The 65,404-nt window shown below is 38.1% G+C and overlaps 3 protein-coding genes across 6 annotated transcripts; 2 read left to right on the top strand and 1 right to left on the bottom strand.

Moving 5' to 3' along the window:
* The first annotated feature begins 9,522 nt into the window (after nt 1-9,522).
* On the top strand, nt 9,523-14,517 carry LOC111651411 (uncharacterized). Of its 2 annotated transcripts, XM_087172697.1 has the most exons (4): nt 9,523-9,608; nt 10,222-11,480; nt 12,142-12,255; nt 13,019-14,517. In XM_087172697.1, the coding sequence occupies exons 2-4, from the start codon at nt 10,703-10,705 to the stop codon at nt 13,114-13,116; spliced, it is 990 nt and encodes a 329-aa protein (XP_087028823.1). In that variant the 5' UTR covers nt 9,523-9,608; nt 10,222-10,702; the 3' UTR covers nt 13,117-14,517. The 2 variants fall into 2 exon arrangements, with proteins under 2 accessions (XP_087028823.1, XP_023257127.1); XM_023401359.2 differs by lacking the exon at nt 9,523-9,608 and having other exon boundaries at nt 10,035-11,480.
* A 1,072-nt stretch (nt 14,518-15,589) lies between these two features.
* Nucleotides 15,590-58,571, top strand: psmd1 (proteasome 26S subunit, non-ATPase 1). Of its 2 annotated transcripts, XM_023401367.2 has the most exons (25): nt 15,591-15,769; nt 17,355-17,398; nt 17,975-18,048; nt 18,621-18,790; nt 19,090-19,298; nt 19,627-19,770; nt 20,196-20,422; nt 20,910-20,970; nt 21,102-21,230; nt 21,403-21,491; nt 21,601-21,679; nt 21,789-21,962; nt 22,134-22,245; nt 22,551-22,747; nt 23,204-23,299; nt 23,962-24,026; nt 39,247-39,361; nt 42,561-42,677; nt 43,922-44,024; nt 48,483-48,652; nt 51,978-52,070; nt 52,425-52,511; nt 53,992-54,165; nt 56,165-56,330; nt 58,367-58,571. In XM_023401367.2, the coding sequence occupies exons 1-24, from the start codon at nt 15,754-15,756 to the stop codon at nt 56,309-56,311; spliced, it is 2,892 nt and encodes a 963-aa protein (XP_023257135.1). In that variant the 5' UTR covers nt 15,591-15,753; the 3' UTR covers nt 56,312-56,330; nt 58,367-58,571. The 2 variants fall into 2 exon arrangements, with proteins under 2 accessions (XP_087028824.1, XP_023257135.1); XM_087172698.1 differs by lacking the exon at nt 58,367-58,571 and having other exon boundaries at nt 15,590-15,769; nt 56,165-56,331.
* Nucleotides 25,613-34,284, bottom strand: htr2b (5-hydroxytryptamine (serotonin) receptor 2B, G protein-coupled). Of its 2 annotated transcripts, none has more exons than XM_023401368.2 (4): nt 33,833-34,281; nt 32,755-33,351; nt 28,839-29,039; nt 25,613-27,479 (listed from the first exon to the last, which is right to left on the bottom strand). In XM_023401368.2, exons 2-4 carry the CDS (start codon nt 33,014-33,016, stop codon nt 26,521-26,523), a joined length of 1,422 nt encoding a protein of 473 aa, XP_023257136.1. In that variant the 5' UTR covers nt 33,017-33,351; nt 33,833-34,281; the 3' UTR covers nt 25,613-26,520. The 2 variants fall into 2 exon arrangements, with proteins under 2 accessions (XP_023257136.1, XP_087028825.1); XM_087172699.1 differs by having other exon boundaries at nt 27,299-27,479; nt 28,858-29,039; nt 33,833-34,284.
* Nucleotides 58,572-65,404: the final 6,833 nt, after the last annotated feature.

Here is a 65,404-nt window from a genome sequence, read left to right on the forward strand (position 1 = left end):
TGTCACTGTTTAGGAAAGGTTAGTGTGCTGCGAGGACATTGTGTGATTATGTGAATTTACCAAAAGAAATTTGTTTGATCTTTGAGCTCCATTTTCACTTCAATACTCCTTGTCACACCCACAACAACAATATACCGATATACTGTATATATGAACTAAACTAGGCCATCAGTAGTGATGTAACCAATCCATCATTAGCACCTTTCGTCATTCATCAGTACATGCAATGTGTGTGAGGGCGCTGCGTATGTATTGAGTAAGTAACCACAGACCAAATCATTTCTGTTTCTGTTTGGTTTTGTCCCTGTCTGTCCTTTTTGCCTGTCTGCAATGACATTGTCAATTTAAAATCAGTCCGCAGTGCAGCCCCTATTAAGTGGAATACAATATTAGACATATTCTAATGAGATATTCATTTGCCATGTCTTTGTGTTGGCCCTTATTTATGTTCATTCATTGATTAACCTATTGATATACCTATTCAGCTCATGAAAATACAACAAAACACGGTCAATCCATTTAAAAGGCCATCATATTAAATGTTTATGACAGGTTACATTCCTCTAAAATCTGTACAACTTCTTTTCTTCTCAGGAGTTCAGTTTTTTTTTTTTTCAGTTGTTAACACATTTGAATGATCCAGCTGGCTGAGGGAAACTGCAGAACAGAGAAAGTGCTCTTTTCTGGACACAGAGAGTCATTTTGCTACATAGCACCAATGTGTAGTGTTTATGACAGGGGAGGATTGGTGCCAGTAGTCATCACTGATTGGTGCTGTCAGTGGTGATGTATGAGTGTGAAGGGACATCCCTGACCTCAGATTAGTACATTAACCCTCTCCCTGGCCGAGGCCAGCGTGTGTCCTAAACCCTGACCCCATGTCCCCTCACACCACCACAGGGGGTCCGCAGTCACCGCTCTCCCCTCCAAACTCTGCAAGATGCCGCATTGTGTTCCCCCCTTAGACTATTGTGTGCATCGCTACATAATGTGCATTCCACGTCCCGTAATTCTCATGCTCACTTCCAGGGTTGCAGGGCTTGAGTTGACAGTGTCCACTTTAAGTGTCATCCCCAGAGGGGAGCTTGACCAGGAGCTGCAGGTAGCTTTCATGGCTGCCTAGCAGGCCAGTGTCCCGCTGCTAGAAATTTGTTGTCTCCCTCTGGGTGTCTTTTTGGTAGTGTCAACCCTGGGGCCCCTGATGGGAGATTTGTTGATATGATAACTTGATTAGGCTCCAGGATGGATGACATTTTGGCAGAGAGCCAGTCAGCAGCACCCAGGGAGGCACTGACTCGTCTCCTTAACCTCTCCTCAGGAGGCAGCAATTAGAGGTAGTAATTGGTGAATTAGCAATGTTGCTACATGTATTCTTTGGTTCCTTCTCACTCTCTATGGGTTGCGGGTGGACAAGAAGCCAAGCAGCTGAGAACTTGTGCGATCAGCACCTTCTTCAGTCAATAGTTTTGCTTCACTACATTCATTCATTTCATGGCATCACTTCTCTCTCTGTGCACCACTGAAAACACAGAAGTGACTGCCCGGATATTTTGTTGCTGAAGTGAGGTTTGGCCATGGTAAATGCCTTTTCTTATTTCTCACTAACACCATTCTTTACATGGCTCCAGGCCTGCAGTTCAGAGGAGATAATTCAATTAATGCAGCCAAGGCCTGCATTTCAAAACCTGGCCTTTTTGTCTGAGAGATTTGCATCATAAAACTCTGCCTCACAGCTGAAGGTCCTTGAACGTTTTCAGCTTTTAAATTGTTAAGATAGGAAAAATGAAATATACATTCGCTTTCAGACAAGGTTACCTCGACAACAAGATGTCCCCATTGTTTGCTCATGGAAATGTTTCATAACTACACCGCTTGTTACAAAATACAAGGGCAGAGTCTGTCAAAAGTTTTAGATGTTACCTCAAAGTTTTGTTCCCTGAAAGCACAGTGGATGCAGTCAGGAGATGACTTCAAATCTACTTCAAAGATCTACGTGAAGGATGTTCATCAGTTGTATAGTTGATAAAAATTTGTTCATTTGGAAAATGAAAAGCTGCCAAATTTTAACATGAAAGTCACTTTGGCCCTGGTTGGTTTTCATGAGCTGTTCCCAGAGTACAATCAGAGAAAAATAACAGAGATACTTTATTAAAACGTTCAACTTAATTCGGCAAAACTTTATTTGACTCAAGAGGCAAGATTCTTATCTTGATGATCACTCTATTTTAAGTATAACTCAACATGAAACTATGGAGTTTGCTCTTACAGATATAAGTCTAGTCAATCTTTACTGAAATCTAGTAAATCTGTTATGTACAGTTATCAACTAACATTTGTGATTGTTCTGAAGCTGCAACTGTTGTTGTGTCTAGAAAGATCTTACAGGCCCTTTCAAGGCTTTTTAATTACCTCGCCTCATCCTGCACTCGTTTCTGTGGAGCTTGTCGACTTTGGTGACCTCTGACCTGTCATGCACTGTCGGTTTAGTCTGACGTATTCAAGGTGTTACCATCTGTGCCGTGCCCCCACCCACCCCACCCCCCATCTCTCTCTATGGACAAGTCCTCTGTGTCCAGGCCCACTGGGCTGGAAAAGTTGCTTACAGTGGACTGTTTGTTTGGCTTTGTAAATGTCTCAGTCCTGGAGAAAGGATGGAAAGAGAAGTAGCAGGGCTCCTGGAGGACACTTGTGTTGTGTTTTTTCTTTCTGGTTAACAGTGCTCCAGAGGACTGTGGTTATCTGCACCTACGAGTTAACTTGTGACCCAGTGACCCCTGACTCTGTGTCTCTAAAAAGAACAATAGCTGTTTCACAAACTTTACTTTACTAATGTGTGTGTGTTTGTGTGTGTGTTTGTGTGTGTGTGTGTGTGTGTGTGTGTGTGTGTGTGTGTGTGTGTGTGTGTGTGTTTGTTTGCATGCGCTTGTATGTGAACTTTTAGCATTCAAGCAACCAATGTATTAAGGGATATACTTTATATGTTAGTCATACATTACATTACAACAAATAAATGAATATATGAATGAATATAAATTAAGCCATATCAGTTTTGCGTACAGAAGAATTCTAAACTGTTAATGTGTATTTACAGGAGCGTGCGATCTCTTTTAGCCAGTTTAAAATGATAAAACACCAAGCGGAGATTATGAAAAACTATTTTAAAGAATGAAATTCTAAAACACAAGAATCAATAAATAAATAGTACACATAGTATAGATGAGGGGATGCAGATGAGAGACAAACAAAGCTGCTTAAGAAAAACTTTGAGACAAATTAATGACGATGTTGCACTGAAGCATTGTATTAAAACTGCAAACTAAGAAAAGTAGCCTTATTTTCAACTTGACACTATGCATTTTGAGGGAATCTAATGGGTTTTAAATATACTACAAAGAACCACATGTAGTAGAATTTTCTGAACCCACGGGGAGCCTGTAGCCCGCTGATTGACATTTAAAGTTCCTATAAAATATGGAAATCATCAACATTTGATGGCAACATCCTGTAACCGATACATGACATGAGGTTGCAACTCTGGCAACACATATGCACAATGATGAGCACAACTCCGTCTGAACAGAGAATATTGAGCTTGTTTTTGCCACCTAAAATGCATGATGATGAACATATGTGAAGTGGACTGAACAGGTGTGATCAGTGAGAGGAGCTTTTACATGGATTCATCTGATCAGGTCTATGTAAGGTAGTGGAAGAAGTAAAAGTATCAATATCACACTATAAAGATACTTACTTACTCATTTATAAAGTATTATCAGCAAAACGTGATAATCCAAAAAAATTTGCTGTTTTACTTTGATCCATTATATTGTATATCGAATTTCATATACTGAACAAATGTTTTGCATGTAAATGTTAATCTACAAACTAGTACTAGTACAGCAGGAACAATAATGTAGTGGAGCTAAAAAGTTCAAAATTTATGTGACACATTTAGTGGGGTGGAAGTTTAAAATAGCGTAAAATTGAAGAACTCAATTACAAGTAATATGTACTTAAGTAAATGTACTTACTTTCCACCACTGGGGTGTTTCCAGTGTGCGTGTGTGTGTGTGTGTGTGTGTGTGTGTGTGTGTGTCTGTTAGCACAGAGCCTCTCTGAATGATGAGCTGACTGCACCAGATACATCAAGCACCAGATGTAAGATGATCTTGTCAAAGGTTCTTGAATCCTTAGCAGCAGCCGTTTCAGCAAATGTACAAGTGCAAATCTACCACGCTCATTTATATTCCAGCCATTCAGATGCTTATAGTTTTCGCCAAACAGCCACAGCCTTCACTTTGTCAGCATGCTGACATGTGACTGACACTCGAAGTAGACTGTTGTATTGAGAAACATCTTTTGATGGGAAATCAGTGACGTCTGTGTGGTTTGAATCATTTCTGAAGATCAGTGTACAAATCAGAAGCTTAACCAGCTAAGCCATGTCCCACAGCCTTAAACAGATGGTGCTGCGGTGTCCACACACACCCAGGAATTCTCAGTGAGGGATGTATCATCCTTGTAGTAATGACACTGCAAACAAGAAGAGTTGGCCCTAACTCTGAGAACACATCCCATTTAATCCTATTCATCATATTCATCATTCACCCTTCTCCCAAAGGAACTTGTTTTGTTATGACATGCTGATAGTGAGGGAATATTTGGCGGTGCACTGTGGTGTTGGGGATACATTCAATAACACACAGTGCATGTTGCTCCGTGGATGGCAGTACCAGGGACTTGGGTTGGCTCAGACTTTAGGATTAGGCAAGTGAAAAATATCACTCTAAGTAGGAAAATTCTGCCACCTAGTGGGTGAAGGTTTGAACAAGCTTTTACTGCAGAAAAGTAACTGAAGAGGTAATCCCCAACTATTATACAATCCTGCCATCTATAGGTTATTCTTTAACCGTTTGAGACACCGATGAAACTGAACTGTCTCTTCGGTAACACTCTAATTAGTAAATGATTTGTCCTTGTGTAATAATTTATGCAAGGCATTAAAGTACACATTATTAATCTGTAATGTACCTTCAACTAAAGAGTAGTAATCCATGTTAAAGTTTGTATAAAAATGCACAGCAAACCTACATTTTCAAATAGGAAAAATAAGAGGGATGTGATTGTTTATTAGAATGACTGGATAACATGTAAGGAAAGAAAACACATTCAAAAACCTAAAACGCATCATGGTTTGGAAAATCAGTCATGGACAGGAGATGTCCATTGTAGAAAAGGCTCTAAAACACAAAATGAAAATGTTTTTGTTCTGCCTTTAATCTTGTTTATTATGGTTGTAATAAAATTTGCATCAGTAAATTAAAGGGATTAAAAAATGCATTTGACCCTTACCATAACAAAGGTATATAGGCCTACAGTATCTAAAATGACGCAAATATATAGTATTAAAAAGGAAAGAAAAACTGGAACATTTAGTTTGGTGACGGGGATGGAGTAATGTTTAAATCACTTTCAATCTAGAATATTAATATTAAATAATATTAGAGGGCAGTAGTTTTACTTTCACACATATCAACCTTCTGTCTTCAAAACTAGCACAGTTTTAAACTGTTCTAATGTATTAACATTTATACTTCCACAATATTTTACAAAGAATGGTTGTAAAAAACTGATTTAATTTATTTTAATTAGCGAGATTGTATTGAGCATTTCATAAATTAGTATCTTACTGTATCTAATGTGCAATATTAGTGAACTGGTGTAATTGCAGTGCTGTAACTTTAGACTAGATCTATAACATTTTATTTTACTGTCAGTGACTGAAAGTAACTTTACACCTGCTACCCTTCCATACGGTGTGTGTGTGTGTGTGTGTGTGTGTGTGTGTGTGTGTGTGTGTGTGTGAGTTTATTATTTATTTTACTGAGATATAACTCTTAGTAGATTTCAGCAGAAAATAGTTTACAGGATTACTGCCAAACGTTTATATCAAAGTTTCTTTAGTTACTCTTTCCTTATCTGCGTTCACTGGTGCGCCCTCTTGTGGAAGAATTCCACAACTACATGCATTTGTAAATATTAACCAATAGAAACAAATAGTATCCACAATGAGGAGCAGGAGTCTAATGCAGATTATCTGTGGCAGTAACCATTTAAATCACTTAATACAATATATCCAGTATATTACATCATTTCATTTTATTCATTAGGATCACTATTAGATCATTGAAAGCAGAGAGTCAGGTCATGAATGTGGTTAACATCATGGTGACATTACTGCTTTCAATTCTCCATCATTTATGAAAGCAAGGGAAGACAAGTCCACCATAAGATGACACTTCACAGTATATGAAATACTATAGACCTTTCGGTTTCCGAAAATGTTCCGCGCGGTTCAGTAAAGGGTGCGATAACGTTCCCCTAAGGTAATGCAGAAAAGTTTTCTAAACGTTAATTTTAGGTAAAATATGTGGTACGGGGAACGTTCCGCGAACGTTCCTATTATGATAGCCTATTTTATTTTATTTAATTTTTTTTTGCCATTTTTGTCCATTTTTCCCCTCGTGGGGCCACCACTCCCCCTTGTCACAGCTTTTGTGAAGAGATGAAACCTGGCTGAAATGCAATACCCATTATTCCAGATCTGGTCTTTTGTTTGTGGTTTAAAACTGGGGCATTATGATGTTTCTTCCCAGGAACACCATCTCCAGAGCTGGATTTTCTATTCTACTCACTCTGACAATGACGACAGCTTGTTTTGTGGCTCTGGGGCTGAGAAGCTGGACCATCAATGGTTTTGGTCAACTGCTTTTCTTACTGCTTCTTGGAACCGTATTTGCTGGTAAGAAATTTATACATTTACACTAAAAATATATGCATGAAAAATAATTTAACTGTTTTGTTCCATAGTGTTGTTTTCCACACATGACTGTGATGTACTGTTATTGATATTTTGTGATGGTGTAACACACAGTGATTGCTTAAGCATAGAAATATGTTACAGAAATGCGATATGCATTGTTGTTCTCTGTTTCCCAAAAAAGGATAAGGTGTGATTATGACCCTTAACTGTTCTAAGAGAAAATTCACCCAAGAACATTGACTTTGTAATTCGACATTCAAATAAGTGACATATTTTCCATTTCTGGGTCAAACAAGACAAAATGTGTTTTGAGAAAAACAGAATACTGGCAAAGATCAACAATCACCAATTATCACCAACCAGTTACTTTGACTGACATGGAAAATGTTAGCATCCCTTCTCTGTGCTTAAGGTCATTCTGGAAAATGGAAACCACAAAGTAAAAGGGAAGAAACCCTGAGGAAAAGTGGGAACCCAAAAAATCCAGTTAATATCACATCATGATATTTAACAGTATGAGTGTATTGCTGGGTGGATTTTATCTTTAAATAAAGCTGATTACTGTGACTTTGAACATCAGAATTTGTCTGTGAACAAACATGTATCTGCAGTGTTGTTGACTTATTATTGTGTTGCTGTTCTGTTCTGAAATTTTAATTTTAACAGTGACAAACCATAACAGTATTAGAATGAGAGATCATCTTTTTCTGTCTGTATTCTGTTGGTTTAATGTTCACTGAACAAAATGTCTCAGGTTCTTCAGAGGTATCGGAGCCGTGGAGAGGAACTGCCTCCAGGTCATCCGATAAACAACCACTCCCACAGCATTCCTTCGCCGCAGGTTATCAATGTTTCTCTGTACTTGCCTGAAGAGGAAACCAGGCCAAGTTAATATTAGTGCATTCCTGCCACATATTCATCCATCATTTTACCTTTTAACCATTTTAAAACCAAAAGCTCACAATTAAATATCCTGTCTTCTCTGTGATGTGCCCACAGTCTTGCCAGTGCCACTGCAGATTCAATATGACACCAACCTGACAGAACATAATGTCCACAGGAGGAGAAGCTCTGCCTCTGCTGACACTGAAGACTCTGTTTTGCCTCCAAATGTTCTGACCGCCTCTCATCTCTCTTCTCTCAGAGACCTGGTGTCAGACAAGAAAATCACAGGTTGCGCAGCTGCCCCACACCCTCACCACAGCATGATGAAATGTTATCCGACCTGAAGATGAACTGGATCAGCTACTACATTTTTGTTTTTGTGTCACTCTGCTCTCATGGTGGATACAAGGCAAAATGATCAGCCTTAATTTAGCATTTAAAAAAAGAAAGTTAACTCTGTGTTAGCTTTATTCGTATCAGCTCTATCTGTGATCACAAAACTCCTCAATCAAACCTGACAGCTGCACTCCTTACTGAAATGCCTTTCTTATGAAAGCTAAAATAACCTCAGCTGGGTGGTGTAAGGCATTGAGTTAGAGTTTTAATAATAATTATAGTAGTTAATTTTAGTAGACTCTGGTATAGTTCACAACCTTCCTGACCCTATCTGATGTTTCCGGACACGATAACTTCCACGTACTTAATGTGAGCCACCTATCCCTTGGCTCACATTAGTTGTTTTGTTTTTTTAAAGTGTAATTTTGAAGGCTTATAGACCTACTGGTACTGATGTTGTGCAACAAAAGAAGAGCAATAACACATTCAACCAAAAGCACTGTTACACTCTAGAGGTTGAAACACTGCGTAGTTCACTGCTGCGTAACTTTAGGTGGTGGGGATAGAAAATCCACTCAGGTAAAGCTTTCAACCACAAGATGGCAGCAAAAGAAAGACTTTCAGCTAGGATGCTACTTTTTAAATGCAAATATTTTTATGCCAAAGCTGCTGAAAGTAGTCACTGTTTCCACTGAGGTATTGCAACTGGATGGAAAAGCATGAACATGAATAAGACTGTTTCACATGAACAGACTCATCTTCATTTTGTGTTTGCACTGAGTCAAAATGGGAGGAAAGTCAACAGGAGCAAGTAAAATAAAGCAAAGTAAAGAAGCAAAATATTGTTGAACAGGTGTGTTCTGTCTAAAGGGCCAGAAACTTTAAAAATAACAGTGGTGTCCAGAGGGGGGAGAAAAAGAAGGAAGCAGAGTGTATAGCCAGCTATTGTTTAACACATCCGCCCACATCCCTTTAGGCAGACCATCATGGGATGGTGAAAAAAGTCCTCACTTAAACAACTTCAATCATCTTTTATGTTTCATTTGCTCCTTTTGAATTATTCATTCTGTCAAGGAAAGACATTGTCTCAAAGTTTGTAAGAAATGTGTTCTGGCTTGACCCCACAAGGCATAGTGAAAAACTCTATATAAGAAAGATATAAGTTAAAAATACAAAATATTCCAATATATTATTGAAGCATGAAATGGGAAAAATGTGAAAATAAATATGGTTTTATTTTCCTTTGAAATAGGGAAAATTCTCCAACAAACCAAGGAAGAACAAAATGACTGGTTGATATCTGATATTTAATAAAAGGCCAAAGTCAGTTCAGTGTAACCCAGGTTGCAACAATTGTTTAACCTAAATATGAATATTAGCTGTAAAAACAGTTGTTTGTGTCATTCTTCTAGTGTAAGTCATATGTAAACTTCCCATTTTTCTTTTTCTTTCTTTCTTTCTTCCTTTTCTTCTTTGGTTTAAAGTTCGTTTAGGTCTCCGTGTATCTCTCAGCGGACCAGATAAGCTTCTTGACCCTCAGCTCCTCCTCTCCCTCAGCAAAGAGGTCAGTAATTCTTTTAAAGTCAAATAATAAAGCTTTTTGTAAATCAATATTGGTAGAAAAGTAAATAAAATTAAATATATATTTTTTTTAAGAGTAAAAACCCAAAGAAGCAATTAGCCTATATTATCAGTTAGACTGTAATGACCTGAGAAACCAGCGCATGGAGATTTTGTCTGAAGAGATGCCAAACAACAAAGTCACTGCCCAACTAATCAATGATCGCAGAGTCTAAAGGTCAAAGGCTGAAACCTGTGTGTTGGTCAGACTGTATGGTATATCATTTATTCATGGGTAAACAATGAGGCAATCCCACACACCCACTCAGCAACTGAAGTTATTTCATTTGTCTTTAAGTCCATGAACTTAGTGGCATTTCAGACCGACAGCACCTTTTAATTACAACGGAGGCATGAGTGGATTAAAGGATTAGAGTCTGGAGAACTCAATTGTTGACTTTTGATGTAGTGGAAGGTGGAAGGTATTCAAAAGGTCAAGCATTACTGAAACTATTCTTGACAAATATGTGGAAGAAGCAGGAGACACAATTAAAGCTCTTGTGCTGAAGTTTGTGCTTATGACTGTCGTGTCCTTGTTTTTTCTTTTCTGTGGGAAGCCTGGACTCTACAGCACTGGAGGGAAGGCAGGACTCTTTTCCATGAGAATAGTGGGAATAAAAAAAGTGAACTCTACAGCCTGAGATTTCATCATCCACAGCTTACACCACGTCTTTTGCATTACTTATGAGACCTTAATGAAATAAGGACAATGCTATGTCTTCTTGAAGACCACGTTATATGATCTTTTTGAGGAAATTAATTAAATTTTATCTTCAAACCGATGTTTTGTGTTTAATTAACCATTAAAGATTAACTACATTGTCTTGGGACAAGCCTGCGCTCCATGCAGCGACTGACAGTTGGACACGCCCATTAAATGGATAAGCCAATAGCAATACGCGCTGAACATTTATTCCCTCCCTTTTACTGGTGTTCATGATGACCGTTAGGAAGTTCACCGGTCACTAAGGCAGCGATAGATGACTTGGCTGTCCATTGTAAATAAAAACGGATCAGCGCAGACGTCATTGCGCAAGGATGGAAGACCCAGAGTCCCTGGAGGACACTCTGCCCGAGGAGGAGAGGGAGTTTCAGAGGATTATAGCCCTGATCGGTGGCAAAGAGAGGATTTATTTGGTCAGCGATGCCTGTCAAAGTAAAGAGGTGGACGCGGATGACGCCGGCATATTGCAGGAGTTGATACGTGACATGTTTCACAGCAGCAGCCACGCGAACAGCAACAGACAGCCCTGCTCCTTTAATTCAAGCAATCACGACGACGCTGCAAGTGCAACCCACGGCTGCAGCAAGACAGAGGCAGCCAAATGTAACGAAATACCTATGACAGTGAGGCCCAAGGGTTTGGATTTGAGAGCGTGCCCACGGGGAGAGGACAGGCAGAAGGAGAAGCGGCCGACGCACAACGGCAACGCTCAGAGGACAGCAACGAGGAGGGCAAACATTTACAGCCTAAAGCGAGCGATAGACTCTCCCATCATCATTTTCATCTTCAGACAGACATTTGTCAGCAAAGATTCCAACGAAGTGTGCTTGAAAGAGATCCTGAAGGACGTGAAGGCACGTACGAAACGTGCCACAATCGCCCGACCAGCCCTGATTGGATTAATACGCGCCAGACAGGAGAGCGCCGAGACGCATCAGTGTGTGCAACTCCTGGAGAGTCTAATCCGCTCAGTGTTCTACAAACATCCGCCGGAGACAATATGGGCCGGTTGTTTCATCCCAAAGACAGAGGACAAAATTCTCAGCATCAAGCAAAACACGTGCAGAGTCATACACTCATCTCAAACAGCAGGTGTAATAATACACATTGTCCATGTTATTTGAAGTAGCTTGTAGTTCGTGTAATATAATGTAAAAAATATGTAATATTCAATTTGGATTCACACATGAACTTTTTTTGCTGGAGCACACGTCATCAGGGCAGATGCTTGTTGACATGAAGTTTGAACCCTGGCCACCATGCAGCTTTGGTGATGCATATACACTAGGCCTATTTGACACCCAAAATGAACACAGGCTACAGATTCTGACACTTTTAAAAAACACTTTAAATGATGGTTCTACTGCACAAATATCACACAATATCCAGTGCCATTGGAAATAAAATAAGTTCACCAAACTTTTATATAACCATAGAATCACAAAGTATCCAAAGCAATATAATAGGCAGTTATGATATCCCGGTAGATTAAATACCTTTGTTTATGATGGGATAATTGTAAAGCCATTCATGGGTAGTCACAGTGGAAGTTCTTGCAGAAATATTTGGCAAACACTAATTTGTGTTAGTGCACTCCATTATGTAGGTCAATCCATGACATTCACAAGACCATGCACACATTTTTCTTCCCAGGCTTAGTTGCAAAGACCCAGGAACAAAGGGAGCATTCATGACACAATCAGTCTCTTACATAAGCTGCCAAATGGTTAAAGACTTTATTATTGCCTTTTAGATAATACGGGGGATAGAGGGAACCCGCTTTTCTGGCCATTCCAATGTTTGTTCTGGCCTCAACGAAGAGGAGCCGGAGGCCAGGCCAACAACTCTGCAATCACCAGGCAAAGAGGTAGCTGCACGCATCATCCCAAAGCTGGATTTTTTTCTGTTTCTTTTTCTTTTCTTTTCTTTTCCTTTCTTTTCTTTTCTTTTCTCTTTCCTTTTTTTTCCCATTTTATACAACAACTTAGTCCCACCATTCAGGGTTCTCCTGAGCTCAAGACTGGAGCCTATCCCAGGATTGCACTATTTGGGCAAAAGGCATGGATATAGGTTGCCAATCTATCACCTGGCCAACAGACAGACAAAGACATTCACACATTAACTCTCCAAAGAGCTTCTCTGTGGTTCAGATTTCATTTGGTGATGATAAACTGTTATGTACAAATCTGCACTAGAGGAAGCAGAAAAGACCAACTTTAATATACGCTACCAGGATGCAATGTGGCAAATATTTATAAATATAAATATAAAACAGTGACTTCTGTACTTTTTCAGAAATTCAGAAAATAAAAAGAAATTCTTTCCCATTACAACCACTGCTTCTCCAGATTCAGGTGGTAATGTGCAAATGAAAAACTCTGGAAACAAAAAGTAAATTGAAACACTTAAAACAAAATAACCTCTGTAATGGACTGATCATCAGATTCAATATATGCACAACAGGGTAACAGCATTTTAATATTAAATTGACCATTTAGCCATGAAGGCAAATGCTACAATACTGCATGTAGGAAACAGAGGAATAGCTGAATCCCACTGCAATCTGATTTGTATTAACTTGTATGTATGAACTCAATTCTGCTGTAAGTAACTATAGAACTGTTTTTCAGGTGACACAGGAAGTGTAGAGGAAGGCACCCCTCTGAAAATCAGTTCCATTACTGTTGGACGTCATGTGGATGGAGAAGCAGCTGGAGGGAACAGCTGATGTCAGGACACATGACCTTTGGCCTGCAGGCCTATGCGGTGGACCATCCTGTTTTTACTGTGAAGAGAAAAATTTGCGTCATGGTGCTACAGAACTTTAGTGCATTTAGTATTTCTTAACGGTGCTTAATATCCTCACTGCTGAGCCAAAACGATTCTTGTCTTCAAGCAATATGTTGTTTAATGGTCAACTCTGTTGCCATCTTGCTGATTTACACATTGTCTTTGATATCTAATGGTTAGTTACAAAGGGATTTATTGTGTATGTGCAGATCAGTCATACAAGCTGTATCACATTAACAGCAATTTAGCTTATTATAGGTTGGGAATGCAGAATAGCGACATTTTACGGAAAAGTATTCCTTTAACATGATCCATAGTCAAACACAGGACAAGATTACCTTCTGGACAAAGAGGGCAACTGCTCCATGGGCCACAAGACTTACTGTATCAACTGCTTAATGCGAGGTAAACCAGTTAGACATTTATTTGGGAATATACGCCATTAAAGCACAATATCAACTATTATAAGGGTCTTGAGACAGGTTGTACCGTATTACTGTACCTAACTGTAAAGCCTTATCTTGAAAAGGGTCCCTGTGTGAAAATCCTACAAAGACCTACATTATGTTTGTTTGACATATACAGTTACTGAGTCCATTATTAGGAACACCTGTTTATTCATGCAATTATCCAGGCAGCCAATCACATGGCAGCAGTGCAAAGCATAAAATCCTGCAGATACAGGTCAGGAGCTTCAGTTAATGTTCACATCAAACATCAGAATGGGGGGGGAAATGTGGCCTGTGGTGGTGTAATGGTGTGGGGAATGTTTTCTTGGCACACTTTGGGCTCCTTAAAACCAATTAATTATCATTTGAATACCACAGCCTATCTGAGTATTATTGTTTACACAATTTACCATCTTCTAATGGCTACATCCGGCTTGATATTGCACCATGTCACAAAGCAGAAGTTGTTTACTGAACATGAAAATTAGTTCAGTGAAATTCAGTCACATCCACAGTCACCAGATCTGAATCCAGTAGAACACCTTTGGGATGTGCCCACTGAGTGTGTATATTTTGCATATTCCTATGTTATTGTTAAATTATCGCACACCTAATCTTGTCAGCTAAAACTGTACTCACTGCATAGAGAACAGGAGTAACGAGTTTGTAAGGGACCCAGCCCTTTTAATTTTGTTCTGGCCATGGTCAAACAATGTGAATCTTTTTCTTTTCTTTTTTTTTTTTTTAAACTTTCATTTATTAGGATTTTGTGCCTTAGATCAGTGCTATGACTATAGCATTACCTTTAACAGCAATGGTGCAGTCTGCTTTTCACTTTAGTTTTAATGTAGGTTACAAACAGGTCCTATAAATAAACACATTTAAACTTGTGTGCATCTCATCTCTGTTGAAAAAGGTTGTTCTCTCACCAGACTAAAAGTCAGATATTGATTTAGAGGGCAGCTGGTATAAGTGGAAACATCCTTCAGACAACACTCTACTGCTATGTGTTACTTTTGCCAACACGACAGCCTGACTGAATTCAATTAGTATCATGATATCCAAACTTTTTTTCCTTTATTGAACTCTTAAGCTAATATGATGAAAAAAGCAGAGCTCAATTCAAAGTCAAATACCATAATTTGGACAGCAAAAGAGACAAATAGGAATTGTTGCTAAGTGAATTGTACACAATGTGGGTTTATTCTTAAAACTTTTTACTCACCAGTCTTTATTAGAAAACTCAGAAGAAGCACATAGAAGTGTGCAACACCAGTCAATATGAGGTCAAGATCATATAATACCAATAAAGGTACTATTATACAAACAAACAACATAATAAAGTAGAGCCACAGGAATGCTACATATAGTTTTAAGGGTCATCTTTAAATAACAACATGATGAAACATACATATACTACTTGCACCTTTCAAAATAATAGAGACATAGCTTTAATTTCATTAACCAGAGCCAGAAAAAAAGGTTTGCTGTGGATATAATATTTGGACCAAATGATGAGATTGATCATGTAGAATTGCCTTACAATTCCAGCTGAAAGTGTCATTGGGAAAAAAACACAATCAATATAAATGGTTTTAAGGAGATGGTTGTAAGATAATGGCTCGAATCTGTGAATCAATTTAAAGATTACGACTTTTATTGTTTTACTTATCATATATTTGTGGGACAATAGGCTATACATGATCATTTCCAGTCGAGTCAGTCGAGTAAATAGCATGGATGTGTGGTACACAGAAAAGCCGGTCCATAAATACGTCATATTACAATATTTTCATAATCCCTTTTAAATACGATGATGTAGATGTGGGACAATATTAGACTCAATCAAAAAAACATGGGTTGGTCCAATGGACGAAGATATAGCGGATATTATAATAGTTCGTTGTGTCTTTTTAGTCAGGCGCAAATCAGGCCTAGCAAAACCGGAGGTCCTTTAGAAGGGGACTTGCGGCGGTGTTGGACAAAAAGAAGTTAGCAACGGCTGCATCTGATTCTTCTGTCTTCTGCAACTATTGTATCTTCTTTAATTCCCCTCCCAAAAAATCGTACGGAATTCCACCGTCGAACCAGGATCTTGGGGCTGAGGAGGGAATAAAGAGCCAGTCATGATAACATCTGCCGGTAAGTCTTAAAAAGTGTCTTTATTTTGGTAGCCGTGGCTTTAGCTAGCTGCCATTGATTTAGCTGAGTCACACAGCTAATGTAGCAAAAGGCAGGCAGCCGTTCACCGGTGACAGATAATAAATCCACCAAATTATTATTCACGAAGGTATAACTCTTTGAAATGTGTCTTTGCTGTAATGAGGCAACGATTTTAAACATCAGTTAAAGTATATTAAAATATAGGAATTCATTATAAGCTGTAGTAACAATAATGCTAACTGTGTTGTACAGAATCTCTGCTTCTCAGATAATAACATGTTCAAGTTCGTTTTTATGAAAACATAAGAATGGTTTTCGTCTTGGTAACGGTTCACAAAGAAACAGGTGTTATATCGTCATCTGTCCCTTTTAATACATCCTACTGACAGTGTAGTTTTTCTAAACACGTTCAGATTTAATCATTTACCCCGCTCTTATTGCCTCGTTACAATACTCAGAATTTTTAAATCAGATTTGGAGTTGTGTCATTGAATATAGCTGGTATCCCCTTATTTGAATATATTCCCATTTTATTTTATTAATTTACTGAATGGCAAACTTTCAATTAAAGGCACTTTCCATCCAATGTCTGTAGTCCTATGAGCCCCAAACCAAAAAACTTGTGCTACTTCCATTTAAGAGCTGAGACTATCAATTAATTTACCAATAAGCATAACATTTGAAAATTGATGTTTATTTATTGTGAATAGGGTCAAGATTTTTGATGGATTATGTAGACATGTAGAGTTTAAGTTCATCTAGAAAAAAAAGTTACACAGTGCATTTTATCAAAATACTGTAGTTGTTGGATATGATATCATATGATAAACACAACAGTAATGCAAGAACTCAGTGACATGTGTAAGGGTTTTAGTGAAACAGACAGAACCTGTGTGCTGACAACGGCTTTATAACCAAGAAATATAATAGGCTAAAATTGATGAAGTGAAACAACAAAGAGTTACACCTAGTAATTTTTACTCAGATTTTACTCAAATCATACTGTGTCACTAACCATTCTTACTTCAAAGGGTCAAGAGCGTCAATTACAAAAATGTCAACGAAAACATTAACGACTAAATAACAGAGAAAACTATTCAGTAACGTCTTTACGGCCGAAATTAAATAAATTGAGTTGATTGTGACACAACTTTGATGCTCTCGTTTCAATTGGATTGCATTAATGACTTACAATGGAGGGTTAATAGCAAGCTTTATAGCTCATTTTGCTTATAGAACCAGGGCTAATGACATGTTGCTTGACAGTGACATAAACCAATTAGTTTGTGTGAAAACTTTATTAAAACAGTAGTCTGCACAGCAGTATTCCACTGAGGCTAATGGGGTTAATGAGGAAACCATTATGGAGAAAAGCACTACAGCCTCTATATGTTAATGCTATGTAATTCACTAAACCGCTTTTCAATATAATGTACAAGTGACTCATTTTATGTCTTGTAAAAACGTATGATATTTAAAATCTGTATATTGATGAAAAAGGTGTATAAAATTCTTGAGTCAAAAAAACCACTTAATCAATTTTGTTTTCAATTTTTTTTTTTAGCCGGAATTATTTCGCTCCTTGATGAGGAGGAGCCACAGCTCAAGGTAAGAACTGCTTAATAAATGGTGGACCAGTTGGCTGAAGATGGCAGACTCACATGTCATAACACTATTCAGAACTATAGAGATTACATGCAAATGTGTTTTTACTTACTGGTAAAAGCACACAAATTGTAGGGCACTAGCTCCTCATGAACTGCTTTATAACAAAAGTGACTTCTGGAGGTTTTCCTTAGTCCTTTTAAGTGTGGCATGAAGTCCTCTGTACAGAAAAGGAGGCACATAAAGTATAAGGGATAGTAAGGAGTTATACTGATCCATCTGCTCTCTGTGTGCATTCTTTGGTTTCACTTCCAATGTATGATGGACGAAATGCAGTAAAAGCTTCACGTTTTCTAATTACTGTTATAGTCAGCTTTGATAAGTTCATGTAAGACTTGAATAATATAACACAGAAGTTCAAGCTCAGTATGAAATGAACCTTCACATCAACTTTCTTCACGGACAGAAGATATTGGGTAAACTGAGCTTGATGTTAAATAATGAGACAGTTTCAATCTCACACAAGTTAATATGTAAATGTATTAAATTATGTGAATGCAACATCTATTTCATTTGCAGGAGTTTGCTCTGCACAAGCTAGACTCCATCGTGAATGACTTCTGGGCTGAGATTTCAGGATCAGTAGATAAAATGTAAGTACAACTACTACGAGCTTGGAAAGTAAAACTGACTTGAGAACGTTACATTAGGCTCCTCCCTTCTTTATTTCAGTGTTTGCAATAGGGAGAAAGATTTACTTTCACTCAAAATACACCAAGTGCTTGCCAAAATCACCTGCCTTGTAAGTGGTGACACATTAAACACAGTATTGGCACACATCAGCAGATGCAGGCAAATGTAGCAGGGCAGTGCAGTTTGCAATGTGCCTCATTTTCAGAAGCAGAGTGCTGAATATCCCTGTGGTGGGTATGATTGAGAGGGTTTCTCAAGCAGATCTCGTACTCCTTCCGAGTGTAAGAGGTTACTGCTCTATGGCACAAACTGCTCCGTGGGTCATAGAAAACACAGCTTGTGTAGCTTTTGTAATACATGTAAATTATGTTTACGATATAATTTAAAAAAAAATAATGCTGTGTTTTATAAAATAAATTTTATAAAACACAGCACGAGATCATAATTTATGATTATTTGTATTAATTTGTAATCCAAAAATATCTCGTTAGCGTAAATTTTCAGTCTTATCTAACCGTTTGTTCACTCACAGTGAGGTCTTGTATGAGGATGAAACATTCCGGAGCAGGGAATTTGCTGCCCTGGTGGCCTCGAAGGTTTTCTACCACCTCGGAGCCTTTGAGGAATCTCTGAACTATGCTCTTGGTGCTGGAGATCTCTTCAATGTCACAGATGACTCGGAATATGTGGAGACCATTATTGGTGAGTGATAAAACAAAAAAACTTGACCTCATTTACCTAACTTACCTGCTTGTTTAGTGATCTCGTGACATTTCTGTTGCTTGGAGACGTGACCCTTATCCTCTGCAAGCGTGAAGTAAAAAAAGTAACTTAAATGGAAAAATAAACACATTTTTTCTTGCCATCAGCTTACAAAACTGACAGGGTTTTCTGGTAGAGAAAGCTAATAAATGACATGGAATAAGATGTTGACTTGAACTACATTGCTGTTTCCAGCAGTGAAATGGACCCTCTTTTCATCCCTTTTTTCTGTCTCATAGCCAAATGCATTGACCACTATACCAAGCTGCGGGTGGAGAATGCAGAGCTGCCAGAGGATGAGGAGAAGAAAAGCATTGACCCTCGCCTTGAGGGCATTGTCAACAAGATGTTCCTGCGTTGCCTTGACGATCACAAGTACAAGCAGGCCATTGGCATTGCCCTGGAGACCAGGCGCCTTGACATGTTTGAGAAGACCATCTTAGAATCGGTCAGCAGCTATTATTACTCACAGCTGATTTGACTTTAGTTTGGAATATCTCCTGCTAGCTTTAATACTGAACATAATAGCTCTAAGTCTTTTACAAGAGTGTGGCATACTATGCACGATAATACCCTATAAACCTTGATAGAGCTTATGAGAATCAGTTTATTCTAATACAATAAATGGCTTAGAATTGGTCTACTTTACTAGTACGAGCATTATTCTCATACGAGAGTCTAGATATTGATTACTGCAGGTGACTGTCTAGAATTACTCTCTCCATGTCACAAAACACATTGATAACTGTTACTTTTTTCTTTATCTTCTCATGCAGAATGATGTGAGTGGCCTCCTTGCCTACAGCCTGAAGGTGTGCATGTCCCTGATGCAGAACAAGAAATTCCGTAACGAGGTGTTGCGAGTGCTGGTCAAGCTCTACATGAATTTGGAAAAGCCTGATTTCATCAATGTCTGCCAGGTAAACATAAAGTATAAAGAAATTCAGAATTATTGTAATTATGTAATTATATTTGGTGGTTTTTCAATTAGTCGTAGGTTGTCGGGGAATTTTAACCTATACTTTTACACTTTTTACTTCTTAACTTACTGAATTCTTTGATTACTTGCAGTATTTTTGATGAGCATCTATTGTACTGATGCTGCTATATTATAATTTGTATATTATCATGAGCTTGATGCTCAACATATAAAATATTATTTCTCTTTGTTACCTAAGGCTACTATAGCCCTGAGTCATACCATCGGCATATATTTCATGCATTATTTAGCAGTTATAGGTACTAATCTTGTGTATTGCTCCACTTCTTCTTCTTCTTCTTCTTTTTTCCAAAAATGTTAACCTAAAATCCATCTCCAATCTTTTTTTTCTCCTCACCTCTGTAGTGCCTGATATTCCTGGATGACCCGCAGGCTGTGAGTGACATCCTGGAGAAACTAGTGAAGGAAGACAACCTGCTGATGGCTTATCAGATCTGTTTTGACCTGTATGAGAGTGCCAGCCAGCAGTTCCTCTCCTCTGTCATCCAGAACCTGCGGACTGTTGGAACGCCTATTCCCGCAGTTCCTGGCTCTACAAATACAGGAACTGTGCCCACACCTGACAAAGACAGGTGGGAAGGGGAAAATAACAAGAACACTTTAATACCTAGGTTGATGCACTGTGTCTATGGTTCCTGTCAAAAGAGCTTAGGGCTTTTTCACTGCTTATGGTTCTGTTTAGACTCTCTGTGAGTCTGCAAACCTATACGGTGTTGCCCATAATTAGTCACAACAGTGAATACAGTAAATGAGGACACTAGGAAGGTACCAAAAGTCATCAGGCAGTATGCAGAACATTGAACATATGAGTAGAAAGATTCAGTACACAAGTTAAGATAATCAGTCAGAATATTTAGCCCCACAGGCTTTATGCTTTGGTGTGTAGCCTTTTCGTACATCATTGAGTTATACTTGCTGAAATGAACTTAAATGGCCAAGTACAGTAAATATATGGGACCTGAGGTACTAACTTGAACTCGACCTGGGCTTATTTTAGGCAAATATTTTAGTTTATTTTTACTTGTCAACACTGATTAAGATGTTTTTTGTGTGTTGCAGTGATGCAATGGAGACAGATGACAAGGTTGGCAGCTCCCCTGCTGGGAAGCCAGCAGAAACAGTAAGCCCTTAAGATTGTTTTGTATTGCAGCACTTTTGCGATACCAGGTGCCAGTTGTCATTTTTCTATCAAAATAGAGCAACTTTGATTTATTTGACAGATCATCATATTGCTTTTCTGTGTTTTTGTAGAAAGATGAGCCCAAAGACCAGAATGCCAAGATGATCAAAATCCTTAGCGGGGAGATGGCCATTGAGCTGCACCTGCAGTTCCTAATCCGAAATAACAACACAGATCTAATGATCCTCAAAAACACAAAGGTAATGTAGGCTAGCAACAAGATAAAATGGTTAGAGAATATAATTGATTATAAACTATAAATAAACATAAACTATTGTTTGCTTGATCTGATGAACTGCAGATTGTGTCACTGAATGTGTTGTTACAGCTTCCATGTGAGCTTTTTTTTTTTTCTTTTCTTCATCATTCCAGGATGCAGTCCGAAATTCAGTTTGCCACACAGCCACAGTAATAGCTAACTCTTTCATGCACACGGGAACCACAAGTGACCAGTTCCTGAGGTAACTGTGCCAGAACACAACAATCTTATTCCATAGCTTGAATAGAGAGACATAAAACATACTTACTCCAAGTGACATTTAGACTAAAACTTTTGTTTGTACTTAATAGAGAAAACTTGGAATGGCTTGCAAGAGCCACCAACTGGGCAAAGTTCACAGCTACAGCAAGTCTGGGTGTCATCCACAAGGTAAATTTATGTCACAATGATGAGAATATATTGCAAATCAAAAAACATAATAAATTTTATTCCAGATTCTGTATTTAATTTTGAACATAACATGTTGTGTTTTTTTCAGGGCCATGAGAAAGAGGCGCTCCAGTTAATGGCCACCTACTTGCCCAAAGACACGTCCCCTGGCTCAGCCTACCAGGAGGGAGGAGGCCTGTACGCTTTGGGACTCATTCATGCCAACCATGGCGGGGACATTATTGACTACCTGCTCAGTCAGCTCAAGAACGCCAGCAATGATGTGAGTATTTTGATGTTTACTTTGAATGCTGGTTTATTGTCAAATATATACTTGAATGTGAGTCACAAAATAATTAGCTGAGACCTGCAGCTAGTTGAAATCACTCTGTCAGCTGGTTGGTTTTATGTTTTGTGTTCCATCTCTCATGGTCTGCTTTCTTCTTTTGCACAGATTGTTCGCCATGGTGGTGCCCTTGGCCTTGGTTTGGCTGCATTGGGCACAGCCAGACAGGATGTTTACGACCTCCTTAAGTCCAACCTGTACCAGGATGATGCTGTCACCGGTATGTAGGCAGTCGACAGTTCTGGTCTTCACCATTGTGCTTACTAAAAATAACCTTTTAACAAAAATATATTACAAGCATTTTTACTTCCTGCTCGTCTTGACCAGATTGTTAATAACTGAAATGAATGATGTGTGGTCAAACAGATAAAAACAAGAACTAACAAACTCCTTTATCCTGTATGCTACGGCTAATGATTTTGCCACATGTCTATAATATGCATAGCTGTTTAATCTAGTGTAGAAATGTACACTAAGAAATATCTGTTGATTGGGCAATTCTGACAATATCATGTAACCTCCCAGGTGAAGCTGCAGGCCTGGCTCTGGGTCTGGTCATGCTGGGCTCCAAGTCAGCCCAGGCCATTGAGGACATGGTAGGCTATGCTCAGGAAACACAGCACGAGAAGATCTTACGTGGCCTGGCAGTGGGAATTGCCCTCGTCATGTATGGACGTATGGAGGAGGCTGATGCCCTCATTGAAAGCCTTTGCAGGGACAAGGTAAGGCTGGAATGCAAATCTTGTACACCATAATGTCAGAGTTGCTTTATTTTCCAACAACAAGGAAGATTTTCTTTATTTTTGTGGCACTGGTACAGCTTATGCCTATAGTAGCACGATACATTTGGAATAGCTGGATTAATTCAAAAAGAAAATGTAGGTGGGAGGGTATTACAAAAAAAAAACTCAGTGTCTTATAAGGTCATTGCACTTCATAACCTTGCAGTGACAAGTTCTAATGTTTGATACACTGAATCCTGCACGTACTCATACAACCCCAGGTTTTGTTTGTGTATTTCATGTCATATGGGAGGCTCTTCCTCTGTACTGTGTGCCAGAAGCCCTTCCATAAGAGCTTGATATGGGAAATGACTCAAATTATGTTTATTTTAGTTGTACATTACAAATTCACACACAAAGACTCAAAGCTCTTCTTCCTTTCACTGTCTATGATAGGACCCCATCCTGCGGCGCTCTGGTATGTACACTGTGGGAATGGCCTATTGCGGCTCCGGGAACAACAAGGCCATTCGACGCCTGCTACATGTCGCTGTGAGTCTTTCTTCACAACACAGTATTTCACTGAGTGAAAGACAGGTTTATCATGCTGGTAGTGAAACAGATGCCAAGCGCAATGAACAAGGCTGTGTAACTGTAGCTGGCATCATAATTCATATTACTTTATGTTTATTAAATACAATTGATACTATCTTCTGTTGGAAGGGAAAGATTTGATTATCCTTAAATGATTAAGGATTAATGATTCTCATCTTTTACAGAGGACAACAGTAATGCCCTTAACTGTTTGTGAATGTGTGATTTGAAGTTCTGAATTCATTAAGTCCAGAAAGTTTTTATTGAAACCAATGCTAATTGGTAGAACAACCAGAAATTAGTGTTGGGGCTAACATTAAGAACTGGTTTGCTAAACTGCAGTTTAAAATGATGATACTACAATTTAAGGATTCATGTATGTGTCATTCAGTGTGCTTTCAGTGGCTACATTTGCAAACACAACATACTTGAGAGGTGTGAACAGTTCAGCCTGTTTTCCTGTAGATGGTGCCTTTATACAAGCTAAAGCTATTAGATAGTGGCACATGTGCCTCATACTGCAACCTAAAAGGGAGCTGTATCATGAAGGCTACTTGCAGGAATTGATGACTGTTAGTATCTACTTTGGTTGTTTGACTGCTTTGCTTATCTCAATTAAGGTGAGTGATGTGAATGATGACGTCAGAAGGGCTGCTGTCGAGTCCATCGGCTTCATCCTGTTCAGGTAAGATTCAGACTGAATGACTTGAACTATGAACACTGCTTAGTTTCTTTACATCCACCAGAGGCCTCTCTTTTTGAAACCTCAAGGTCTTGGCCAAAATTGCAGTTCTTATCCCTACACTAACACACACCACTTTGTTGAGCGAATGCTGATTCATTTGTGTAGTTTGGCTCACTTTGTGAAAGAAAAAACAGTTTTGTGAAAAATTCGCTTCATGTTGGTATAGCATGGAAACGACTAGCAATAGAGGAACCTTTTTATTAAAGATTTACTTCTGAAATAGACTCCATTGTACAATATTCAGTGTAATCTCCTAGGTTGTCTAATGAGTTTATCATAAATATATCACTAATTTTTTTTACCGTTTCCTGCTTTCCATACAAAACTTAAACAAACTCATTTGACCTTATTTGATTAGAACTAGTAAAAACACTGGCTACACTCAAGACTGGACGTAAGCACAGTGTAAGCACAGTGTGGACACAGCACTGCTTATCCAGGAACCTTTGTAATCCGGTTTTTATTTTTAAATGAAGCATTTATTTGTTCTTTATCATGGTTTCTGTGGGCCAGGATCAGACACATTTTTAGTTCTGTTACACTGTTGTCTAGAATTTGTAATAACTTCCTGGTCTTTATGGAAGGTATTCGTCTGTCAGCGGAGGCTGGACGTTCTTGTCATTGTCACTCACACATTTTCTTCCCTGACTATTTATAGGGATTTAGCCATCAGAGACTAGAGTAGTGTTAAACAGAGAGCCTAGCCAGTGCACAAATATCTTGGTGTACATTTTTAAGCCCAAAAAAGGCTATGTGATATTCTGTGATCAATTGGCCGCTAGATAAACCTTGTGTAACTCTTCGCAGTGTTTAGAAAGACTTCTGAACCAGAACAATTCAGTTGGCCTCCTTTTCTCCAGCTTCCCACCCTAATGGCTCAAGGATAACTCCCTCCACTCTCCAAACATGCTCACTTGCACAGAAGCAGGACACCTCCATATGTAAATGTCTTACGTTTCTTCTATTCAGTCTAAATCAACACAGTTCCTGTTTGTTAACAATGAGACAGGTGTGATCTATGTAAAAATAGAACAGTGACACTCTCCAAACTCACATACCAAGTGCAACGAGCCGTATCTAAAGTTCGTATTTCTTGCAGCATTAATCACACACTTACTTCATACTTTGTTTACTAGGTTGAATTTGTGCCATTTAATTATTATGTATTTGGAAGTGCTCTTGCTTAAAAAAAATACTACAATCTGTTATTAATAAGGGTAAAGGGACTGGAAAATTGCTGCTGAATACACATTCATACACTTTTCCTACTTGCCCATTTAAATCTACAATCCCAGGGATATGTTACAGTAGTCCTTCATTAGATAATATCTGCTGGCGTTTAGAGAAAAAAATATATTCAGCTGTATTGAGTCACCTTTAAGTAACAGTATTTGCCTTCTAAGGCAGTATGGTTATCTCTCATTGTGCTTTGATCAATGTGGTTCACAAGTGAGGCATTTGTACTTAAATTGAAATAGTATAAGAGTGTAAACATTAACAGTGAAAGAACACATGCTCAAAATTGGTACGGTTTTCTTTCAGTTCAGCGACACAGAAAATACTTTATTGAACACATTTAGGTTTCCATTTATTCTGGATTTTGTTCATTCTTATATACAGTCTTTAACATGGAAATCTTTTAGCATGTTAAAACATCAGGCTGCAATACTCATACAAAAGCGCTTCCCATAGGTCCAGCAAATAAAATAAGAAAGTAATAAAATAAGTCATATCAAGAGAACAATGCATTGTGCAATGCATGTGTCTGTTGCAAAAGAGATTTGAAATGTATAGTTGTGGCTGTCTGAAAATATAAGCATGTAGTCTGCAATGGTTTACCGCATATTTAGTTAGCCTAAGTTGAAAGGATCAGCAACGGAATATATTATATACTGCAATCATAGGGTTTACGGCTTGTCATAATGTCTTCATTCCTCACATTTTTGTCTGGTGGCCTGAACTTTGTTGAATCTAGACCTTTCATAGACCTTTCACATCCTCAAACTCTGTTTGTGTGCGCTATGAATGGTCTATGAACGCTGTCTTTGAAAATTCACAGTGTTGAAGTAGCCTGTTTTTAAAAACCCACCGAGTAATATTTTCACCATATATATTCATAAATATAATGGAGGAATTTTATTATTATGGATGAAAAGTAACATTTTGTGTGTTTTTCCAGAATGACATACTTGAAAATATTGCCTTTTCCTGCTTTTGTTATAAAAAAAACATTGCTGATATAAACAAACAGCTAGATTTTGTTGTAAGTCCTGACCTTGTATCAAAGTGAGTGCAACAGCAGCTTCCAATCATGCATTTTGAATTATGATGATAGAGCTAGCATTTTGTCTTTTAAAGAGATGTAAAGTTTGCACCGTAGATCTGATCCACTTCAAGTGCTCCCTTTTTAATTGGATCATTTTTCCAAATAGCTCTATACACAGCTAACGTGTTCCTCCTGCTTACCATCTTCATTTTCAGTCAGAAGGATTGTGTCTAACACAACACCAGTGGATGACTGTGCAGGTGTTTGCCGGCACCTTAGTGGACTTTGGTAGCTCACTGCTCCAATGCCATTCTTCATTCCCCGTTTCATGAACAGTTTAGAGTTTTCTGCCATAGAAGACCTGAATGAAATCCGTGCAAAGGTCCGATCTGCATTTGAAGCCCTTGGGTGCCTTCCTGGCCTATGACTTGCACAGCTTTTGTAATTACAGGTAATATAACGCGCAAATGCCTGTCTGAAGGTTTTGTTGAATAAGGTGTAAACAAGTGGGTTGATACCTGATGACACATAACCAACCCAAACAAAGATCTCCATGAGGCGAGCGATTACATTAACATCACAGCTGGTGCACAGCACAGAGGTAATATTAGTGATGAAGAAAGGGCACCACATTACCACGAACAAAAGGAAGACTATGCCTAGCACCTTTGAGGCACGCTGCTCATTGCTCAGAGTCTGCATTGACTTCTTGCCTATTGTTGACATTCTGCGAAAGGACATTTCATCTCCTGTAGGAGAGTTCGTTGTTCCCGTGTTTGATTTTTCTTGCATCCTTGGAAGTCTGCTGTCTAGCATTTTCAGTTGCTCTGCTTGAGGTGAGGTCACACCATGTTCCCTTTGAAAAACTGTGGAGACTGTCGGGTAGCTAAAGCGCTGGCTCACCTTTGACTTGAGCAAATAAACCTTTTTGCGCAACACTTGGACAGTAAGCAGGTAGATGACCATCATGATGGTCAAAGGGATGAAAAATGCTGCCAAGGAGCCAAACATGATAAACTCCCGGAAGGTGTCTGTTTTCAGCAGGCATGTGTGGTTAATGTTGAAGGTGACATTTGTGGTTAGATGGTAGTCCTTAAGCCCCTTAATTGGAATCGGGATTGCGATACCTGTAATATGACAACAACAGTTAGTATTGCAACAATTGGCACTTGTTATAACAATGATGAACTGATAATGAGCTACTAACAGTTGAATTATTATACTTTTGATATTCTCAACACCAGCTACATTTATGTTTGTTTTTCATCTGAGGGAAAAATGTTTCGGTGTTTCATTTTTCATTTCATAAATATGGTAGTAGCAGTAATTGAAAAAAAGATTGATGTTTTAATAAAAGGGTAATGTAACGAATACCAAGGCAAGTTCTGGTTGCAGAAATTCCTTTTGTGTTTTTAAAATCAAGTAAAGCAATCATCCATGGCCTGCCATGATGCCTCTTAAACAGAGCACCAGTATACAGTCAGGGTAAAAGCTCTTCTGCTGTCAGCAGTGTTAAGTGCTGCTCCCTTCATTCCATCTGATCTTCTGGTTTTACTCATGAAATGCAGCTCAAATGAAACCAAACCCGACAGCCAAACGGACTGCGCTTTTAGTGGTCTGAGAACTGGGCACTGAGCACAGTAACGCCTCAGTGAAATGGCCAAAATTTTTACTCTTTAGTTTCTTATGGGAAAACTAAAATGATTAGCCAATCTTGAATAATGAACCTCAACACTCAGATAAGATCTATGGAGGATAAATGCAGAAAAGTGCTTAACTTGCCATGAGTTTTGATGATCAAAAGGACTATAAAGGAGGAATGCTTTCTATTCTTAAAACTTTCATTCTCAAAACTATAAAGCGACACATTTAATGTTCTGTGCAAGCCTGTCGCCATCCAGTCTTTACAGATTGTAGAGTCTCTTTTTTGTAGCTTTTGTTTGTATGCAGGAGTGTAGATGTGAACTGCCTTTTTTTTATCTTTTAATTTCCCTCTTGTTTTGAAATAACTCAATTCCTTCAGCTTTTTAGGCCACTTGGATAAAGCCAGAAATAAACACCACCCAAACATTTTAGCTGTTGCTAAATGTGAGCCATTTTGTCAGGTTTGCAGTTAACCATATTGTGCTGTTAGGTTTTGTTAGTTTATTGTTGGTACTTTAATTTTTACACCTAATTACCCACAGTAGTGCAGCTTGCTTTGGCTGCACAAAATACATTGACCTTTGGAAAAACTCCAATGTCATGAAAATTGACTGGGATGTCACCTTAGGATATTATCAGTAACATCTCTAAGGTTCACTGTCACAGATGCCCCTCACGTACCGTAATTATTTCCCATGTATGTTGTAGCTTACAGGTTGCTGTTTGTATAGTATCTCCTTTAATTGCATCTGGCAAATATTTCTGAGTCTATAAACAAGGTCTGCCCATTGATTTTATGTCAAGGAATTGGAGTTAAATTAAATCTGAATTTATGTGCTTACAAATGGATATGAGCCACACCAGTGCGATCTTCACCATCGCTTTGGCTCTGGATTTGTACTGACTGTGTTGGATTGGCTTCTTGATGGCAATGTAGCGATCCAGTGAAATGGCGCATAGGTGCATGATGGATGCAGTAGAAAACAGCACATCAAGGAAGAGCCATATGGGGCAGAGGAACTCCGGAAGAGGCCAGCCAGAGTCTAAAGAGAAGATGAGAAGGAAATGAATCCTGTAAGATTTTAAACTGTTGTCTTGCAGTTGTTTTTTATGCCTCTCCCCCATGACAGCCAGGGCCAGTGGCATTATGTTTTTGGGTTGTCCGTACGTCTGTCCCCCACATTGTCATAAACGCGAAATCTCAGTAATGCCTTGAGGGAATTTCTTCAGATTTGGCACAAACATTCACTTGGACTCAAAGATGAACTGATTAGATTTTGGCGGGCAAAGTTCAAAGTCATGGTGGCCTCACAAAACACATTCTTGGCCACAACTCACAAACTCATACACTACTTTGACACAATTTAACACAAGTGTCAAATAGGATGAAATGATGACAGTTTATATCCAAATGGTCACCAGTCAACTGCACTGTAACATCATAATGTTCTGTAAAAATGCTTTTGGCTGTTATTCAACACTCACACAGATGTGGAGATTGTGACCATATTTCCTGCAACTGGGAGGCACACAACCTAGTATCTAGTTTTTTTTTATATATCATTTGTACAATCTGTTATCTGTGGAAGTGTCTCTACATTTAGTAACTCATATGATGCGTAACTACAATGTGTAACCCATCTCCATTCCAAAAAGAACTTGAGTTTTGCACACTGCTGGTTATGGGAGATGTACCACAATGGCAAGAGATTAGAAGTAACACTCATGCAAAAGATTGGTGTTTGTTTATCTCTGTGAGGAAGAACTTTACTGGAAAAAGGAGGGTTCACTGAGTGTTTATGGAGCTACAAGCTCTTTATGTAGATGTGGAGACTATGCTCAACAGTAGTGTTTATTTTCTGTTCCAGGCATAAAATTGGCAAGTAATTGTTCTGGCTTTTGTCCTGTCACCCATTAACATTGCAAAACACTGCTATTGGAAATATTCCTTTACATAATTTTCTTTTGTTATGCCACCCTCCCCTTCCTTTCCTTCCACCACTTTCTTGTCACTTTTGGGGGAATTCTTGAGTCATAGTTTTGATTAGGTTTCATCTGGTTAGCTTATTCATTGATAAATACTTTGCTCACTTTAGTAGACACACACACACACACACACACACACACACACACACACACACACACACACACACACACGTCCCATGCCTAATTTAATTAACACTGTAGCTTGCAAGGTCCAAATAGCTATAGAAATGGACATCTTTTTATTCTGTTTAATTAAATTGAGACGTCCTCTGCAAAAATCTATTTCACATGTAAATTTCACCTCCCACGCATTGGAGCAAGTGAGGTTGTATTAGTTTCTTGGTCTTGTGTCACATAAGATAAGTCACACTCACAATAATTACATTATTGTGCAGGCCTTTTGAAAGGAATAGGCTCAGGTTTCTAAGCAAACAATTGATTTTTTTTTTTTTTTTTGTAGTATTTTTGTTCTGATATATTGGTTTGATGAATTTTCTTTTTTGTGGCTTGTTTATCAACTCATAGTCACTTATAGTTATACTTATAGTCATATAAGTAGTGTAGTGGATTACACAGACAAAAAAATCCTCTGATCCACAGCTCTTTAAATAAAAGAGAAGCAATTACAGAGGTAGAGAACCAAATCATTTGTCAATTCAAAAAAATTCTCGTTGATAGTGTTTGTCGCCCAGTACAATATTTTACACTGCTCACATTTTAAATATCAGGTTTGCCTGTATGCATCGAAGTCATCTGTCTAGCAGATGTGGAAAATGCCTGGCAGTTCTTACAGGTGTGTAACTGTAATCCAGTCACTTTCTTGTCTTGGCTTTTCAGGTTAAATCGAAGCATCTTCTTTAACCCTGTTTACACTACCATTAAATATCGAATGCTTTGTGGCCTTGCAATAACATTGATCTTTTATCTAAAGCCATTCTCTGCCAGTTTTGGGAATTGGGGCCGTAAATCAGTGATGTTCTGCTGGTTAACCATAGACAGTATACCCTGTCCTGCACTGCATTACTCTGTGCTTCTCATGAGAAACTGATCCTGTCTGGCAGTTTGAATGTCCATACTGTTGATAGCCCTGCTATGCTTCACACCAGCCTTTCACACAAACACTGTTTGTGCATGTTTATGTCCCCATGACCTCTCCTTTCTCACCTCAGTACTGTGAGCTTCATCTGCCTAAAAAGGAGAGTAATGACAGCTGCTTGAGTCTGAAAAAATATTTGCCTACTGAAGAATATATTTCCAAGATTTCTTTTCCCCAAATACATTAGCCGACATGATTATTGCATTGATACAGTGAATCATTATGTTTAAATGTCATTACCTATGATAATATATATTATCATACATCATATTATTATACAATATTGTTTTTTTAATTATTACATGTAAGGGAATATAATCACTTTCAAACTTTTAAGTTTTTAACAAATTCTGCACTGGCCCTCTACCAACCCAAAAAATTTAAACTGCTCTATTTTAAATTAAGCTGTACTCTTATGCTTTTAATGAAACTGTGCTCATGCGCTTCTCTCAGTCACAGAGATAGGCACGAAGGCAGGCATGAATGCTTTTACATCTCACTGCGTTGGTTCCCAACCTACAGATCAGGACTTCATATTACCTTTTTTTTTTCCATATTTGTCTTTTGAGCTTTATGTTTCTTCTAATGATATACGGGGTATGTTTTAGTCCCTCAGCCTTCATAGCCCCTTCAATTTAAGCATCTTTTAAAAGATCCTCCTTAAAAAAATTTAAGGAGTCATGAAACTGAAGAGCGGAGTTTATTCCTTTTTCTATTATTTAGGTTAAATACATTCACTATGTTATGTGGAAACCCTGTCAGTTGTGGTCCTTTTTTAGTATCGATATAATAGTAAATTAATTGTATGGCTGTTGCTTATATAACTTCTGCATTAAGATAAGATGCACAGTTTGACTTGTGCAGGCCTATCAGTGTAACACATCAGTTCTCATGGATAACATGCATAGACAACAATCAGTCCAGTTTCGCACTATATTCTCAGTGTGTGTGAGACATAATTATGATCTGGCTCATCATCCTCCATTTGAATTACTGGGGAATAAATGCTTGTATTTTGTAGTAGTATAAAAACATAGACAATAGGAATTTGAATAAATTTCTTTGCAGCATTTTTTAAACTTTACTTTCACTGGAATTAAAATAAAATGGTTATCATTTGCATGTTTTGTCTTTGTGTAATGATCTCCAGACCAGTAGTTTAATCCAAGCTGTTCAACTGCTGCCCTAGCACTGCCAGAGGAAGTAGCATGTTTATTGCCCACTATCTCTTGTTATATTTCATCTAGAGTAATTTGTTTAGAGAGTTGTGATTGTATCTAGTGTCCTCACCAACTATTTTTATCCACTTTTGCTACCCCTATGCATGTTGGCTTGTTTTTCTTGCTATATTATTAAGGCTAATAAAAGTTACATACAATTTTCAGATGAAATGGAAAATTTTAAAATCTCTGCAGCTGCTTGTCCCCATCCCACAGACACACTCACTTCTGTAGCCTATAGGGATTAAAAACAGTTCAAACATAGCAAGGTGTTAGATTAAGGTTCATCATTTGTTTTAACATTTCATCAGAATGGTGTCAAGGAATTGATCTGAGCATTGAACATTTCTCTCCCAGCAGAGTCAAGTATTTATTGCTTTTGTATGACTAAGACTTGTTTCAAAGATTAGAGATAAAATCAGGTTTTCAAACGCAAAGGCCCCAGTCTAAACTTACTGTAGAGAACAGTGACGAGGGCAATGGGCATCACTAGGAGTCCCACCAGCAGATCAGCCACAGCAAGTGACATCAGAAAATAGTTGGTGGCGTTCTGCAGCTTCCTTTCAAGGGACACAGCAAGAATGACCAGGATGTTACCTCCGATAGTGGGGATGATGACCATGACAATAAGCAGGGCAGCCCATTTCAGCTCAACCCCGGACTCTTCTCCTGACCGTGAGCTGTTAGTCCCGAGTAGAGCCGCGACTGCCTGAGACATGTTGCTGCAGAGGTTACAGCAGGCCTGAGCGTGGATCGGGGCTCTGATCTTCCTGGTGTTGGACACTCGGTCAGCATGGTCACTGGGTCCCACAGGCAAGGGCAGAGGGTAGGGTGGGACAGCTCAGGGCCAGTGAACAGGGTATGTCATCCCTTGTTTAATGTACAAACCAAAAGCAATAGCTGACAATCAGTAGAGGATCCACCGAAAACGGGTCCAACAACTACGGCTTCCAGTGCTGGCAGTAATCCCAACACGATTAGTAATTCCACAGTGAAATGATAGCAGGGGTCCTCACTTTCCCAGGCATTTGAAACTCTGTCATCCGGTGCATCCTTTAAAAAGGACAAACAGGTCAGTTAAAGGATACCTTGTTACCCATTTGCTTTAATTGTCTGAATGTTGACGTAATAATGAGATGTTTATGTTTACAAATGAAGAGGGTCTTTCCTGTGTGGTTATTATTACTGTTTCCGCATTATGGAAAAGAAATGTACCAAGCTGGAAAATATAGGATATAGTAGTTTACATGTTTTTTCCATTTCTGCTGTGTTACTCAATAGTTTAAAGTAATTATAAAACAAATTTATAAAAGTTTTAAAAACAGAGGTTGGTTTTAAAATTACTTAAAAACCTCCCTCAGATTTTATATTAAAGGTACAAGACTTGTCTCGCTGTCGACAGTCTAAGCATGTACATCTATAAAAATGTACACACCTTTATCTGGAACGGATTACACAATATTACACTTAAGCAATAGCAAAATACAAAACAGTGTCAATTTCCATTAATTGTGATTTTGCAAAAGTTTCTTACCTGCTCCTGAGGGTAAAGTTTGTTGCTCTCTGACGTTTCAATTCTTGAAGTGTTTTCTCAAGCCGCCACGTCTTTCATAAACATTAAAGCAGCATTTTGCGCTGGAACACAGTGCAGCCAGACACCTAATGCGTTTCGGTGTTTGTACACCACTTAGTTTACTTTTTTAACATCCCCTATCTCATCTTTATATTTCCACTCTCCTTAAATAAGAATGTGACAAAAAATGCCCTCCCTCAGCAGCAAAACCTAAATCTGTCTCTGTCTGAAGTAGTCCATGATGTGGAATTTGTTTTCCTTCCACATGCTGGAGGAACCCCCAGTCTTGTTTCGCATCACCTACCGCGATCACAGGTTTAAAACTTTCAGATGTTGTGGCTCGTCTGCCTCTCTCCCACTCGCTGCCTCTTGTTCACAGCCTGTGATCAGCTCGAACTCTCTACCGTCTTGTTCGCTCTCTCACTTTCCCCTCCCTCCTCTCCGTCATGCCCGTGAGTCAGACTCTGTACAAAACAGATGAATGTCTTCATGCTGGCAACATGCCAGTGGTTCTGGGAGGTAATTTCCTTCAACACAGCCGTCCCACTGTTTATATTTGTCACTTTCTGTTCTCTCCTCTATTTGAAGCAAGCAGTGCTGGGGGAGGTAGTAGTGGCTTATGGGGAGAAACCTTTGGGGTTTTGGTGAGGTGCATGTACACCGTAGATTTTCCATTTTGTCCTCAATGAGCTCACATTTTCAGGCTGCAAAAGTCATTTAAATACAATCCTAATTTCATTTAGATGATTAAATTTAAAATTTAGACCATATTTGTTTTTTTCCTTTGATCTCCCTGCCTTAACAAGTCAAAATGTGTATTCTCTGTGTGCACTCATTGTTATACTTTTAAAAGCAGATGCAAGACATTAAAACATGTAGAAATAAACAATCTCTTGAGTTTACAGTAACCAGATGATGCTGAGTGATTCTCACAAGAAAATGTGAGAAATACGGCCAGTAACCCCCCCCCCCCACTTGGATCTGTATATCCTTACGTCTCCCAGCGAAGAACTGTCCAAAGAGCAAATGTTTTAGCTGAATCAATCTCCCTAATTCACTTACAGTGCTATTATCCTCATATGATACTGTCCTGCATAGGCTCCCTTTGATCATCTTTTTCAAATGAGTTAAGTTTTGGATCTAGATGGAGTGGTGTTTAAATTCTAATGTCTCAGAAGAAAGCAAGTGCATTTCTAATTTGAGGCAGCTAGTGTTAACAACCAGAGTCTAAGCTGACCCACATTTATTACAGGAAAGATCTGAGGTCACCTATCCAACATCTACTGACTTTTTCTCATTTCTCTGTTAATTTCTTGATTTTTGTGACGCCAGTGGCAGCTTTTGGTGTACTGCTAAAGGTATGCTGACCTCTGCCATCACATGAAATACTTGCCACGCAGGCACTTTTTAAGAATGACATCCAATCTTGCTGGCTCAGCTTGCAACCTTTTTTGCTGTAACAATCAGCAGTTTTTGTTCTTGTGAAATTATTATTATTTGAACACCATATATCATAGCAGATATTGTTTTAATCATACAATGATTTCTATTTTCTCAATAGCTTATCACGTCAACAATATAATCAGTTCCCTTTCCCTTTTATGATCAGCACATTTGTTGTTACTCACAGCTTTTTTCTTCCCCTTTTCCCATTTGCCATACATTGCTTGATTTTTAAATTTTTTTTATAAGTGTTAACTACATGTATAAAAGCCACACAGCTTCTTAATTTGTCTAATATTAACATTGTCCAGGTGCTTTCATGATTTATTTGGCTGACTGGTTGTAACAGACGGGAAGCAAGCTAATCAGATCTGCTCTCTTGCAGTTAGAGTGCATTAATAACTGCCAAGATCACATTTCATGGAAGGAAAAACCTATCAGTAATTTGTTTGGCTAAGCTGTATTCCTGCGTCTTTCGCTGACCTTTCAATATGTATGTTGCTTCTTAGGGGGAGTTAAACCTTTATCAACCTGTCACTCACACCATAATAAATGTGAGGTATGGACATATGATCATAGAGAAAAATTAATCAGTGGAGTAAAAGCCTATTGCATTTTTGTGACCTTTTTTAAGTAAATATTTATTTTTCTAATCCTACTGCATATGACCAATAAAGTCTTTGAGCTTTTATACAAGGGTCTTTGAGTACAGCCGCACCACTGCGCACTGCTGAAAGTTTCATTGTCTACTGTTACATTTAACAAGTGTCTTCGATAGATATTTCAGTTTTTATTATTCTTTCTCTTTTTATCTCTCTTTTTCAATAGTATTGCAATTCATTCTGAGGTTTGTAAGGCCATAACACATTAAGAGGATATTTAAGTGTGGCTTGAAATACAGACATCACTACATCACTGCTTCACTGCTTTTTCAGATGAAACAAATGCTGGATATTGATTTCTTCTTCCATTTTTGCTGATGGTTGAAGGTAATTGGCCTATCTTTAACTTTGAAAAGGTTGAAAAGGCTTTAGCTTAAACTATTTGCAAAAGCCACAGCTAAGTTTTCTCAATTGTGTCTCAAGCTACTGTAGTCCACTATCGCATTCAAAATTTATCATAAGTTCTCAGTGTATCAAAAGCGCTTAAACTTTTGATGGCCCGTGTCATACATTTTTATTTCTATAATGGATGCACCGCATGCTTTACTTTTTCTGCAAATGCTGGGATCAGAGAATTCACAGTCTCAACTCACAACCTACATATTGGTCAGGTCAAGCCAGATTTATTTATGTTGCTCAAAATCACAAATTTGTCTCTGAGGGCCTTACAATCTTGTCAGCATCCAGGTATGGATTGAAGGGAATCATCTGACTACCATAATAGAATAAACTCAATCCGTGCAGGTGAAATTGAAAGGCAGGCAAGATGTTGCCATGATTGCCATTTGTGATTTAGTTAAATCCTCATGTAGTGGTTGAGCCAAGCCTCGAATTCCAAACAAACCATGCTTTGAGAACATGACACTTACAAGTCAAATACAAACCACAGGAAAGTTTTTACTTATTAGGACATCATTTTCAGGACTTAATTGAGGGTATTTATTGGTTCAGAACTGATGGAGGGTTAACTAAAATCATAGTAGTATCTGTTTATTGAACATTGTGTACATTTAGGCAACTGTCTCTAAAGTTGAATGTAGACAGAAAGATGTGAACATCTTGGCCACCTTCTATTCTTTCATGAACAATTGATGGGTCACTATAAGGTAGCTGTAGCTCGTAAAATATTGCATTTATTCTTTTCTGTAGTATATTTTTCTTTTTATTTGGTTTTTAGTAATCTGGCCCAGTTACGTGAAATAAAATAGCAAGTAGAAGCTGATGTCTTTACTAAAGCTGTCACTCTAAAAGTCCTTTCATTTTGCTTATAAACCAGTTACTCTAAACGCAGCTAGGTGATTTATCCATCTCTTGTTTTTCCTTCATTAGATGAATGAGCTTTTAGTTCCTTGTAAGAACCAAAGGCAGCACTTTCAGTTGGAGTAAAGTGTTTGAACACTTGGTACACTGTGACATTTTAGTAACATTGTGGCAAAGGAAACCAGATGGGGGGGTTATCAATTCAAATAGATCAAGTTATACAAAGTTTCCTCGGCCAAAGGTCAGAAACGTTAGTTGTAGCATTTCAAGGTAAATAACAGCTTTAATAAGGAGTGACTACATAACAGGGCTTTTGGAATATTATAATGAAGTGTTTAATTTTACAAAATGAAATAAAGTGTAGCTCGATTTTCCATTTTCCTTTATGGCTAACTCCAACACTCAACCAACAGTCTCAACAATTTTTATAATAAACAATCTCAACAAATCTTAACAGCTGAACAGCTTTAACACATCGTTTTCTCTTTCTTTCAACAAAATGTAATAATTCTCAGTAATCTATACTTTAGACATCCCAATCCAGATAGGATGGCATCTGGGTCCAGATCCACACTGCGATTCGACTGTTGGTGATCTTTGAGATGGACTATGATGCAGGCTTTCTGACTGGATCTACAAATTTTAAATATGATTACAAGTTTGTTGATTCACTTCCTTTGGTCGTTTGAGGCAGATAAAACCTTTCTGTGAAATTCAAAGGCACTGAGTAATCTCACCAATCAACTCGTCTGTCAGGCCCAGTCAGTGTTATCAGCACAAGCTTTCTCAAGCGAATTGTCAGATAAGGTTGGTGGTAAAAAACAGTTTACGTCATCCACATACTTGTTTTTTTCCTTTGCTTTCAAATGAAATATCTCTATAGGACTAACAGAAAAACCCACAACATGGCTAAAAGTTTCTAGCAATTATAAAATGCAACACATTGTCGTAGGGTTATCCTAAAATGATTGATGTATTCATCCTTTTCTAAAATCAGGACACCACCTAATGGGTGCTTGGCCTTTTCCCCTGGTGACTCAAAGCTGATACAACGGGACTTAACTTCAGTGTTGCTGATTGAAGAGTCTCTCATTATGACTGGAGAGCAAAAACAGGGCAGATTACATTTGAGTGTTTGTGTTTGCACTGTGCTCAAGAATATCATTTAGCACCATGAAGTTCACTTTAAGTATCCACATATATACATGGTATAAAATATGCATGCAATTATATCTCGAGCCAAAGATTTGGCTGAAATAGTTTGGCTGTGTGATTTTGGTTCTCTTTATTTGACAACAGCAGCACCACTGGGAGAAAAGGCATAAAGACTTTTTCAGAGACAAAAATCAAAGCTGCATATTTCATAACCAACTCTTTCACTGTCCTTTTCCTCTTTCTCTCTTTTCTCTACACTTTGTATAGTTCTTTCCCAGAAACATTACATTTTCTATCTCTGTCTCATACAGTTCCTTTTGGACATATATTACCTGTAGACTTTCTGAATACAGCAAAAATACCAGTGAGCCTATAGATCTGAGGGTGAATGCAGCTGTGGAATTAAAATGTATGTGTTTATTGTATTTAGTTATTGGCACTTCTATATGTTATGTGTTTTAATATGTTGTACAAATTAGCACCATATTGATACAAATCCCAGGCATTTCAAAGCCTGCCCAAGCAACCCACATCCTCATCATTGTGGGCACAATCGGCTTAATTTATAAAAGCATCCTCCACGTGTTGTACCACATTCAAACATATGTTGTGATTAATTAAAAATAACATTTATCCTCCAAACATTTATCCTCCAAATTGCAGTAATATTTTGTTAGAAAAGATTTATTAACTGTTATTATCTTAATCCAAGGTATCGGTGCTGTTTGTATCTTCTTTTTTTCCCCTTTTCATGTTTTATATAGTGATCACAGGGCAAGATGAAGCCCATGCTCTTGTCCTCTCTCCTCAAATCCTGAAGCCTCAATTTTTCTATGTTTCTCTGTCTCTCTTCAGGACCCCAGAGCAGTGTCCCAGTGTGGTGTCTCTGCTGTCAGAGAGCTACAACCCTCATGTTCGCTGTGGTGCTGCCATGGCTCTGGGCATCTGCTGCGCTGGGACAGGCAACAAGGTGAGTGCCTCCTCCTTAACCCCCCACCCCCCTTTACTTAACTTGGTTACCTTACCTTACCTTTATCTCTCATGGTATTCAGCTGCCTTTATTCCAACTCAATGTTAAAGTGTCAGGAACTTCTGAGTTTTGCCAGCAGCTTCACATTGATATCACACAAAGAAAGATTAAATAAAATAAAAAAATAATAAATAAAATAAAAGCCTATTTCTAATAAAGCGGTGGTTCTCTAGTTAGTTGAGGTTCAAAAGGCCTGGCCACTATTTGAGAATTTATGATGTCTGTGATCTTCCAGCTCCCATTAAAGACACAATACACAAGAGTGAGCTGTACGGAAAAAAATGTTGCATCACATTGCCACACAAATAGCCTTAAGCCTGTTTTGCTAGTAATCTCTTCCAAGTTATAAATAATGAGTTCTTATTTAATAACATGTCTGCACAAGAGCATACTCCTGTTGGAATCAGTGTAAGGCTGTGTACCAGAAATGCTTAGATAGCTTTTTTTTTTTCATCCACATAAGCAGTATTGGCCCTACTGTCCTCATTTATTGTGTGCTTTCTTTGTCTTTTGGCTTAATATGTGCATCACTGATGCAAAGATCACCTATTCTGCACAAACTCCTCTGTGAGGGGACTCACTTTATTTAGCCCCTGCAGAATTGGCTGAGAAAAGATTGTTACTTTTCCCTTGTCAGATGTAGTGATGCATTCAGAACAAATAATTCTGTACAAAAACTAGAAACCATGAACTGGGTGTGAGAGTGTGGCTAAAATATAGGTTGTAATTATCCCCAGTTGATCCTACAAGACTATTGCTGTCTCAATTTGCATACTTCCATACTCACACTCGCACCCTCCACGGTCGCCATTTTGGCTATGTGGTGGAATGGGAGGGACAAGCTGTATTTTGACACTTGTGAAAACAGCGACTGTGGAAGGAGAACACATCGACATTGTGCTAAATTGTGGCAGTGTTTGATTTGGGACAGCACTACCCTTTTGAAATTCACGCACTACTAGAGGGTCGGCACAGAGGAACTTATAAATTGTGGAAAGTTCTTGTAACATTTGCTGATAAAATGGCCTAAATTGGCTCACAGTCGTCAGGCTGTATCTTGTCATCATGTTTGGGTTCATTGGAGTCTGAAAAGGAGAGTGAAGAAGACAGAAGTGTTGTGTGCTGCCAGTTGCTGAGTTGTTTAACTATGTGGGTTGATGAGTCTCAGGTGGCTTAGCCCAAGTAGAGTCATGGCTCATTGCACCCTGAGCCTTGGAGCACTAGAGTGAGTGTTTTGGACCAGATCAGACAGAGGCGTTCTACAGAGCTGATCAGCTCCAAAGCTCCAATGCTTGGTTTTTCCGGAATAAGACCATAAGCACATTAGGTCCTTGGTGAGAGTAATGATGTTGTGGCAGGAGAAGTGGGTCACCTATTTAGATGGAGCATATTCCTTTGCCATCATTTGTATACCTTGGGCTTTGGATATTTTTACTAGACAAGTTGTATACGTAAAAAAAAAAAAAAAAAAACTGCACAGGAAAGCCATTTTGGCCTTTCACCGAACAGTTCGGCTTGTTCGCTGAATTAGATGGAAACATTTTTCACCATTGTAAATTTTATGTTAAACACCAAACAGACTCGCAGGAACCGTTTCAGTACACTGTCATGTGATACGGTTTTATAAATATGTATTGAAATGGAAATTATGTGGTGGTAAAGCATGTTCTGCACGGTTCTATTTATTTACACAAGCCTCTAGCCAGTTTTTAGCAGTACTGAATTGCAACCTATGAAAAGACTCAACTCTCATTGAGGCAAAAGTCTGTAGAAAACGGTCGACAACTGTACATGGATTAAGAGGATCTTAAGCAACCACATTTTGTGTCGACCTGCTCTGCTGATTGGGCCTGACAGTAAATACCCTCAATTAAACCCCCTGACAACCTATCAGGAACAGGATGTGGTGGACTGGTGTTGGCTTTACACTCTGACTTATCATCCCTGTACGAGGCTTTCTCAGCCAGCTGAGTCGAGAGCATTGATGAAACATGGTTTATTTTACCTCCACTGTCATCATCCTAGTTTGTTTCTCTTTCCTCTGTGGAGCTGACACCCCCCTCTGAGTCTAGTGGTATGAGTTACAGCCATTACTGCTCAGCAAGAACAGAGGAAAGAGCAGAATTACAAGGGAAAAGAGTAGGTGGTCCTCACTCACTTCTTCATTCACAGCGATCATGGGAGGAAATTGAAGAAGGCAGGGCTTTTCGTAACTGTTGTTACTGTTGTCCCAGGCAACCAGATATGGATGACACTAATTCCATTAATTTGCATGGTCTGGTTGCCTCTGTTGATAATCCCTTTCCTGTATTTAACCAAACAGAAGCGCCCCTGTTGCACTGATCTGCTCTGTTGGGAGTGGCTACCACTACTACAAGACTACGGATGATTTAACATAGCTCATTATTCTGTTGTTGTAAAGTTATACTAATTAGTATTATAATTACTTATTTCTTCCTCAGCGTGTTGATGAGTGACAAAAACAAATGAACCATTCATCTCTGAAATATCACTCCCAGATTACAACATAAAAATATGGAGCCATTTTGCCTTAAACTTTTAGCAACCAAATGCTGGTTTTCAGTCAGGCAACCAGTTCTAAAACTTACGGTTGGGCTGTTCAGGCATTAATATATCATTCTTAACACAGCCCTACGTCCCATTTCCTACACTGTGTCAATGGTAGTCAGAGGATGATCATCATTCACTTATTTATCTCCCAAAGGTTTTTTCCAGCTGATGACCCATTCATATAAAATGCTTTCTTTTTATATTTAGATTATCTGTGCCTGTTCGCCCTCAAGCAGGTTTTTAGATGACATAGTTTCTAGTGTGGCACATTAGGTCTGCAATTACTCTAGATCTTTGTCTGAAGTAAATTCTAGAGTAAAGGAAATTTAAAGAGTTATATGCACTTGGCCAGTGAAATTGCCTCGTCTATTTTGTAATTAGAAAACTTTAGCCAATTGCACAGCTCTCCTTTTTGCTCTCCATTGCTGGTCCTAATTTTCAGCGAAGATGTCAAATGAATACTGCAAAGTCATGACAGATCAGTTTCTTTATCCACTCCACCTTCAAGAAGCTGGGCCTTTTATTAAAACTTTGATCTTTTTTTAATGTTATGCCTTTCAATCCACAGGAGGCCATCAATCTGCTGGAGCCCATGACCAATGACCCAGTAAATTATGTGAGACAGGGTGCCCTTATTGCCTCTGCCCTCATCATGATCCAACAGACTGAAGTCACCTGTCCAAAGGTATGTGTGTATTTTGTTGGTGAAGACTTGTCTGACATGCTTCTCAGTTATCATAGTGATAACAGAGTTGGTCAAAGATTTAATGTAGTGTATAAATATAAAACACTAGAGGATTTCCTTTTTGAATAAGACCCAGTTTATGAAAAAGGTATGGAGTACAAACAATACTACCCTGTTTTATGTCTTGGTGACGTGTTGGTTATCTGCAAAATAAACAAGCCTGCCTCAGTGTCTCTGAGAGTGATGCTCAGTACCACTGAGACCTGAGTAAAGAGTGAGGGTAAAGAAAGGTTTGACTAAAAGCAGAAAGCATCAGAATTGTGAAGACAGAAGGATAGACGTCTGTGTCATGGAGGACCGGCCAGTGACTAGTCCAGGCATAAATTTATGCACTGACCGTTGAAGTGCCTCATACTTTATCATAGAGGTTTAAGATATGCCATGAACATCTTCAAAGACTCCTGATCTGCAAAGCAACATTCCTTAAAGCTCAAGGCGGTATGCAGGCTTGTGCAAGAGACACTTTTTTGTTCAAACTGTGGAACATCAAGAGGTATTACATCCATGACTGTTTATTTCAAAGTGCCAGTCTTTGTAATTTCCAGCTCTGTTTAGCAGTTGTAGACAACAGTCTTAGATCTCTAGTTTGATTGGTCTATTTGACAGACAATGAACCAGCACAGTGTTTACTAAGTGTCACTCAGACTATTGAGTTTTGTTGTCATGGGTACTACACCATCGTCATTGGTGTTGCAATGGTGTCATGGCTGTGTTGTGAATGTTCTGCTGTTAGTGTGCAAATTACTTTTCACATTTAAACATATAACTTCCCCTTGGCACAGACTGACTTGACATTTAAAAAACCAAACCATATACTATTTCTGTAGTTTTTAAGAGCATGTGGGAATTCTTAAACATTAATTGCATTAAAAAAATTCACTCTAAAAAGCTAGGTTTACTTGGTAGAGCTGTGTTGCATAGGATTCCCCAGAGTCGAGGTTTAAAGTCAGTGTTTTTTGTTTAGACTGAAATGTTGCTAGTAAGCAACTATATTATTTTTTATTGATGTATTTCGAGAAATTCAAGTCCCTATTATGTACTCCAATTCTTGAATTCAAAGAAAGCAAACTATTGTTGATTCAGAGTAGCATAACACAAATAAAATGTTGCGGTCAGCCACTAGTGTCACACCAGTAGCTGTGGGCTTTTCATCAACATGTTCTCCATCCCTGCATTTTTTTTAGGTGAACCAGTTCAGGCAGCTTTATGCGAAGGTGATCAACGACAAGCATGATGATGTTATGGCCAAGTTCGGCGCCATCTTGGCCCAGGGAATCCTTGATGCAGGTTAGTAGCCGAACAGTAACAACAAGACACATTTACCTGTTTATACAGACTGGTAGTTAGAAATATGGTCTGATAACTGGAAAGACACTAGTTGGATCTCCTCAGAAGGCATGGGTTTATCATTTTATGTCCCTGACAAAGAGATCAGAATGGTATGTGGTTCTGCTTCCTGTCCCTGTGCTTTCACTCATCATGGGTATCCCAAAAGTCCCACATTCTTAATTACACAGTAAATCAAGTGAACTGCCCTAACTGTAATGTGGGTTTTCTGGTTTTGTGTGTGTGTGTGTGTGTGCGTGCGTGTGTGCGTGCGTGCGTGCGTGCGTGCGTGCAAGCTCCTTATGATCAAGCAAATACAGCGTAACCTTCTTTGGCTGCCCACCCGTGCACTGTGTCTCTGGAACAGATCATGCTAAGGTGCATTAGTGCCTGGCGGTCCTACCTCAGCTCTCAGCCCATATGGCCTGTTGGTCTCCCCCTGGTGATTACTGTTTGTCTGATAGTCTCTGTGTTTGTGTGTCTGTGCGGGTGTTTGTGGACACAAGCACGCGTTTGTGTGTGTGTGTGGGGTCCCAGAGAGCTGCACATCATCACATGGAGCGCTGCACACTCACATACACAGAGAGCACACCCATATTCCCATGTGTACACAAACCTTCAATGCGGGCAGGAGCAGAAACCCATTTTCTAGCACCAACATAAGACCCTGTGTGCTAAGCCAGAAAGAAACCAGCTCTATTTACACACTTCTGTCTAAATACACTATCAGGTGTTGCAACCTTGTGGTAGTTCTAGGACCTGATAGGCTTCTCAAATAACAATCTCAAGTATTTGCACGACAACTTGAAGTGGTAAGTGCAGTGTATTTGTTTTTGCAATGTTGTGACTCATCACTGTTTTTCAGCACTCATGAAATTGCCTCTTGAATAACTCCGCCCCTCCTGCAGCACTATTTGATGATGATTTGGTTCTGAGCAGATTAGCCGTCTTCATGACAGACAGGACATCAATCATATATCACATCAGGCACATTAACTGCAATAAACTCAGGCCAACATGCCAAGATAACTCTGTCTGAGACCATCCAGACAAGCCTTTACCACCTGTGTCATTTTTCAGACTGTAGGTGCACTCCCAGCTCTCCCTCCTGCTCTCAAAGCCAAACTTCAGTTCAGTGTGTAGCTTACAGCTTAATAATTACATTTGAGCAGGAAACTAGACACTCTGGTTTTCAATGTCAGACATGCTCAAGCTCATGCAGTGTGAATGTTTTAGTATTCTGGTTCTTGTAAGGAGTTAGGAGCATTTGAGGTGCAAAGGTAATTGTATTTAATTTGATGGGCGGAAGCCATTAGAGAGCAGTTTCATGATCTCTGGTGCTCATTACCAAGGAAATGTCAGGCACTGCTCATTCTCTCACACTCTCTGTATCCATCTCTCTCTCGTCCATCCCCCATTTATAGATTTTCCCTCACTGATTGATACAGTCCATTAATTAGCTTTAATTAGAGTTTTTTTCTCTCATGCATTTAGTAAAACATGTCCCATTGTTTCATCTTTTGAAACTAAAACAACAAGTAGGCCAGTTGCTGATGTTGTCCCATTCTGCTTTGAGGAATCACTGCTATCACTGTGCCTCCCTCACCAACTCCTTGGAATGAAAATTGCTCCACCAAAATAAGAGTTGGCAAAAACAGTGGGTGGGGGGAACCTGCAAGTCAAGTGCTCTCAACCTCTTCTCAAGTTTTTAAGAGACTCTTAAGTGCCAAGTTGTAGTCCAGCGAGCAGACCTCATGACTCATTTTGGCCAACATTCAGTTTGTCTGGCTGGAATGGTTTCAACACTGCCTCAGATGTTGAGATAAGGCCCCATTATTAAATCATCTCGGTGACCTCAGAAAAGAGTGGGTGCAAAGCAACACAATGGCAGATGATGAAACTGGTATTGTTTAGGCTGATTTCATTTTTAGTCGGAACGACTACTCCCTAGTCACCTAAGCCCTTTTTAAAGGAACGTTTCCTTTTATCCCCCAGAAATGACAGATTGACCATAGATGCTATCCTCTCTTCCTCCTCCTCCCTCTGTCTTCCCTTTTGCGGTTCCTCCCTTCTGTTTGTCCCAGAAAGACCAAGGGAGGTGTGTTACTCTTTTGTACTGCTTCAAGGGGCCCTTGACCCCTGTTTATCACCGTCTTTTTAGTCTGCTCCACTGTCAGACGTAAATTGACCCAAGTACTTATTTGGTAGAGCACACACTTCCACCATGAGTGGCCACGGTAAGGAGTTAACTATTGTACAGAAACCCCAAGAAATTTGTTTTTTTAGTTCTTTGGTAAATTTATTAATCAAATCCTAATCTAACATCTGTATCTGGAAACACTGTTGCAGTAATCCCAAAGGATGCCTTTTATTTCTCTGGAATGATAAGACATAATGATAAGAGAATTTGCAAACTACATGTGAAACAAACCATCAGGTACACCTTAAACTAATTTAGTTAATTTAGTTTACTCGCATTGATATCAATGGAGTGTGCATAACACTTGAAACACTTCTAAATATACCATAATTTAATACCACAAACTGCAGTCTTAAGAATGACCACACAGTTGAAAGAATGCCTCTTTTAAAAGTTTCAACAAAACTGAACATTATAACCTTCATGGTAGCATTTATTGCAGGACTATTTTTTGACTGCATTCATCTCAGTGAGGTGTACCTAATAAATGTAAATAAATACCTAATAAAGTATGCTTAGGTCTTAGTTCTATGCTTAGTTCCAACCACAAGACTTCCTCTCTGACCTTGGTCCAAAGTCTAAATAAACATGACTGAAAATCGGATTTACCTTTTTTGGGGGAAAAAGACTTTTTGTTAAATATCAAGCTGAAAGGGAGTTCTATATTGTCTGTAACTCCTTCACCGCAGCTGTGAAAGGCATCTGTTATTTTTGGGACAGCTGACACACCTCTTGTGATCTAGATAAATTATGAATCTCCTGTGTAGCTCCAATCTAGTGATAACGAATAGATCCTATTTTTTAAATTTAAATGCAGGATGTTGTAGACAATGCATTCCTGGGTTTGATTGGCTTGCCAGCGTGTGTCTGTAATTTAACTCCTGTCTTGGGATCAATATATCAGACAAGTTGAAGCCAAAAGACAACCTTAACAGGGTGGTGACCATCCTGGTCTACACTGTGATTAAGCTCCAAATTCCTCATCGCACAATTCTTGTGCCAAGTTGCAAACAGTTCATGTAAGTAATGATTGTCACATCAAAGAAAAAGCTGTTTTAACCATTAAATTTTTTTAGATGCTGGTTTCCACAGGGACTCATTGTGTAAACCCTAGCAATGATTTCACCCACAGTTCACATGTGACCAAACTAAAAAGTAAAAATTGAGTACATTTTGCCCCTATGATGAAACTGTCGACATCTGAGCAGTATGTTTTAACTTTTGTATATCAGGGATACGTACAGCTTGCTTGAGGTTTGCTGAGTATGCATGCTCTTTTTCAACCCTGACCTCATTCACATTTTGTACAAAACCCTGCAATTTGTCAAAATTCTCTCGTTAGTTGTTGGTACATAATGCAGCAGCAAGTCTGTTGTGCCAAAAAGGTAACAACACTGCATAGCTTCTGTAAACTGGGTGCTCGCAAATTTTAGAATTAAAGATTTAACTGATCACCACTAAGGCTCATACATATCTTGCAATCTGTTTAATCCATTTTGATCACTATCTTAGTTTGGCACCAGCATTGTGGATCATTTTGTGGCTTAAGTTCAATTAAATTTAATTAAATTTTAATTGTATAGCACCAAATCATAACATACATTATCACAAGGCCTTACAATATAATAGAGAGAAAGCCAACGGTTCCCACAATGAGCAAGCATTTGCTGGCAGCAGAGAGGAAAAACTCCCTTTTAACAGGATAAAACTTCTGACAGAACCAGACTCAGGGTGGGTGGCCGTCCGCCTCGACTGGTTGACAAAGATTAAATTGTTAATCTTCTGTTGCAGTTATTGGAATTGTAGAGAACATGTGGTTGTTTACCAAGTCAGTGGAAAGATGGTAGCAGACAGGTGGTGCGCATTGAAACAAGGACAAAGCTTCTTAAAATGTTTCAGCAAAAAAGTGCAAATATCACAACACAAGTGTATGACACAACTTGTGCAGATAAAGTGAAGTGAAAATTAGCTTCATGTTCACTGAAGCTGTGGCTCAGAACTACATAGTTGTTTCATCTTAGTTTAAAGAAAGAAATTGTACAAGCAACTCTAGTAATGGATAGCCATTTTATTTATGGACTGACGGATAAGAATGTCTTCCTGGGATGTATGAAGTAGGAACGTATGAATGTAGGGCCGTTGTAGAGTTTCATGTGGCAATTGACCAACATCATATAGCTGTCAAACCCTCTCTAACCTTCATGCTTTCTGTTGTCCAGGTGGACGTAACGTGACCATCTCTCTGCAGTCCAGGACAGGTCACACTCACATGCCATCAGTGGTCGGTCTGCTGGTCTTCACCCAGTTCTGGTTCTGGTTCCCGCTCTCCCACTTCCTGTCATTGGCCTTTACACCAACTGCTATAATCGGCCTCAACAAGGACCTCAAGGTACTGAAACGTCTAGATTTGTTGTGATAGATTTGTCAGAAGGAATGTCTATATGTGTGTGTAAAAGCAACCATAAAACCTCACCTTTGTTTTCTAACACAAAAGATCATTTTCATTCTCAGAGCTTCAAAATATCAAGCTAAAAGTCACACAGAATGTCTGTAGAAACTACAGTAAACATGTTATGTAAGGAAAGTTTATGACAAGCTCTCAACAGAGGCAAGCCTCTACATTGTGCTTTATTTTCAGTAATGGCACAGGGTGGAGCAGATTATCCTGCATGTACTGTAGATTTGTCACATAGCAGCAGTTGATACATAATAATATGCATTTGTACCGTGTAAACTGCATAACTACAGTTGACCTGAGGGGTAAAAATATGGCTGCTAAATTTGTCTACTGAATTTGTATTTGGCACCTGCCTTTGTTGCGGAAAATATTTAGCTTCTTGTCTTGATAACAACGGTCACCAGCAGCCTATCCATAATGAGGCCGTCCTGACTGTGGGCCTGTTCTGGCCCCCCGCCACTCGCACACTCATGCCAAGGGATCAGTGTGACATATTAGGGTCTTAAACTGGCATAAGCTGGGCATTATCTCTTCATTACTACCCGAATCAGCAGCACCCATCATCACAGACACATGCACACCTTTGTGTATTGTGCATCCCTAATTTAACAAGGCACTGAAGAATATACTTGGTGTAAAGCCCAACATAAATACACCAGAGATAGTGTGCAGAAGGAAAGTAGGGGGTGGGGTTGCAACAGGTTTTAACAGACCTTGTGCTGCATGCTGCCAAGGCTCGTCAGCACCTGTTTAACTACACAGGACGAGCCTTTACAGACTTTAACTGTCCCTACCTGACAAAGAACATCTTTGCCATTTACCAATTGTTCTTTTTTGGCAAAAAACATGTACCTTAGCCTCCAGACTCTTGCTATACAAGCAAAATCCCTTTGCTGCTATTCAGCCTCCGTAATGCAGTGAAACAGCTGAGTTATGAGGGAATATAAAATAAGATGTCCCCCTGGTCACACATGGTGCTGCACTGCTTCTCTGTTAGACCTCAGAGACAGTTTAAATCACTTAGTTTCAGTGAACTGTTATAATTTGAAGGCTCACACTAAACAGAAGGCATCTGGTATTGCTGTGGCTGGAGATCTTCTTTCATGTTTGTCTAGGTAAAGTTGACAAAGCCCTTTTTCATTTGTACATAAGGTTTCAGCTATTAGAAGAAAAGCATTGTAACTCTTTTGCCTAGCTGGTTAAACAGTTAAAATGTAAATTTAATTTAAAAAACCCAACTAAACGAAGCCAAGGTATCTCCTTCTCCAACCTTTCCTTTAACACTTAATTCACCATTAAATTAAATTTATTTTAATTAATTCAATTTCTCCCAAACTACAGGAGCAAGAAGTGCCAAGTCTTGTCTAGACAAGACACATTCCGTTCCATGACAAGACAAAATAATTATCACTGTCTCACTGTTTCATTCCTGTCTTGATCGTCACAGCAGACTTATGTAGGCAGGTAAATCTCTTGCGTAAAGAGGAAAAAAAAGCAAAAACCTTTTGGACAGATGGTACTAGAGAACAGAAAACATTAGCTCAGCCAATACTGAATGGATATGAAATAAGCATACAGTTTTACTGGTCCTTTGTAATGTAACAAAAATAGACTGTGTGACCAGAATAAGCTAAAATAAGTTCAAATCAGTGTTGAAATATGACATTTGAAACAACCTTAAGATGCCAAATTTTAGAGCAGGTTTTGATGTGACATTTTCTGCTACAAAATACAAAAATGAAAGAGAACTACTGTCTATTATTGTGCTTTTTTCAATTCACATTTAACTTTAGTATTACGTTCGACTCTAGAGCTGAGGTCCTACCCCCTTTCCCAGCTTGCCTGTGTCCCACTACTGTCTATAACTCAGTGGGTTTTCTCTTTGAGAATTTCTCTCATCAGACTTTTTGTAAAGCTGAAATATGATTCTGCACATATCCTCATCTCCAGTAAATGTGTGTTTCTTATTGTGCTGCATCATCATTTAAACTATGGGAAAGAACACGGAACAAGGAAGTTAATAAAGCTAGCTAGGAGAGGAGGCCATACTTCAGCTCTGTGTTTATTTCAGTGAGTGTTTAGTAAAGTTGTGTTAAGGTTACAAAAAAAGACAAACAAGTCTTTCTGGTTGAGTTTGAGATTCTTGACATTGGAAACGGTACTTGACAAAACAGTCTCACCTCAAGGACCATTTAGCCTCTAAATGGACGCTAAGGTTTATTTACATGATTGTTTCCAGACAGCACTGATCATTAGATCTGTCTTAGTCTGTCTTAGCTTAAGATTCCCCATGGAGATTTTGACCTCCAGTATCACTACGGAGCAGTTTTTCTACAGTCCCTGCCTTATTAGCAAGTAATCGGGGATGGAAATGATTTAAGATTCTTTAAAATATTTTGCAAATGTTTCATTAGGAGGGAAATACATTCATCATGTTATACCTCAAGGATGCAAATGGTGTGTTTTGATGAGTAACACTGAAGTAAACATATCTTTTTTATTGTTTGTTTGTCGTTTACAAGAAAACTCCCCAAGGCTAACCCTTCAAAATTAGCATGAAAAACGTACTTACAATAATGATGTTAAAATTACAGCTGAAAGGATTAGTCTATTAATCGGTCAACTTAATCAATAGAACAATAATCAGCAACTATTTCTAAATCAGTTAATCATTTTTCAATCAAAAATGACAAGCATTTACTAATTTCAGCTTCTCAGTTGTGAAGACTTGTTGCTTTTCTCTGTCATCTGTGCTAGCACGCTGAACATTTTTAAAGAGGTCACCTTTGTGATGGACAATTTTCACTTAATAAAATAAATAATCAGCAGATTCACCGATCATGAAAATGGTCCTTAGTTTCAGCTGAACATGTTGATGTTTAGCAGGAATCATTTTTTATCACATTCACCATGCTAGTTTAAACATTTCCCTTCAAACAACACGTCAATCTCATGTGGCTACGAGACTAAAAATCAGGGGATTACCTTGTCTTCAGAATTTATTCTCTAGTGAACAAACTGTATATGTCTGAGTAAGTTTTCATAGCAATCCATCGAATAGCTTCAGAGAGATTTTACTTTTGACAAAAGTGTTAGACCAACCAACACTTCCAACCCCAAAGCTGCACCGGGGATGGAAGTGTGGCTAAAAATCGCCACAGAAGTTATATCAGTTCACTCCCTGAAAGGATGTTAGAGGTCCATCCCCCCTAAAGTGCATAGGACAGTGTGACCATCTTTTTGTCTTCCTGTTCAGATGCCCAAGGTGCAGTACCGCTCCAACTGTAAGCCCTCCACCTTCGCCTACCCACCAGCCCTGGAGGTTCCCAAGGAGAAAGAGAAGGAGAAGGTGAGAACTGAGGCGCCACAACAGATCAGCTTGTTTTGCTTTCCTTTTACTGAAATTATTAGTTGAGGAAAGTTGATCTTGCTTCATATTGATTTGTGAATAATTTCAAACCCTTCCTGTTAGACTCATCATTTTCTTGCCCATTATGTTTATTATTTTAGCATCTCTGGCCTATTTTTCTCAGCTTCATTTCACAATCGTAGATGCTCTTGAAGAAAGTAATGAAAGACCAAGCAGCGTTTATTTTGTGGTTGACTAGTTTTGTACATTTTAAGCCATGTTTGTAGAAGCTCTGAGTGTCTATGGTATTGTCTTACATTGTGGAAATGTCTCCACACTCTCTCTGCATGGCAGGTATCCACTGCTGTTCTCTCCATCACAGCCAAAGCCAAGAAGAAGGAGAAGGAAAAGAAAGAAAAGGAGGAGGAGAAGATGGAAGTGGTGAGTGAAAATGCCCAACACTCAAAAACCCTCTTCTCTCTCAGTACTAATGATCCTATTTTATTTCTTTATTTGTTTTCTCTCATTCCATTTTATGACATTTTCATAACTCCAGCACATACTGTCAAAACTTCCACAAACTGTATATGTTTGATAAGAGTCCTGATCTGAACACAGTCCATTGTTAGTAATATAAAAAGTCATTAATTTTATTTTGTTTGTTTGTGTCCTAAAGGTGGTGTTTTTTATTTAAGCGTTGCATTATTATTATTATTTTCTCACCACATACCTTGTCTTGAGTGCAAAAAATCACTCAATACCTTCTGGTTCAGATAAAATAATAATAAATAATAAAATTATCTGAATACCTAATGGGGTATCGTAGGTAAATGACATGCACTTTTTACAGTCTTTTTTTGCTCTTCGACACCATACAGTCTGTCTTAATCTTTTCACTCCCCTACGCCCAGTGTTAAGACAGACTCTGTCAGTCCAGAGCCAGTGTTACTTTCATTGGGATCTTCTCTGGGCGTTAGCAGCCTGTTTGATCTACTCTGCCACGCTACATCTCAGCTCTGGTGCTGAGAGACAATCCTGGAAATGTCCAGCGTGCTCACATCTCAGGCTTTTGATTTTATTTGGCTTAACTCATTGAGCGTTAGCCTCTCCTTCAGCTGCCATTTCAAACTTTGGTCAAACGGTTCAGAATTCACTGGTTGTTATTTTTCTGGATGGTTTTGTAAAGCTGACTGTCATTTCTACATTTCTCTCTTATTTCTACACTCGCTTTATCAACACTAAAATATATTCAATACAATGGTCGAGATGGAAATGGAAAGAGAAAGAAAAATGTAGGATACCGATCGTATGTGGTTTACACAGTATTAAAATGAATATTGTACATTCATTTTGAATAAAAAAAAAAAAATGTATGTACACAATCACAATTGTCTCACAACATCTGCAGGAGATGATGTAGTTTGGTCTTGAAATACAAAACTTTTTTTTTTTTTTTTTTTTTTTTATCACTACCTCCCGTGGCATTTCATCTCTTTCATTGTATGAGTTTCCAGTGTTGACCTGATAGCCCAACAAATCACCGGCCATCAAGGGCACCAGGGCGCAGGAAAACACTGAATCACAACATGAACCAGAATTTATTGCTCATAATTCCTGCAAATAATGTCAAATTTATACTAGAAAAATAGATTCTCATTGTGGTGTAAGTATGGTGGATTTAGACTCGTCATTATAGTGCATCATCAGCAATTTCTCTCAAGAAATATCTCAATGAAATTGATTTGGGTATTTTATACACAAATATATACAAATTATAAAATACTTTAAAAGAGAGAAATGTAAAAATAAAAGGTATATATAAACCACAGAAACAGGCAATACAGCTGCAGAGTCAACAGGGACAAGAACAGTACAAGTAAGCACTGTAGCCCTGATGCAGAATGCTGATTTTCTGCCACAGGAGGTCCTGGAGGGTGAGAAGGAGAAGGAGAAGAAGGATGAAGAGAAGGAAAAAGAGAAGAAGAAAGAAGCAGAACCAAACTTCCAGCTCCTGGAAAATCCGGCCAGAGTGATGCCAGCTCAGCTCAAAGTCCTCAACATGCCAGAGACCTGCCGATACCAGCCCTTCAAACCGGTAACAGCACTCTTTGTTTGCCAATGTGTTTGTGTTCCCAGCTAAAGATGATTTAAGTGGCCTTAGAAAAAGTCTCTCACCAAGAGTGCTTCAAATGAGACAGTAATGGTTTGTTCAAATAAAAAGTTAATGAAATAACGCGTCACCACCAAGAGCTTGTCGATTTGACTAAAATGGCTATCTTAGAACATTTAAACACTTTATCAGAATAACTTTTAGTTGAACAAAGAAGTTATTTCTAATTTAATTTTGGCCCCAAGGGCCACAGAAAGGACGATTTCATACCTGTAGTTTGGTTCACGTGATCTAGACTAAAGACTTTTGGAGTTGCTCTTTAAAGAACTTGTATGTGTAAATTAACCTGCTCATAAAGAATAAGTACTAAAAGACATCAACCAGCAGATAGATTTAATTGTCATTTAGCTTTTGAATTTTGAAAGAACTTGGCATTTTTTTGTCTTATTAATATCTAGGTCCACTAACTTGGTTTTATAATATACCTTATATTATAAAACCAACTTCTAATATGTCAACAGTAAATGGAAATTTGACAATGCCAAACTTTCTGCATCAAAGAGAAAATGCTTCTCAAAAGAATCGGCATGTAACAGAGACATACAGCAATCATCTATGGAGAAATCATCTAAGAAATAGATTAAAGTACTATACCATGGCTTTCCCAAATAAGGTGTTAAATGTACTTATTCTACTTTTTACTACTTCTCTACCACCTTTTTTTTAATTATTATTCATAGCACCATTATATCTGAGAATTCTAGGGGAGGCACCTGAATTGAAACATTTAGACACAATAACAACCAGAATGTACTTAACATGAGTTTAATGATATTTAACAATGTAAAATTATCTCTGAGAGGAGTTATCCCTTTTAAAATGAATCATTCAGATCAGGATCCAGCCTGTTGGTTGGTTTTGGCCTCTGCCAAGTATCTAGAAGTCTAGAAACTCCCCTGTCCTCAGGCCTATAAACCAGACCACTGCGGTCCTGCTGTAAATGTTAACAGTTTTCCGTATTAAATAGCAGAACGACGTGCAGTCACCCAATGAGCACTCACCCCAGTCCTGTAAAAAGGAAGTACTGTTTGATTTTGTGTCCAGCTTTGCTCAGAGTATTACATTGTGCGACTTATTGTATCAAGTGCCAAAATGGTATCTTTGCTTGACTAAAGTTTTGTAATGCCGCACTCCTTTTAAGGCTTTGTTTTTACACTCAAAGACGGATTTAGGAAGTGAAGAGGTTTTACAGACTTATCTTGAAATCTGGTCAATGTCAGGAGGTTTATTGAAAGCCTATTATGTGAATCAACTTCAATTAATATAAAGTTTCCTGTCTTTGATTCTTCATTGGAGCTGAAAGACTTCACAAATTGTTATTTTTATACTCCACTTTAGAGTTTCATTCAGAACAAACTGCCCTCAAAACCACTCAGTACACATATTTATGACCTTTACTTTTGAATGAAGTAATCCTCCCAAATCCTTTTTTTGTCAGTATTTTTCATTTGTCCACATTTGTTTACCTGCTTTATGGTTGTACTATTATATTAAGTTGAAATATTGTATATACTGTGGATTATGCATCATTACATTTCTTGTTACAGTAGTTTATAGCTCATTTTGGTTCTGTGCCCCGTTGAAGATTAGTCTGGCCCAGGGTTTTAAACAATGTTAATACTTTAAGAGGAAATTCTTACGGCTGCGACAAATTTCTCCACTTTACCTTTTTTACGGCTGCATCACCTGCTTTCTGCTTAGTCATTGTAGTTTAGCCAGACTGTAGCACAGCAAACTGTAAAAGGCTGAGTTAAATTTCTTTCCAGCTATTACATAACCATGAGATAACTTACCAACAGTGAAAAGTGAGATGTAAACAATTACTTCTGACTTTGAGCGAGGATACTTTAAACATAAATATCAAAATTATATATCAGCCTATCTTGTCCTTTTGCTCGATGCTGATTGGTACTTTTGTCACCAGCTCCATACAGGTGGGATCATCATCATGAAAGACACCAGTGAGGAGGAGGAGGAGCTGGTGGAGCCTGTCTCGGCTCACGGCCCCAAAATCGAAGAGGAAGAGCAGGAGCCAGAGCCCCCTGAGCCTTTCGAGTACATCGACGAGTAGAAATGTTCTCACAGTGAAGGTATGTTCACAGAAATCATTCCCAAGCCTTGTTATTCATTCATAACTTAAGCAACAAGAAGTGTCGGCTGATGTTCACCACACTGGTTTTGTTTTCCACATTTGTCTGTCCCACCTGTTGCATCACTGTGTTTGGATAATCTTAGAAAAAGATCCAAAATGTCTTACATTTTTAGTTTGAAATCGTTTGATCTTAACTGAAGGTCTTTAAAGCTTTTTTAGCACAGTTACATATAACGTTTTGTTTTTAAAATTTGGTGGTTAAGAGACAGTTTTCCATCCCAGTCAAATGTCAGCTGATATAGGTTAACCAGTCATACATTAAAGCTGAGACTTGCAGACCCAGAGTTTTACAACAGCATGAGCTTCACAATAAGCAAATGAAACCAATCAGAGTGTGTATAGTGTGTCACTGATCTCCAAATACTGTTCTGGCTTGAAGACGCTCCCATATAGCTGTCAGACATTTTTCTTAGGAAGTAATTCTACGTGATAAGACATAATGCAAGTCTGTCCTGCTGGTTCCAAGCCTAACCCAGTTTCACCCTTCACTGACTAAGGAATGTAAACGCCTCTGCCATCTCAAAACACCAGCTCACAGGGCAAACCTTCTCACTGCACTCACCAATGAAGCTGGGTGCTTAATGATTCCTGGCTGCTTATCAAGTTTGTGTTGGATTGGCTGCAGCCTGCCTCCTGTGAAGGAACTTGCTATGGTGTGTGATGAGACCGATGAGGTGTCAATGACCAAAAAAGGGCCTCTGAGCACACTATGTCATCTCTTTATGAAGTTCGAGTGCTGTGTGACAGATTAAACACTGCAGATATCAGTTTTAGGCTGACTTTATGGGTTAGGCAGCACAGCGGGTGGTTAGAGTGACCGAGTCATTGTTTGAAGGACACAGGTTTGATGCCCAGAATCCAAACATATCCAGTCACAGTGCCCTTGCACAAATGTTTTCTGGTTCTTAAGCCCCTACACAGTGGTGGTGTTTTCAGCTCTTATATTTTTCAACAATCACATCAACTCTGCAGATTCAACAAATATTATTTTCTTCATTAATATAAGTTTGTCATTTGGTAAACAATAAATTATTTATAGTATACAACATGCCAAAGAAATTGCTGCATTATAATTCACTAACTCAATAAATACGCTTTAATAAATATTATAATTCATAAATGTTATTATATTAAGCTATAAATGTTTTTATTTCTATTTTTAACACAAAGAGCACTGTCTTTTACTGCATTATCTTTGATTGATGATCAGTATTGGTATCTTTTTAGGAGAATTTTTATATATTAAATAATTGAATATTTAAAATTTTTACCTGGAATTGGGAGCCTTTTTTTTTGAGTAATAGTAGTAACAGTAGTCTGCGGTCTTCCTGATAAGCTGCATACAGCCCCAACAACCTCCACTGAAAAGCTAGAGCAATTTGTATGTTGCTTAAAAGCCAAGTCCAGGACAAAAAAAATTGTATAAATCACTCAGTTCTCCGTGTAAAGTTTAAATGCTGTGAGCACATGGTAATAACTGAAGGTAACTCAGATAAGCATTTGAACATTATGATCAACTCAGAGATTTTTCCATCTGAAATTTGGTGGTTAGACTGTTAAGAGGACACGGTTAGTGCTGTTTTAGTTTGTTAATGAAATGGAATTTTGAAAAGTGAGTGGGATATGTCCCATCCATCCCAAGTGGAAATTTTTATTATAACTGGAAAACTTTTCTGAAAGCTTCCTGACTTAATGCCCATTAATGGTCCAAGTGTCTGAAGACCAAACAAACATGAAATCCTCATGTTAGCCAAGGCAACAGGTCCCACTTTTGTCATCTATTCAGTAAATTTTGTTCCAACAAAAATGTCAAATGGCTTAAATTCACAATAAGGGATGGAACAGTTTCTTTTTTGACATGGTCATCATTAATAATCAAATGTTTGCTTTAAATTTTAATATTTTTTTCTGGGTTTTTTATTATTCAAATAGAGTAAATCACCTCTAATCAGCATGTTTTCTTTTCCTCCTCAGGCATAAGAAGAAGTGAGATCTCAGCATGTTGGTCCAGCGTCTCCCCTCTGTGCATCCATCTATCCACCCCACCCCACCCCACACTTTACTTTCTCTTTTACACGTTTCTTTCCTGTTCTGGCTCCTCATTTGCCAGACGAGGAATGTTTTACATTCTCAAATTGTAAAATTTTCTGTCCGTAAAATAAAAATGATATATATTGGAGAGACTGGAGAGTATGTGTTTATTTGAGTAGATATTTCAACAGGCATGCGGTGAGGGAATCTCTCTAATCCCATACATTTAGACTGGTTTACATTTTCTGCACTCAGCAGCAGCTGCTGCAGTCCACCCAGCAGTCTCTCTCTGTACAGTGAGCTTAGTCTACTGTATATATACTAAACAACCCTGGGAAGTGGTGGTGGTGGTGAGGGGGGGTGCCTCCAGGAGAATAACTCTCTGGGAAGCTTGACAGTCAAAAGTCAAGAAAACAATTGTTTTTACAAGTTTTTAAAATTGCTCAGACGTGCTACTAAAATGTACGAAATGCATTCCAGTGAGACATAAAGAAAAACTTCAAGACACTTTCTCTGTTTGAACATTAATTTTGTCTTTTGTTTACTTGTACTTCAGATTAATTCAGTGAGTTCTTCTATGTGAGCCCTTCTGTCTGAAACCTTTGAAAAGATTTTAATTTGAAATCAAATTAAGGAGTATAGTATTTAAAACCAGCTCAGTTTTAAATATAAAGACTTAACTGTGTAAGCAATTGCCTAATTTAGCAATTAGCAATTACTCAATATAGCAATTGAGTAATTTTTATCATAAAAGAAAAAAGAACACATTGGCATTGGAAGACTTAATAAAAAAACAGGTGTTAAAAAAAAAAACTTTCAATAAAAAAAAAAAAATGAATTGTTACATTAAATTTTTTAATTGATTAATTTATTATTGGTAGTTATATTATCTTAGAAAAAAAATTGTCACTGAAAAACACAAAATCAAAAGAAAATAAGATAATAAGATTGTTGTATTTTTCACTGCAGCTTTTTCTTTGGTGGCAATTAAATTTTTTTCAATTACTAAACTGAAATTATTAAGTGTTTTCAGTGCCAAAGTTTCTTTTCAGTTGAGGTGGTGTTTTCAGTGCTCTATAATGATAATGTCTTATTAAACTGGCTCATTGTCAAATTAATTTTTTTCTCTTTCCTTTCATAGAATTATTTTCTGAACCTAATGCTTAACTACTTTGTTTCTTTGCAACTGAATCTTAACAGAGGGCTAAGCTGAGGTGTTAGTTTGGGTTTATAGATCGAAAAATTCACCATCAGTAAAAACTTCAATCCAAACATCTTCCTTGTAAATAGACTCAAGTCTGCAGGAGAAATTACTTTATTTTCTTGTGGTTTTTGGTCTTTAACCCGAGATCAAGTTTATCCTCTTCAAGTGACCAGTTTCCTCAACCTAAGTATGATTATATTTGGTAAATGAAGCTTCATGTGGAAAAGTGGTTTGGGAGGTGGTCAGCAAATGATAACACAGGCAGTTGCTTTCTGCATGAAATGTGTTGGAATGCCTCTCGTTTGCTTCTTAATGCGTAAGACTGGTGGAAAAACATCTCTGCTGTGAAGTAAGTGGTCGTCAAAGATGATTTGCTGCTAGTTGATTCCCATCAGAAAACCAGCATATGTACATTTTGGCCAGACATTTAGTCTAATCAACTCCTCCCTTCACATTCCCAGATATTTGGTCATGAAGGGCAGTTTAACAACTCCACAGTCTTTCCGAATCTTTCCTCATCTTGGTCGTCTAGGAATGAAATTGTCTCAGGTCTCTGACTTTGAACCTAACAAGCAAATCCATCATCATTATCACTCAGCATGTGATGCAAGGAAGTAGAAGAAGAAGCATCTGCTGTTTGACTGATGCAGAGCTGGACCCCCAGCGAGCAGGTCCGCATCTGATTCCACACATCCTAAATATAGAGACTTCTGAGTCCACATGGATGAATTTTGTATTACAGGATCACATTCCTGAAGATGCTGTAACACCATGTAGTCCCCATAGGAGGGAATGTTTAGTCATACTGAAAGCCCTCCCTCCTTTTCCACACTCTTTTCCAGCTAAAATGAGATGAGGTCTGCTGCAGCCTTCATTTCCCGTATGTCCCTGTGAAACCCGGGTGGGATCTAGATTTATCTGTCTGGGTGTGGAAAATCTCCCTCTCCACATAGCCATGTCCCATACTGAAGACTTGTACACTACACACATTTTTCTATGATGGAGTGGACATCGTCTTCATTCCTCTGTTTCTCCGCCTGGCAAACTAACAGGTGAGAGGAGCCATTCATCCACCAAAGAACCTTGCAAAGCTTTCCATCATTTTCACGTTTCTTACAGGAAAGCGGTTTTGCAGCTCTGTATCCTCCATTAGCGCCATTCTTCTACATCTAAGATGCCAGTATTCTTTTAGATGAATGTCTTGGTAGAGGTCCCGGATGTGTTGGTGCTCTATGCAAACTCTTATTCAGACCCCTCAGCAGTTTTTATGCCTCCACGACAGTGACCGAAGGCATTAAGTTTACTGCCTCATTTCCACACGTGTCCGTAATTCTATATAATTCACAAAATATGCCCTCTAGTGTTCAACGTAAGGGAATGTATTTCTTTACAGGTGGATCAAACCTATAGAAATGTTAAACTAATAGTTAAACTAACTGAAATAGTTAATTCATTAGTTATAGTAATAGTTAATAGTTAATTAGTTAAGTCTACAATTACAGAATTTCATAGTCAAATGAAGAGTCCGCCACTAAAGTTCAAAGTTTTTAAAATACTCAGGACAAAGCCAGAATGAAAAAAAGAGATCACAAAGGTTCCCATAGGAATGAATGGACTTACGGAGCTATGCAGAAACGAAGCGTTCGGGTTGCCCTTCCATCTGTCTCTACATACTTGTGAACGTGATATCTCAGAGGGAATGTTTTCAAATTTGGCACAAATGTTCAATTGGACTCAAGGATGAACTGATTAGAATTTGAAGATCAAAGGTCACCTCACAAAACATGGTTGGTCATAACACAAGAATTCATACTCTAATTATGACACAATGTAACACAAATGTCTAAAAGGATAAAATGATGAAGTGATGACATTTAATATCTAAACGGTCTAAGGTCAACTTCACTGTGACATCATAATGTTCTCCAAATGCCCTTCTGGCCATTATTCAATGCTGTAACTCAGCCATATTTCCTGCAACTTGAGTTGCCGGTGGAGGAATACAATTGCGAGGCAGCAATTCTAGAAAAACTAAAAATACAGTTGTAAGAAATTTGAAATAATTTAGATATTTTTCTTCTCCACAAGTTTTCAACACAGGCCTGTAGCCCTGTTTTAGCTGTGCTTGCTGTGTGACTATGTTTATGGGCCAGTCCAGACCTTTGGTCCAAATATTGCAACAAATATTGGATAGATTGCTCTGCAATTTGGCTCAGATACCCATGGTTCCGAGATGATGAATCCTAATGACATAATTTTTCCTTTAATACCACCATTAATCACATCAAACCTGTGACCTTGTGCTTACAAATCCATGACTTACCTCTGAACTTGGATTTGTGCATTTTAGGATGTGTGAAAGATTGTCACTCGAAATTCCCCAATGAGCACAAGTGCAAAGCACCATACAAGGCGAAAGGATTGCCTCCTGGTTGCGTCCAATCGTGCAGACTAAGCTGTCGAGAGGGAAATGGAGGCAGGCAGCGGACCAGCAGCGACTAACGTCTGTCAGTAACCTGAAAAAGCAAACATCAAGGAAGGCAGAGGAAGGGGAGAGGGGTGATGGTTTGTGTGAGCAGTCAGAGCATGTAGTCACCGTCTGTGGATGCAGTGATGGTGACGGTGTCGATGAAAGCATGGAGGGTCAGCTGTCCGTTGAAGCAAACAAGCAGACCCACCAGAGAGCTCATTGGTCAGGTCAGTGAGTGTGTGGCCTGCAGACAGGTCCCAGATAGTTCTTGGCTGGACTCAAGAACCAGCGAGTGATGTGCCGTTGGTCCATGATGGAGCTCTGGACGAGGCAGACCGTTCTGTCTCCTCTGGATGGAGGTTCACACTGAACAAACTAAGGATGTTGTGGATTTTGGCCCAGTGACCTGCAGCTTGTAAATTTCCTTCTATCTTCGATGATGAAAAGATAGACCTCCTACAAGGAAAGCAGCAGACTTTGAAGCAACTTGGAGGGCAGTTGATATAAACAGTTCTTGGGATAATAATCCCAGCTGACTTTTATACACACATTGAGTATTTTTTGTATTGTGATTACTTGTTTCTTCTTAGCCAGTGTGTTGATATGCCACAGGTTCACTTCTTTAAAAGTTACTGAGACAATTAATTCATTAATTAATTAGTTTATCAGTGGAAACTTTTTCAACAACAAAATTGAGTTATGATTCATGTTTAAGTCGTTTATAAAACAAATTGCTAAACATTCATTGTTTCAAGCTTCACAAATATTTGGATTACAATATTAGATTTTTGTGGCCAATACCTCTTGAGCGTTTAAGAAAAAGTCTGATAATGGAATATCAGCCAATATTTGTTTTCTTTAACATGTATTTGTTTTTTGACTTTTTATGCCTTACGTCATTTTTATGGCTTACTATACTATGTCGGTTCTATCACATTTTATGCCTTACTATACTGCCCTACTGTATAGTGAAATTTTTATGCCTTAATGTAATATGAAGTTTTCATGCCTTACTATACTATAAAAATTTTTATGATTTTGTATGCCTTACTATATACTATGATGTGTTTATGCCTTACTTTACTATGTCATTTTGATGACTATTGATGCCATACTAAACTGTCGTTTTTATGACTTTTCATGCCTTACTACACTATGTTGTTTTCATGACTTACTATACTGTAACATTTTCACGACTTATTATACTATGTCAGTTCTATCACATTTTATGCCTTACTCTTCTGTGACGTTTTTATTCCTTACTATACTATGTCAGTGTTATCACTTTTTATGCCTTACTATACTTTGCCATTTTTTTGAGTTTTAATACCTTACTATACTATGACATTTTTATAACTTATGCCTTGATATACTGTAATGTCTTTATGCCTGTACCTATGTCATGTTTATGACTTTTTAAGCCTAACTATACGATGTCATTTTTATGACTTTTTATGCCTTACTATACAATGTCTTTTTTTTATAACTTCTTATGCCTTACTATTCTATGTTGTTTTTATGATTTTTTTCCACTATTATGTTATCATGTTTTTATGACTTTAATGCCTTAATAAACTATGACAATTTTATGCCTTCCTATACTTTGCCTTTTTTTATGACTTTTTATATCTTCCTATACTGTCGTTTTTATGGCTTACTGTAGTGTGACATTTTCACGCCTTGCTTTACTATGTCATTTTTATGACTTTTTATGCCTTACTATACTATGTTGTTTTCATGACTTTTCATGCCTTACTATACTATGACTTTTTATGCCATACTATACTATGTCGTTTTTATGACTTTTTATGCCTTACTATACAATGTCGTTTTCATGACTTTTTATGCCTTACTATACTATGACTTTTTATGCTTTACTATATTATGTTGTTTTCATGACTTTTTATGCCTTACTATACTATTACATTTTTATGACTTTTTGTGCCTTACTATACTATGACGTTTTTATGAGTTTTTATGTCTTACTATACTATGAGTTTTTATGCCTTAATATACTGCAACTTTTTATGGCTTACTATACTATGTCGTTTTTATGACTTTTTATGCCTTACTATACTATGACTTTTTATGCCTATGTTGTGTTTATGACTTTTTATTCCTTACTATACTATGACGTTTTTATGACTTTTTATGCCTTACTATACTATGTCGGTTTTTTGACTTTTTATGCCTTACTATACTATGACGTTTTTATGACTATTTATGCCTTACTATACTATGTCTGTTTTTTGACTTTTTATGCCTTGCTATACTATAACTTTTTATGCCTTACTAAACGATGTCGTTTTTATGACTTTTTATGCCTTACTATGAGTTTTTATGCCTTACTAACATGTCGTTTTCATGACTTTTTATGCCTTACTATACTTTGTGGTTTTCATGACTTTTTATGTCTTACTATACTATGACTTTTTATGCCTTACTATACTATGATGTTTTCATGACTTTTCATGCCTTACTATACTATGACTTTTTATGCCGTACTATACTATGTCGTTTTTATGACTTTTTATGCCTTACTATACAATGTCGTTTTCATGACTTTTTATGCCTTACTATACTATTACATTTTTATGACTTTTTATGCCTTACTATACTATGAGTTTTTATGCCTTAATATACTGTAACGTTTTATGGCTTATTATACTATGACTTTTTATGCCATACTATACTATGACATTTTTATGACTTTTTATGCCTTACTATACAATGAAGTTTTTATGACTTTTTATGCCTTACTATACTATGAGTTTTTATGCCTTACTATACTATGACTTTTTTATGACTTTTTATGTCTTACTATACTATGACTTTTCATGCCTTAATATACTGCAACTTTTCATGCCTTACTATACTATGACTTTTTATGCCATACTATACTATGTCGTTTTTATGACTTTTTATGCCTTACTATACAATGTCGTTTTCATGACTTTTTATGCCTTACTATACAATGACATTTTCATGACTTTTTATGCCTTACTATACTATGAAGTTTTTATGACTTTTTATGCCTTACTATACTATGAGTTTTTATGCCTTAATATACTGTAACGTTTTATGCCTTACTATACTATGACTTTTTATGCCGTACTATACTATGTCGTTTTTATGACTTTTTATGCCTTACTATACTATGTCGTTTTCATGACTTTTTATGCCTTACTATACAATGTCGTTTTTATGACTTTTTATGCCTTACTATACAATGACGTTTTCATGACTTTTTATGCCTTACTATACTATGAAATTTTTATGACTTTTTATGCCTTACTATACTATGAGT

The sequence above is a fragment of the Seriola lalandi genome, unplaced genomic scaffold, assembly GCF_002814215.2.
Source record: "Seriola lalandi dorsalis isolate HSWRI2012SDOR001 ecotype SW California unplaced genomic scaffold, Sedor1 jcf7180002053619, whole genome shotgun sequence".
In the NCBI taxonomy this organism is placed as follows: domain Eukaryota; kingdom Metazoa; phylum Chordata; class Actinopteri; order Carangiformes; family Carangidae; genus Seriola; species Seriola lalandi.

Excerpts from the sequence above, each read along its gene's own strand:
- LOC111651411 (XM_087172697.1), top strand. The coding sequence starts at position 10,703 with ATGGAAGACCCAGAGTCCCTGGAGGACACTCTGCCCGAGGAGGAGAGG. Across the intron at positions 11,481-12,141 it reads ACACTCATCTCAAACAGCAG|ATAATACGGGGGATAGAGGG; the intron begins GTGTAATAATAC and ends ATTGCCTTTTAG. Across the intron at positions 12,256-13,018 it reads TGCAATCACCAGGCAAAGAG|GTGACACAGGAAGTGTAGAG; the intron begins GTAGCTGCACGC and ends ACTGTTTTTCAG.
- psmd1 (XM_087172698.1), top strand. Across the intron at positions 21,680-21,788 it reads GTCTGGGTGTCATCCACAAG|GGCCATGAGAAAGAGGCGCT; the intron begins GTAAATTTATGT and ends TGTTTTTTTCAG. Across the intron at positions 22,748-23,203 it reads AAAGCCTTTGCAGGGACAAG|GACCCCATCCTGCGGCGCTC; the intron begins GTAAGGCTGGAA and ends TGTCTATGATAG.
- htr2b (XM_023401368.2), bottom strand. The coding sequence starts at position 33,016 with ATGTCTCAGGCAGTCGCGGCTCTACTCGGGACTAACAGCTCACGGTCA. Across the intron at positions 29,040-32,754 it reads CCTCGTCACTGTTCTCTACA|ACTCTGGCTGGCCTCTTCCG; the intron begins GTAAGTTTAGAC and ends TCTTCTCTTTAG. Across the intron at positions 27,480-28,838 it reads GGTGTGGCTCATATCCATTT|GTATCGCAATCCCGATTCCA; the intron begins GTAAGCACATAA and ends GTCATATTACAG.